Source organism: Cricetulus griseus, chromosome 6, assembly GCF_003668045.3.
Source record: "Cricetulus griseus strain 17A/GY chromosome 6, alternate assembly CriGri-PICRH-1.0, whole genome shotgun sequence".
In the NCBI taxonomy this organism is placed as follows: domain Eukaryota; kingdom Metazoa; phylum Chordata; class Mammalia; order Rodentia; family Cricetidae; genus Cricetulus; species Cricetulus griseus.
The window spans coordinates 150,616,989-150,689,077 of record NC_048599.1 but is presented as its reverse complement, the minus strand read 5'-3'; the positions used below and the strand labels follow the sequence as shown (position 1 = coordinate 150,689,077).

At 39.5% G+C, this 72,089-nt stretch overlaps 2 protein-coding genes and 1 pseudogene across 2 annotated transcripts; 1 reads left to right on the top strand and 2 right to left on the bottom strand.

Moving 5' to 3' along the window:
* Nucleotides 1–19,289: 19,289 nt before the first annotated feature.
* Nucleotides 19,290–19,798, top strand: LOC100753543 (annotated as a pseudogene).
* A 7,234-nt stretch (nucleotides 19,799–27,032) lies between these two features.
* On the bottom strand, nucleotides 27,033–46,130 carry LOC100753242 (zinc finger protein 709). Its single transcript, XM_027423607.2, has 6 exons — nucleotides 46,036–46,130; nucleotides 45,412–45,754; nucleotides 32,999–33,125; nucleotides 32,760–32,820; nucleotides 31,755–31,969; nucleotides 27,033–31,643 (listed from the first exon to the last, which is right to left on the bottom strand). Exons 1-6 carry the CDS (start codon nucleotides 46,128–46,130, stop codon nucleotides 29,422–29,424), a joined length of 3,063 nt encoding a protein of 1,020 aa, XP_027279408.2. The 3' UTR covers nucleotides 27,033–29,421.
* Nucleotides 46,131–51,325: 5,195 nt separating this feature from the next.
* Nucleotides 51,326–69,360, bottom strand: LOC113836523 (zinc finger protein 709-like). The gene is made up of 4 exons (XM_035447100.1): nucleotides 69,280–69,360; nucleotides 55,492–55,618; nucleotides 55,267–55,327; nucleotides 51,326–54,350 (listed from the first exon to the last, which is right to left on the bottom strand). Exons 1-4 carry the CDS (start codon nucleotides 69,358–69,360, stop codon nucleotides 51,326–51,328), a joined length of 3,294 nt encoding a protein of 1,097 aa, XP_035302991.1.
* Nucleotides 69,361–72,089: the final 2,729 nt, after the last annotated feature.

The window sequence follows — 72,089 nt, the reverse complement described above, 5'->3', positions numbered from 1 at the left end:
TCTGGAATTTGACATGTTCACACCCTATACTCTGACCTACCCTGACCTCTATCCTGATAAGATGTTCTACTGAATAATTTTGAGATGTTCTGCCTATTTCCTTGGCAACCAAAAATCCCTGGAAAGCCCCTAGTCTTGCAGTTTTTAGCTATATAAGACCCACTTTCTCATGTGTTTGATGTTGTTCTCTAAAAGATAATTTATTGCCTGACTTTTTGGAAGATAATAAATCTTACCTATTTCAACCAAAAGAATTTGAGCAATGGTCTTTACTATCATTCAGTAAAATTATTACCACAAGATTTTTTTGTTACCATTTCTGTATAATATTTTTCAAGCAGGACAGATGTAGATTGGAGGTTTTATGTCTGATTGGTTTGGTACCTTGTAGATTACCTTCCTGCATCAAAGATACTAGGACATAGCAGTGAAGGTTCTATGTAAGCACCAGCTTTCCCTCTACATGTTCAATGAGTTGTGTGGGTGTTGTCTCCACCAAAGGGCCTTGCTGTAAGTTTGCAGGGAGACAACCTATTGTTTTGGCCACAATGTGGATTGTCTGAGGATTACAATGGGACCCTTTTGGGCAGCATGTCAAATGTATGAAACCAAATTCCAATACTGGAAGCTTCATTTGGTGACAAGAGATGGCCAGTAGATACTCAGTCTCCCCCATTATTTAGAGACATCATTAGGATCACTTTTTATAAATATTAGAAAGTTTCCACTGCAGTAGGTCTCCATACACTCTTCAAATGCCCCTCAGTTCTGGCTGTCTCTCCCTGAATTGTCTCCCTCAATCCTGTTTACCTTATATGGAATTAATTAAGTTCCAAAAGTGAAGGACACACTAGGAAGGGACTTTTTTCCACTTCTAATCTGGATCTTGAGGCTGGAAGGCAAGGCTTTAATCACCCGTGTCACCCCTTCTTCTGGAATTCTATTTAAGAAGGAAGCTTTTGATCTTTGCCTGCTTGCTCTCAACTTGCTATCAAATCCATTCCTTCCCTGGCTCTAGAACCCACTTCATCATGACTCCAACATATATAAAAGACCAGCTGAGATATCCATGGACTGAGCAACTACTGGATCCTTGAAATTTCTATTCACAGCAAGCCATTGTTGTATTAGCAGGACTGCACCCTATAAATTATTCTACTCTATCTCCTTCCTCTACATATATAGAGAAATTCATTCTATACATTATGTTATTCAAGGGAACCATGATTAATACACCTTTCCCAACTCACTCTCTCGTTCCCATTCCTCCCTCTCCCAGTCCACCTACACAATGTATTCTACTTCCCTTTCCCAGGGAGATCCATGTGCTCTCCCTAGAGCCCTCTTTGTCACTGATCCTCTCTGGGTCTGTGGAATGTAGCCTGGTTATCCTTTACTTCACAGCTAATATCCATATATAAGTGAATACATGTCATATTTATCTTTCTTTGGGTTACCTCATTTGGGATGATTTTTTTTCTAGTTCTATCCATTTGTCTGCAAATTTCATTATGTCATTTTTTAACAGATGAATAATACTCCATTGTGTAAATGTACCACATTTTCTTTAACCATTCTTTGATTAAGGGGCATCTAGATTGTGTACAGTTCCTAGTTATTAGGAATAGAACAGCAATAAAAAGGTATAATGAGTGTCCTTTGAGTATATTGCTGTAGAACAATCTTTGTACACTGTAGATGTGTATTACTCTCATTGGTTAATCAACTGACTGATATATAGCAGGGCAGGAAGAGACTGGGTGGGAGATCCAGACTAGGAGGATGCTGGGAAGAAGAAAGGAATTGAGAGGAGATGCATGAGATACAGAGTGAGCAGGATGGGAGGTATGTAGATGAGATAAACAAGAGAAATGGTTAATTTAAGTTAGAAGAAGTAGCTAAAAAAACAAGACTAAGCTATCAGCTGACCATTTATAATTAATAATGTCTCTGTGTGGTTATTTGGGAACTGGCTGGGGGACAGAAATCTTCGAATACAGTGTATACCTGAGTGGTATAGCTAAATCATGAGGTAGAAAAATGCCCAACCTTCTTAAATAAAGCCACATTGATTTTCACAGTGGCTGTACACATTTGCACTACCATGAGCAGTGGATGAATATTCAGCTTACTCCACATCCTTGATAGCATGAGCTATCGCTTGTATTTTTGATCTTAGTCATTCTGACATATGTTAAAGTAGAGTCCCAACGTAGTTTTAATTTGCATTTCCCTGATGGAAAACGATGTTGTACATTTCTTTAAGTGTTTCTCAGCCATATTTGAGTTTGCTCCATTGAGAATTGCCTGTTTAGATCGGTACCTCATTTTTCTTTTATTTTTCATTTTTTCCTCTTTATTATTGTTATTATTATTATTAATTCAAGTTAGGGAACAGGCTTGTTTCACATGTAAGTCCCCTCTCCCTCTCCCTCCCCTCACCCCCATTCCTTCTCCCCCACCTCCAACCTACCCCGCCCCATCCACCCACCACTCCCCAGGCAGGGTAGGGCCCCCAACCTGGGCTCCACAAAGTCCACCAAATCTTCCTGTGCTAGGCGTTGGCCCCTCCCCATGTGTCCAGAGACAGAGCGCATCCCTTCAAGTGGGATGGGCTCCCAAAGTCCCACACACACACCAGGGCAAAACGCCAGTCCACCTCCGGAGGCTCCCCGGAGTGCAGGGGCCTCCCCATTGGCATCCATGATCAGGGGGCTGGATCAGTCCCGTACTGGCCTCCTAAAGAGCGTCTGGGGTCGATATGCTTTCCCTTTTTCAGGCCAACTGTTTCTGTGGGTTTCTCCAACCTGGTACAGACCCCTTTGTTCTTCATTCCTCCCTCTCTTCAACTAGGTTCCAGATTTCAGCTCAGTGTATTTCTGTGGATGTCTGTCTCTGCTTCCATCAGCCACTGGATGAGGACTCTAGGATAGCATAGAGAGTAGTCATCAATCTCATTCTAGGGGAAGGGCTTCTAGGCCATCCTCTCCTCCACTGCCCGGACTGTCAGATTGTGTCATCCTTGTAGGTCTCTGGAGATCTCCCTAGTTCCAGATCTCTTCTCGGACCTATAGTGGCTCCCTCTGATATGGTATCTCTCATCCTGCTCTCTCTCCTCTATTCTTCCCCCAACTCAATATCTCTGCTCCTCCATTTCTTCTCCTCTACTCTTCTTCTTGTGCTCTTATTGTGGCAGCACCCACTCCCCTACCCTCATGCTCTCAATTAGCTCGGGAGTTCATGCCACTTCCCATTCCTGGGGTCTATTTATCCCTTAGAGTCATTCATGATTTCTAGTTTCTTTGGGGAAGAGGATTATAGGCTGGTAAACCTTTGCTCTATGTCTAAAAATCATATATGAGTGAGTACATACCATGTTTGTCTTTTTGTGATTGGGTTACCTCACTCAGGATAGTTTCTTCTAGTTCCATCCATTTGTCTGCGAATTTCAAGATTCCATTGCTTTTTTCTGCTGAGTAGTACTCCATTGTATAAATGTACCACATTTTCTCTTTCCATTCTTCAGTTGAGGGGCATCTAGGTTGCTTCCAGGTTCTGGCTATTACAAACAATGCTGCTATGAACATGGTTGAACATATGTCCTTGTTGTATGAACATGCAGTATTTGGGTATATACCCAAGAGAGGAATGGCTGGATCTTGAGGTAGATTGATTCCCATTTTTCTGAGCAACCGCCATACTGATTTCCAAAGTGGTCTTACAAGTTCACACTCCCACCAGCAATGGAGGAGTGTTCCTTCTTCTCCACATCCTCTCCAGCATAGGTTGTCATTGGTATTTTTGATTTTAGCCATTCTGACAGGTGTGAGGTGGTATCTCAGAGTTGTTTTGAGTTGCATTTCTCTGATGGCCAAGGATTTTGAGCACTTTCTTAAGTGTCTTTCAGCCATTTCAGATTCCTCTGTTGAAAAATCTCTGTTTAGTTCTGCACCCCACTTTTTAATTTCATTGTATGGTGTTTTGGTGGCTAGCTTCTTGAGCTCCTTGTATATTTTGGAAATCAGTCCTCTGTCAGATGTGGGGCTGGTGAAGATCTTTTCCCATTCTGTGGGTGGTCGTTTTGTCTTACTGACTGTGTCCTTTGCCTTACAGAAGCTTCTCAGTTTCAGGAGGTCCCATTTATTGATTGCAGACCTCAGTGTCTGTGCTTCTGGCGTGATGTTCAGAAATCGTTCTCCTGTGCCAATTTGTTCAAGGGTTATTCCCACTTTCTCTTCTTAGAAGATTCAGTGTGGCTGGATTTATGGAGAGATCTTTGATCCATTTGCTCTTAAGTTTCGTGCATGGTGACAGGTATGGATCAATCTGCAATCTTCTGCATGTCTGAATCCAATTGTGCCAGCACCATTTGTTGAAGATGCTATCTTTTTTCCATTGTATGGATTTAGCACCTTTGTCAAAAATACGGTGTTCATAGGTGCATGGGTTAATATCTGGGTCTTCAATTCTATTCCATTGGTCTATCTGTCTATTCTTGTGCCAATACCAAGCTGTTTTCAGAACTATGGCTCTATAGTAGAGCTTGAAGTCAGGGATGGTGATGCCTCCAGAAGATCTTTTATTGTAAACAGTTGTTTTGGCTATCCTGGGTTTTTTATTTTTCCATATAAAGTTGAGTATTGTTCTTTCAATGTCTGTGAAAAACTGTGTTGGGATTTTGATGGGGATTGCGTTGAATCTGTAGATTGCTTTTGGTAGGATTGCCATTTTTACTATGTTAATTCTGCCTATCCAAGAGCATGGGAGATCTTTCCACTTTCTGGTATCTTCTTTAATTTCTTTCTTTAAAGTCTCAAAGTTCTTATTGTACAGGTCTTTCACTTTTTTGGTTAGTGTTACCCCAAGATATTTTATGTTGCTTGTGGATATTGTGAAAGATGATGTTTCCATGATTTCTTTCTCATTGAGTTTATCATCTGTATATAGTAGGGCTACTGATTTTTTTGAGTTAATTTTGTATCCTGCTATATTGCTGAAGGTGTTTATCAGCTGTAGGAGTTTCCTGGTAGAGGTTTTCAGGTCACTTATGTAGACTATCATGTCATTTGCAAATAGTGAAAGTTTGACTTCTTCCTTTCCAATTTGTATCCCTTTGATCCCCTGTTCTTGTCTTATTGCTCTAGCTAGAACTTCAAGTACAATATTGAAGAGGTATGGAGAGAGTGGACAGCCTTGTCTTGTTCCTGATTTTAGAGGAATCACTTCCAGTTTCTCTCCATTTAGTTTGATGTTGGCTATTGGTTTGGTGTATATCGCGTTTATCATGTTTAGATATGTTCCTGTTATTCCTGTTCTCTCCAAGATCTTTATCATGAAGGGATGTTGGATTTTGTCAAAGGCTTTTTCAGCATCTAGTGAGATGATCATGTGGTTTTTCTTTTTCAGTTTGTTTATATGGTGGATTACATTGATGGTTTTTCATATGTTGAACCATCCTTGCATCCCTGGGATGAAGCCTACTTGATTGTGGTAGATGATTTTTCTGATATGTTCTTGGATTCGATTAGCCAATATTTTATCGAGTATTTTAGCATCAATGTTCATGAGGGATAACTGTCTGTAGTTCTCTTTGTTAGTCTTATCTTTGTGTGGCTTGGGTATCAAAGTGATTGTAGCCTCGTAGAAAGAGTTTGGCAATATCCCTTCTGCTTCTATTGTGCGGAACAGTTTGAGGAGTACTGGTATCAGCTCTTGTTTGAATTTCTGGTAGAATTCTGCAGTGAAGCCATCTGGCCCTGGGCTTTTTTTGGTTGGGAGGCTTTTGATGACTGCTTCTATTTCATTAGGGGTTATGGGTCGATTTACACTGTTTATCTGATCTTGATTTAATTTTGGTAAGTGATATTTATCCAGGAAACTGTCCATTTCCATTAGATTTTCTAATTTTGTGGAGTACAGATTTTCAAAGTATGACCTAAAGATTCTCTGGATTTCCACAGTGTCCGTTGTTATAGCCCCCTTTTCGTTTCTGATTTTGTTAATTAGCATGCTCTCTCTCTCTGCCTTTTGGTTAGTTTGGCTAGAGGTTTGTCTATCTTGTTGATCTTCTCAAAGAACCAACTCTTTGTTTCATTGATTCTTTGTAATGTTTTCCTAGTTTCTACTTTATTGATTTCAGCTCTCAGGTTGATTATTTCCTGGCGTCTACTCCTCCTTGGTGAGTTTGCTTCTTTTTGCTCTAGTGCTTTCAGTTGTTCTGTCAGTTCTCTAATGTGACTTTTCTCTAGTTTCTTCATGTGGACACTTAGTGCTATGAACTTCCCTCTTAGCACTGCTTTCAGAGTGTCCCATAAGTTTGGGTATGTTTTGTCTGCATTCTCATTAGATTCTAGGAAGTCTTTAATTTCTTTTTTTTTATTTCTTCCTCAACCCAGGAATGGTGCAATTGGGTGTTATTCATTTTCCAAAAGTTTGCAGGTTTTATGCCATTTGTATTGTTGCTGAATTCTAGCTTTAATGCATGGTGGTCTGATAAGATACAGGGGGTTATTTCAATTCTTTTGTAACTATGGAGGTTTGCTTTGTTGCCTACTATGTGGTCCATTTTAGAGAAGGTGCCATGTGGTGCTGAGAAGAAGGTATATTCTTTTGAGTTTGGATGGAATGCTCTATAGATATCCGTTAACCCCAGTTGGGTCATAACTTCTTTCAGATCCTTTGTTTCGTTGTTAAGTTTCTGTCTGGTGTTCCTCTCTAGTGGCCTAAGGGGTTGTTGAAGTCTCTTACTATAAGTGTGTGTGGTTTTATGTGTGGTTTGAGCTTTAGTAATGTTTCTTTCACAAATGTGGGTGCCTTCGTATTTGGAGCATAGATGTTCAGGATTGAGATTTCATCTTGATGGACTTTTCCTGTGATGAGTATGAAATGCCCTTCTTCATCTCTTTTGATTGATTTTAGTTTAAAGTCCAATTTGTTAGATATTAGGATTGCTACACCGGCTTGTTTCTTGAGGCCATTTGATTGGAAAATCTTTTCCCATCCTTTTACTCTGAGGTATCGCCTGTCTTTGAAGTTGAGGTGTGTTTCTTGTAAACAGCAGAAGGATGGATTCTGTCTTCGTATCCATTCTGTTAGCCTATATCTTTTTATGGGTAAGTTAAGACCATTGACATTTAGGGATATTAATGTCCATTGTTCGTTGGTTCTTGTTTGTTTTGGATTTATTGTTGGTGGTGTCATTGTGTGTGGATTTCGTCCTCCTCTTTCTTTTTGTGTTTGGCAAAATTAGATTATCTATTGCCTGTGCTTTTGTGCATGTAGTTATGTTCCTTGGGTTGGAGTTTTCCTTCCAGAACCATCTGTAGTGTTGGATTTGTGAATATGTATTGTTTAAATCTGTTTTTGTCATGGAATATCTTGTTTTCTCCATCTATAGTGATTGAAAGTTTTGCTGGGTACAGTAGTCTGGGTTGACATCCATGCTCCCTTAGTGCTTGTAGGGTATCTATCCAAGACCTTCTGGCTTTCAGAGTTTCCATTGAGAAGTCGGGTGTGATTCTGATTGGTTTGCCTTTATATGTTACTTGGCCTTTTTCCTTTGCAGCTCTTAATATTTTCTCTTTATTCTGTAGATTTGGAGTTTTGATTATTATGTGTCGGGGGGACTTCTTTTTGTGGTCCAGTCTGTTTGGTGTCCTATAAGCTTCTTGTACTTTCATAGGCATATCTTTCTGTAGGTTGGGGAAGTTTTCTTCTATGATTTTGTTGAATATGTTTTCTGTACCTTTGAGCAGTGTTTCTTCACCTTCTTCTACACCTATTATTCTTAGGTTTGGTCTTTTCACGGTGTCCCATATTTCCTGGATATTTTGTGTTAGGGATTTGTTGGACTTGAGGTTTTCTTTGGTTGATGAATGTATATCCTCTAGCGAGTCTTCAATAGCTGAGATTCTCTCTTCTGTCTCTTGGATTCTATTAGTTATACTCACGTCTTTAGATCCTGATCGTTTATCCAGTCTTTCCACTTCCAGCATCGCCTCATTCGGTGTTTTCTTTATTGTGTCTAATTCAGCTTTCATGCTTTGAACTGTTTCAAGAGCTTCCTTCACTTTTTTGGTTGTTTTATCTTGGGTTTCTTTAGCTTCTTTAAGAGATTTGTTTATTTCTTGAATTTTTTGGTTTGTCTTTTCCTCCATTTCGTGTAATTTTTTGCTTGCTTTCCTGAGTAGGCATTTGAATCTCTTTGCTGACATTATAACATGCCAGTTTGAGACAAGCTGAATGGTAATTGGAGTTCATTCTTGGAACAACTCAGTGTTGACATGTAAATGGTGTGTCAAAAATGTTCCTGGATCTTCTATAACAATGTGTAGTTTCTGAGGCCAGGAGTAAACTTTCTGTAGCATTAGAAGAATCTCACCACTGAGCCTCAGAAGACTGTGGAAAGGTCAGAAGATTCTACAGGTAGTCCTTTGGTGGCAGGGGTAGATTCAGCAGAAGTGAGATGGCCCATACATGAAGGAGGAGCAAGTAGGACATAGGGTTCTTTGATGGCATGTGGTAGAGTTGTGGCAGGAGTCAGGGAACTCTGTCTAAAAGAAGGAAACAGACATCTAGTTTTTTACTGATACCAAAAATATACACCAGAGGAAAGAAAGGAATAGTCTTTTAAAAAAAACATTTTTATTTATTAGAAACAAGATTGTTTTACATGACAATCCCAGTTCCATTGTCCCTCCCATCCTCCACTATCACCACCCCCAAACTAAAACCCTACCTATCTCATATCCTTTCTGCTTCCCCTGGATGGTGAGGCCTTCCATAGGGTGTCATAAGAGTCTATCTATCTTTTGGGATAGGGTCTAGGCCCACCACAATGTGTCTTGGCTCAGGGAGTATTCCTCTGTGTGGTATGGGCTCCCAAAGTCCACACTTATGCTAGGGATAAGTACTGAACTACTACAGGAGATCCCATAGATTTCCCAGGTTTCCTCACTGAAACCCATGTTCCTGGGGTCTGGATCAGTCCCTTGCTGGTATCCCAGCTATCAAGCAAGAGTTCCCCGATGTTCAGGTCAGCTGTTTCTGTGGTTTCACCAGCCTGCTCTGGACCCCTTTGATCTTCACTCATCCTTCTCTGCATCTGGATTTCAGTTCAGTGATTAGATGTGAGTGTCTCTTCTACTTCCACCAGCTGCTGGATGAGGGCTATCGGGTGGCATATAAGTCAGTCATCAATCAAATTATCAGGGGAGGTTATTTAAGGTAGCCTCTCCTCTGTTGCTTAGATTGTCAGCTTGTGTCATCTTTGTAGATCTCCAGACATTTCCCTAGTGCCTGATTTCTCTGTAACCTAAAATGTCTCCCTCTATTATGGTATCTCCATTCTTGTTATCTTCTATTCTTCCCCAGACTCAACCTTTCTGCTCCCTCATGTCCTCCTCACCCCTCCTCTTCTCCCTTCTCATTCTTCTAGCTCCCTCTCCCCCCTCCCATGCTCCCAATTTGCTCAGGAGATCTTGACCCTTTCCCCTTCTCCAGGGGACTATGTATGTCTCTCTTAGGATCTACCTTGTTTACTAGCTTCTCTGGTGGTGTGGATTGTATGTAGGTTGGTAATCCTTTACTCTATGTCTAAAATCCACATATGAGTGAGTACATAGTATGTTTGTCTTTTTGTGATTGGGTTACCTCTCTCAGAATGGTTCCTTCGAGTTCCATCCATTTTCCTGCAAATTTCAAGATTCCATTGTTTTTTTTTTCCCCCCGCTGAGTAGTACTCCATTGTGTAAATGTAACACATTCTCTCTATCCATTCTTCAGTTGAGGAGCATCTAGGCTGCTTCCAGTTTCTGGCTATTACAAATAGTGCTGTTATGAACATCGTTGAACAGATATCCTTGTTGTATGAATGTGCTTCTTTTGGGGATATACCTAAGAGTGAAATTGATGGATCTTGTGGTGGACTGATTCCCATTTTTTTTGAGGAGTCGCCATACTGATTTCCAAAGTGACTGTACAAGTTGGCACTCCCACCAGCAGTGGAGAAGTGTTCCTCTTTCTCCACATCCTCTCCAGCATAAATTGTCATTGGTGTTTTTGATTTTGGCCATTCTGACAGGAGTAAGATGGTATCTCAGAGTTGTTTTGATTTGCATTTCCCTGATGGTTAAGGATGTTGAACACTTTCTTATGTGTCTTTCAACCATTTTAGATTTCTCTATTCTAGAGAATTCTTTGGCTAGAAGATAACAAGAATTGTCTATTTAGTTCTGACCCCCACTTTTTAATTGGATTCTTTGGTGTTTTGGAGACTAACTTCTTGAGTTCTTTGTATATTTTGGAAATCAGCCCTCTGTCAGATATGGGGTTGGTCAATATCTTTTCCCAGTCTGTGGGCTGCCATTTTGTCATGCTGACTATGTCTTTCGCTTTACAGAAGCTTCTCAGTTTCAGGAGGTCCCATTTATCAATTGTTGATCTCAGTGTCTGTGCTACTGGTGTAATGTTCAGGAAGCCGTCTCCTGTACCAATTAATTAAAGGGTAGTTTCCACTTTGTCTTCTAATAAGTTCAGTGTGGTTGGATTTATGTTGAGGTCTTTGATCCATTTTGACTTAAGTTTTGTGCATGGTGATAGGCTTGGATCTATCTGCAGTTGTCTACATGTCTGCATCCAGTTATGCCAGCAACATTTGTTGACGGTGTTCTCTTTGTTCCATCATATAAATTTGGATTGTTTGTCAAAAATCATGTGTTTGTAGGTTCGTGGGTTAATATCAGGGTTTTTCAACTCTATTCCATTGGTCTATCTGTCTATTTTTGTGCCAATACCAAGCTGTTTTCAGGACTATAGTACTGTAATAGAGTTTGAAGTCAGGGATGGTGATGCCTCCAGAAGTTCCTTTATTGTACAGGGTTGTTTTGGCTAGCCTGGGTCTTTTGTTTCTCCATATAAAGTTGAGAATTGTTCTTTCAAGGTCTGTGAAGAATTGTGTTGGGATTTTGATGGGGATTGCACTGAATCTGTAGATTGCTTTTGGCAAGATTGCCATTTGAACTATGTTGATCCTACGTATCCAAGAGCATGAGAGATCTTTCCAATTTCTGGTATCTTCTTTAATTTCTTTCTTTAGAGATTCAAAATTCTTATGGTACAGGTCTTTCACTTTGTTGGTTAGTGTAACCCCAAGGTATTTTATGTTGTTTGTGGCAATTATAAAGGGTGATGTTTCTCTGATTTCTTTCTCCACCTATGTGTCATCAGTATATAGTAGGGCTACAGATTTTTTCTGAGGTAATCTTGTATCCAGCCACTTTGCTGAAGGTGTTTATTAGCTGTAGGAGTTCTCTGGTAGAGATTTTCGGGTCACTTATGTAGACTATCATATCATCTGCAAATAGTGAGAGTTTGACTTTTTCCTTTCCGATTTTTATTTCCTTGATCTCCTTTTGTTGGCTTATTGCTCTAGCTAGAACGTCAAGGACAATATTGAAGAGGTATGGAGAGAATGGACAGCCTTGTCTTGTGCCTGATTTTAGAGGAATTGCATTGAGTTTCTCTCCATTTAATTTGATGTTGGCTGTCGGCTTGCTGTATATTACTTTTATTATGTTGAGGCATGTTCCTGTTATCTCTGATTTCTCCAAGACCTTTATCATGAAAGGGTGTTGGATTTTGTCAAAGGCTTTGTCAGCATCTAGTGAGATGACCATGTGGTTTTTTTTCCTCAATCTGTTTATATGGTGGATTACATTGATGGATTTTCATATGTTGAACCATCCTTGCATCCCTGGGATGAAGCCTACTTAATCATATTGGATGATTTCTCTGACATGTTTTTTGATTCAATTGGCCAGTATTTTATTGAGAATTTGTGCATCAATGTTCATGAGGGATATTGGTCTGTAGTTCTTTTTCTAAGTTGTGTCTTTGTGTGGCTTGGGTATCAAGGTTATTGAAGCCTCATAAAAAGAGTTTGGCAATGACCCTTCTGCTTCTATTGTGTGGAATACTTTGAGGAGAATTGGTATTAGCTGTTCCTTGAATTTCTGGTAGAATTCTGCACTGAAGCCATCTGGCCATGGGGTTGTTTTGGTTGGGAGACTTCTGATGACTGCTTGTATTTCCTTAGGGGTTATAGGCCTATTTAAGTTGCTTATCTGTTCTTGATTTCATTTTGGTAAGTGAAATCTGTCCACAAAATTGTCCATTTCCTTTAGATTTTCAAATTTTGAGGAATATAGGTTTTCTAAGTATGACCTGATGATTCTCTGGATTTCCTCTGTGTCTGTTGTTATGTCCCCCTTTTCATTCCTGATTTTATTGATTTGCCTGTTCACTCTCTGCTGTTTGGTAAGTTTGGATAAAGGTTTGTCTATCTTGTTGATTTTCTCGAAGAACCAACTCTTTGTTATATTGATTCTTTGTATTGTTCTCCTAGTTTCCATTTTATTGATTTCAGCCCTCAATTTGATTATTTCCTGGTGTCTACTCCCCTGGGGAGCATTGGCTTCTTTGTGTTCTAAAGCTTTCAGTTGTGCTGATAATTCTCTAATGTGATTATTCTCCTGTTTCTTCATGTGGGCACTTAACGCTATGAACTTTCCTCTTAGCACTGCTTGCAAAGTGTCCCATAGGTTTGTGTATGTTGTGTCCGCATTCTCATTGAATTCTAGGAAATCTTTAATTTCTTTTTTTATTTTTTCCTTGACCCAGGAATTGTGCAATTGGGTGTTACTTAATTTCCATGAGTTTGTAGGTTTTCTGTAATACGTATTGTTGAATTATAACTTTAAAGCATGGTGGTCTGATAAGATACAGGGGGTCATTTCAATTTTTTTTGTACCTGTTGAGGTTTGCTGTGTTGCCAAGTGTGTGGTCGATTTTAGAGAAGGTTCCATGTGGTGCTGAGAAGAAGGTAAATTGTTTTATATTTGGATGGTATGTTCTATAGATATCTGTTAAGTCCAATTGCGCTATAATTTCTATTAGTTCCTTTGTTTCTTTTTTAAGTTTCTGTCTGGTGTTCCTGTCCAGTGGTGAGAGTGGAGTGTTGAAGTCTCCCACTATAAGTGTGTGTGGTTTTATGTGTGATTTGAGTTTTAGTAATGTTTCTTTTACAAATATGGATGCCTTTGTATTTGGGACATAAATGTTCAGAATTAAGACTTCATCCTGATGGGTTTCTCCTGTGATGTGTAGGAAGTGACCTCCTTCATCTCTTTTGATTGATTTTAGCTTAAAGTCCAACTTGTTGGATATTAGGATTGCTACCCCGGCTTGTTTCTTGGGTCCATTTGATTGGAAAATCTTTTCCCAACCTTTAATTCTTAGGTACTGTCTGTCTTTGAAGTTGAGGTGTGTTTCTTGTATGCAGCAGAAGGATGGATTCTGCTTTCTTATCCATTCTACTAATCTGTGTCTTTTTATAAGCGAGTTAAGACCATTAATGTTGAGGGATATTAATGACCATTGATTGTTTACTCTTGTTTGTTTTTGATTTGGTGATGGTGGCGAAATTATGTGTCAGATTCTATCCCTTTTTTCTTTTAGCTGTTGGTAAAGAGGGATTATCTATTGCCTATATTTTTCTGGTTGTAGTTAACTTCCATGGGTTGCAGTTTTCCTTCCAGAACTTTCTGTAGGGCTGGATTGGTGGATATGTATTGTTTGAATCTGGTTTTGTCATGGAATATCTTATTTTCTCCATCTATATTGATTGAAAGCTTTGCTGGGTATAGTAGTCTGGGCTGGCATCCATGGTCTCTTAGTGTAGGTAGAATATCTATCCAGAAGCTTCTGGCTTTCAGAGTTTCCATGGAAAAGTCAGGTGTAATTCTGATAGGTTTGCCTTTATATGTTATTTGACCTTTTTCCTTTGCTGCTTTTAACATTTTCTCATTATTCTGTATGTTTGATGTTTTGATTATTATGTGACGAGGAGACATTTTTTTCCATTCAGTCTATTTGGTGTTCTATAGGCTTCTTGTATTTTCATTGGCATGTCTTTCTTTAGGTTGGGAAAGTTTTCTTCTATGATTTTGTTGAATATGCTTTCTGTGGCTTTGAGTTGGATTTCTTCACCTTCTTCTATACCTATTATTCTTACATTTGGTCTTTTCATGGTATCCCATATTTCCTGGATGTTTTGTGTTAGGGATTTGTTAGACTTAATATTTTCTTTGATTGATGTGTCTATTTCTCCTAGTGTATCGTCAACTCCTGAGATTCTCTCTTCCATCTCTTGTATTCTGTTGGTTATGCTTGTGTCTGTAGTTCCTGATTGTTTGCCCAGCTTTTCTATTTCCAGCATTCCCTCAGATTGTGCTTTCGTTATTGTCTCTATTTAAGTTTTTTTAGGTCTTGAACTGTTTCCTTGAGAGACTTGTTGATATCTTGTATTTTTTTCATTTGTTTTTTTCTTCCATTTCTTTAAGAGATTTTCTCATGTCCTCTTTGAGATCCTCTATCATTTTCATGAAGATGTAGTTAAGGTCATTCTCTTCTGCTTCATCTGCATTGTGATGTTCAGGTCTTGCTGGTGTATGGTTCCTAGTCTCCTGTGGTGTCATATTGGGTTTTCTGTTGTTGAATGTGCTTTTACATTGTCCTCTTCTCATCCTTTCTTCTGGTGGGTGTAGCAGGAGTCTCTTCCTCTCCTAGTGGGTAGGGGACTAAGGTTCCCTTCTGGTAGATGCAAACAGTCCCAATACTCTGATGTCTGACATCTTCTCATGGATGAAGGTGGTACTGTCACCGGGGCCTTGGCAGTGTCCGGGTGTGCTGGATCCTGCCGCTGAGTTCGGATCTGGTGAGCAGACCCCTGGCATCATACGCCTGGCAGCAGGGCCACACAAGTGGAACCAGAAACCACCCCTGGCTACCCGGGCCGGTGGATGGAGGCAGAACTGCTACCAGGGTCTTGGCAGTGTCCGGGTGTGTTGGATCCTGCTGCCGAGCTTGGATCAGCAGATCCCTGGCATCAGATGTTTCGCAGCAGGATCGCACACCGGAACTGGAAACAGCCCCTGTCCTACCTGGGTCGGTGCATGGAGGCAGAACTGTTACTGGGGCCTTGGATTCGGTGAGCCAGGAATAGATAGTCTTATGAAGTAGTTCTGGAAGGCAATCAAATCAATATTCTTACCCACTAGGAAAGTATAAATTAAAACTACTTTGAGACTTCATCTTATCCCAATCAAAATAGCTACATTTTTTTAAAAAGACAATTCTGGTGTGGATGTGGGGAAAGGGACATGCTTAGTCACTGTTTATGAGAATTCACCCTGTGCGGCTGCTAGGGAAATCAGTGTGAAGGTTCCTAAACAAATCTAGAAACAGATGTATCCTATAACCCAGCTATTCCTCTTCTGGGAATATTTCCAAGGAACTTCATATCCTACTACAGGTACTTGCTCATCCATGTGTTTAAAGTACCTACCCATAGAAGTCAAGAAACTAGTAAGGGAGTATGAGAGCATGAGGAAGAGGAGTTATAATGCAGATAGTAGGAAGGGAGACTTGGGAATGGTGGAACAAGAAGAATTAAGTTGAGTGGGAGATGGAAGGGCATGGTAGAGGGGGTGGTGGTATGGTGAGGGGAAAACAGCACTAAAGGCCTTTGGAAAAGTTTTATGGAAACCCACTACTCTGGAAGCTTGCTGAAGCATACACAAATACATACATATAAATAGTTTACATGGAGTTGCCCTAGAGCAGAGGAATAATGATCCACCTAGACACCATAGCTTATCAAATAAAATCCCAGTTCCAGGAATAGATGATCTCTTTCGAATCTGTTAGCCAGTGAGGTTCCATGGATACCTAAACATTACAAAATATTACTACTATTCTTGGTTATCATTCAAAACCTAATAGAGAAATCCTATTGCTAAAGACTCCAAATACTTGAGTAATAGAAATCAAGCAGGTACTAACCTAGAAGATTTATCCCTACTGACTGGTGTCCACAGTGCTGGAAGGTGCTATGTATCCTACTGGAGGAGAAAAGTAATCATCAGTCTTATCTAGCTGTGAGTTACAATTATGACCAGCCTTGAAGATATACCCACTGGTGCCATGATAGCACAAATGTTACTGTAATAGCACTTCTGGATTAAATTTAAAGCCAATTACACAAGATAAACCTCATGCCTGGTATTGTTATCTCAGCTAAGAACCTCTGACTATAGGGAAGAAGTTGCTACTGTATTCTATGAAACAAAAAGTATTAAAATAACTACTCATGGCCAGGTGCATGCCTTTAGTCCAAGCCCTTGGAAAGCAAAAGCAGAAGGATCTCTGTGGGTTCAATGCCAGTCTACATAATGATTTTTAGGACAGCCAGTGATATGTAGAGAGACCCTTTCTCAAAAAACTGAGTAAAATAACTCCTCGTGATTTAGACTTACACCTATTGGTTAGTGTACCTCTGGATTCTCATCAGAGAAGTGTCTTTTCATAGTAAGTGGTAATTAACACAGAAAACCACAACTTGTCAACACATAGAGAATGAGAGACCATGGAGCTCACAGCCCTAAATGAGACGTCTATAACCTAGTCTCTTCTCCCAAGGATCAGGGATAATTGTAGAAGAGGAGGCAGAATGATTCAAGATCCAGAGGTGGTGGATAACTGTAACAAAAACATGTTTTCTAGACAAAACAGGGCAGTTATACATATGAATTTACAGAGGCTATGGCAGCATGCACAGGACCTGAACAATATCAAGCCAGACAAAAATCCCAGCAGAGAAGCAGATAATTGTCACAAAGTCAGTCCCATCACTAGTTGAGGAGCTCATTAGCAGTTTATCTCGACCATAGAAAAGTAAATAAGACAATAACCCTAACTCTAAACATGACCCAATTCTAACAATAGCTGGGATGGATAGTTGAAACAAGCACAGACACATCTGGAAAAATGGAATCTCAACTAAGAAATTGCTCCCATTAGATTGGAAGGTGGACATGTCTGTGGAGAATTTTCTTGACTAATAGTTGTAGTTAGACATTCAGAACACTACGGGAAGTGCAAACCCTGAACAAATGGTTCTGGGTTGTATAAGAAAGCCAGCAGAAAAATCTGTGGAGAGCCAACCATAATGAAACCCCAATCTTAACCCTAGCTCAAACATTAAACCTCATTCCATTCCTAACAGAACCTTAATTGTTAATCTAAACCTAACCTATAGCCTAGCACTAACACTATCCTAAGCATAACCCTAACAATGGCCTAGTCTTATCTCTGACCCTTATCCTAATGTTAACATTATTCCTAAAACTATTCCTAACTCTAACTTTTACCCTAACCCTAGCATAACACTAACATTGCCTAAACCTTCCCCCTGCCCTTTACCTTGACACTAACCTAACCCTATACCTAACCACAAATCTATATTTCTAACACTAGACTAGCCCTAACCCCAATCACTAATTCTAATCATACCCTTAAAAGTATTCTAAATTTAACCATAACCACAAACCCAACCTTAACCCTCTAATCTTATTCCTAACATAAAATTAACCCCTCACCATAAAGTAACCCATGAACTAACCCTAACTTTAACACTCACCTAGATCTTAGCCTAGCCCAAACTTTAACTCTATCACAGCTCCAAACCAATACCTAACACTAACCCCAACTTTACCCTTAACTTTAGCCTGCCCCTAAGCCTAAGCAATGTCCTAATTCTAATAGTAATCTTAACCTTAGCCCTAAACCTATGCCAAACCCTATACTAACATTAACCTAGTCCCAACCCAAGTCCTCATGCAAACCTAGGCTAAACTTAACCTTAACTCTAACCAACAAACTGATCCTAACCATGGCCCTTACAAAAATGAAACTATATCCATCCATAAACCTAGTGTATTGGTCAGGGTCTCTAGAGTCACAGAATTTACAGAATAAATCTCTCTCTTTCTCCATAGATATATAAAATATATATATATATATATATAATGACCTTCATATATATATATATATATATATATATATATATATATAATCTTAGAGGCAATCCAACTATTGAGATATTTTCTTTGTAATCTAGCAAATAAAAGCTTGCCTGAAGATCAGAGTGCAAAGATAAGCCACGAGTTAGCCACACACACACTAGTGCTAGCCATAGAGGACAGGTGGTAGTGGCCATACCTTTAATCCCAGAGGCAGATGGATTTCTGTGAGTTTAAGGCCACCCTGGGCTACATGAGAGTAAATCAGGTGATCTCAGCACTTTTGATTCCATGCCTTTAATCCCAGCACTAGAGAGGAATATAAGGCAGGAGAAGACAGGAGTGACTGCAATCTGAAGTTTGGTGGAGAGCATTGCAGTCTGCAGTCACTCTGAGGACAGGATCACCCACTTTGGTCTTAGTCTTGGTAGAGGTAAGAACTCTCTAGTGACTTGGCTGCTTTGTTTTTCTGATCTTCAGTCTGAACCCCAACATCTGTGTCAGGGTTTTTATTGTTTGTGCTACATCCAACTAATCCAACAATGACTAGCTGTGAACTGAAGGTCCAAGAATTTGATAGCTGCTCAGTCCAAGGCTGGGCATCTCAGCTGGTCTTCTGTATATGCTGGAATCACTAAGAAGTAGGCTCCAATGTGAAAGAAGGAACGGATGTGTTAGAAAGGTATGGGCAAGCAGGAAAAGAGAAAAACCTTCCTTCTTTCATGTCCTTATACAGGCTTCCAGCAGAAAAGGTGGCCCAGATAAAAGGTGTGGCTTCCCGCTTCATGATCCATCTCAACAGCCTTTGTCTTCCTGTGTCATATTCTGACCAAAGACATGCTGTTCTCCCACCTCAGCATCTGGATCAGCTGTGTGTCTTCCTACCTTAAATATCTGTACTAGATGTGGAATCACCCACTTTAAACCAAGAAGAATATCTCTTTCATCTATGCCCTCCATTTCTGGATTTTTATTGTTGTTGCTTCCAGATATAGTCAAGTTAACACCCAAGAATAGCCATCACAACTAGTCCACAAATCCTAACCTAACCATATCACCAAATTTAGCCTTAACCCTAATTCTAACATTAACAATACTCTATCCCAAACCATAACTCTAATCATCAATTAAGCTCTACTTCTCTTGTCAACAATAATCCTAACCGTAATCACACCATTGACTCCAACTCTAAACCTATCTTACCCTTAATACTAAACCTATTCCTGTTCCTAATTATAGCTCTAAGACAGAATTAACATGAAATCTAAACCTAGCTCTTCCAGCAAGCACTGAAAAATGCACATCTCTCAGGAGAGCTGCCACAACTGGTGGAGGGTGGTAGTAAGAGAAAGCCCTACTAGAAGTAGAGGTATGAGTTGGTATAGCCTGTTGCCAAAACTTAGTATACACACAGTCCCAGTTTGAGGCAACAAGAAGTACTGTACCCTGCGCGAGATTGGATGTGGGAACTTTTCCTGGGGCTCAGAGTGTTGTACCAAAACAAGGATCATGATATTGTCTTACAGTCCATCCAATGTGATGGTTTGCTACAAGATTCTGATGAACTGCACTCTACTTATTGACAGCACACTGTACTGACAGTGATACAAGTCCTGCTATGTACTGCCCATGGGTTATAAGAAGGGGAGCAAGTTGATTCCTAAGGAGGAAGAGATTTTAAACAAAAAAATGATCAAAGAAAATTCAAGAAATGGGATGAAAGGAAAAAGAATGCCAAAATCAACACTCTTCAGGAGGAACAGTTCTAGCAGGGTAAGCTTCTTACCTATAGCCAGTGTGGCAGAGCAGAGGGCTATGTGCTAGAAGGCAAAGAGCTGGAGTTCTATCTGAGGAAGGTCAAAGCCTGGAAAGGCAAATAAGCCACCATTCATAGCTGCTGTAATAAAGATGCTAATTGTCCTATGTTCAAACAGAAAAAACATTAATCTTAGTGCTAATCCCAACCCTAACCAAAACATGAAAACTATTACTATCCTAAGCACAGAAGAAAAATAAACTTTTTTAAATAAAAAAAATCCTAACCATATACCTAACCCTACCTAGCCAAACTAGGGTCCTATACCAAAACTAAGCACTTAGCTATAGTGAAAATCAAATAATCTATTGGCTTAATTGTAGCATTATGCTAACACATAACATTGTGGGGTTTGTATATGTGGTTATGCTTTTTGTTTTATGTTTTTTTTAGTCTTGGGGGAAGATCTCTGTATATCTGTATGTCCCTGGCTGGCCTAGAACTTGCTTTGTAGATCAAGTTGGTCTTGAACTCTATCAGCTTCCCAAGTGTTAGAACTGAAGGTGGGTACCACCATCCTCAGCTTTGACATAAGGGTATTACAAACCCTAAAATTTACCTTAAACAGAAAAGTCCGTAGCCTGGATCCTATTCCTAATCTTAGCACACATCCTAAAAAGTAACTATAAACTTTAGTGGCACACTATTATAATCTAGTTCTTAACACAAACCTAAACCCCAAAGTTAAACCTAAGGTTATTCTTAACACTCACCCTAACAGCAACCTAATATGAACATTAACCCAAGTTCTAACCCTACCACCACTCTCATCCTTACTTTAACCCTAACATTAAAATTAATCTAATTAATAGCCATAACAATATCATAGCCCTAACCCTAACTCTAAATAAGACCCTAACACTATGATTAGCACATCACTATAATTAAAACTAATTACGATAATAGTACTAAACACTAACCCCAGACACAACCCTAAAGAGAAGAACCAATCTGTAAACCAAAACCTAAACCTATACTAACCCTAAACCTAACCCAATTCCTAACTCTAACCCCAAACTAAGAACTAACCTTAGCCTTAAGCTTTACACAACATTATCCATAATGGCAAACCTAACCTTAGCCTTAACTATGGTACAGAATATTACCTAATCCCACTCTACACCTACTTTTAACCTTAACCCCAATATTAAAATTAAATCTATGCATCTCAGAGAATAAGAAACAGGCACAAGGTCCTACACCTAACCAAAAAGATATTTGCAATTGATATCTGCTGGGAAGAGGAAAATCAGTATTCTCCAAAGGAATGGCACTGGGTATAACAACTACAACTAATACTAACTATAAGCATAACCTTAGCCCTATCCCCTAACACAAATCCCTAACCCAAACTCCTAACTATATCCCTTATCCCAACCTAACTCCTACCCCCACAACCATCTATTCAAATTTTATATTTTCTCTGATGTGTATTTTGGGCATTCTTGTAAAAAAAAAAAATCAGATGGTTGCAGTTTTATGAGCCATTTATATGGACCCTCAATTCGATTCCAGGGATCTATGTGTCTGGTGTGTGTGTGTGTGTGTGTGTGTGTGTGTGTGTGTGTGTGTGTGTGTGTGCGCGCGCGCGCACACACTCACAATATAGTATAAAGTCAGATATGAGGATATCTCAAATAGTATTCTTTTTTAAAGATTTATGAGTGATTTACAATCTTGTACATTTACCCCTGGAGGCCAAGAAAGGGTGTCACATTCCCTGGTACTGGAGTTACATTTGGTTATAAGCCACCATGTGGGTGCAGAGACATCTACAAGAGCAGCAGTGCTTTTAATTGCTAAGCTGTATCTCCAGAATCTCCAGCATTATTCTTATTGTTCAGCATGGCTTTAGTTATTCAGGCCCTTTTGTGCTTCCACCCATATTAATTTTATGATTATTTTTCAACTGTGAAGAATGGCATTTGACATTTTATTAGAATTGCCTTGAATCTATATTGTTTTGGTAGCATAGCCATTTTTACAGTAGTAATTCTTCTGATCTATGAATACAGGTCTTTTCATATTCTTGTACATTGTTTAATCACTGTGCTTTAAAGTTTTCGTTGTAGAGATTTTACAACCTTAGGTTTATTCCTGGGTCTTTATTTTCCTTTATGATTACAGAACATGGGATTGTTTCCTTGATTTCTTTCTCAGTATATTTACTACTAGTGTATATATAGGAAAGATCTTAATTTTTATATATTAATTTTATATTTTGCCAATTTACTGAATGTGTCAACTGCAAGTTTCCTGGTGGATGGTTTAGAGTTTATATACATCACTGCAATTGTGCTTTGGCTTTTCACTTGTTATCCTATGCTTCTCTTGTTCTATAGCTCTAGCTAAGAATCAAGGAGTGCATTGAGTGGAAAAACTGGACACCCTAGTCTTGTTTGAATTCTGTGCAAATGCTTTAGCTGTTTCCTAATATTGGCTATAGGCTAACCAACTACAAGCTTCATTATTTTGAGTTATATTTCTATTCTGAGTTTCTTGAGGACTTTATTGTAAGGACACATTTAATCTTCTCAGAGAGCCTTTTCTGCATCTATTGAGATGACTGTGTGATTTCTGCCTTTGAATCCACTTATATAACATTAAATGATTGACTTATACAGAACCATGCCCATATTCATCTCATCCTGGTTTAATTTTGTTAGGTCATATGCATCTAGAAATCCAGTCATTTCTTGAGATGTTGCTAGTGACCCTGCTTGGACACCTCTTGAGTGAGGGAGTGAGGAGACTCAGGCACTGGGAGTCAGTGAGTAGCAGGGTATGCTGAAGACTCATTTATTAAGGAAGTTAGGCCTGCTTTTATACCCCCTCCCAAGGTCCTATTGGCTCAGGTTGGCTGACTCTGTTGCCTTGTCCTTTCCTCACTGGTGTCTCTGGACATAGAGGCAGGCTCATGCAGGCTGGCCTGGGCACCTGGGGCTTGGTGCTGTTTCTCCTACAAGATTTTCCAGTTTCATGGAATACATCTTCAAGGTGTACTTACGATTTTCTCAGTTTCATTGGTGTCTTATCTAATGGCTCTCTGTTCAGCTCTAATTTTAGCAATTTGGGTTCTCTTTGCCCTTTCCCCAGATTTGTCTAAGGGGTTGTCATCCTTGCTTATCTTTAACTAATATGTCCTAGTTTCACCCTCTTGCTGTGATAAAGCACTCTGACCAAAAGCAACTTGGGAGAAAAAGAGTTTATTTCACCTTGAACTCATAACTCACAACCTGTCATTGAGGGAAGTCACGGTGGGAAATCAAACAGAAACTATGAGGAAGAGATAGTAATTGCTGTCTTGCTCTCTAGTTCACACTTTAGCTTATTCTCAGCCCAATATCACCTGCCCAGGGATGGTCATGCACAGTGGGCAAGGTCATCCCACATCAGATTTTAGTAACTAAGAGTAAGGTATGGGTAGGAAGTAGGGTTGGTACAGAGGTGGGAAAAGTAGCTGGGAAGAAAAATTTGGGGCAATGTAAGTTACAAGTCAGTAGATACAGTTTAAGGATTAGGTTGTAGTTTGTTTTTTTTTAATGTGTGTATGCCTGTGTGAGTTTGTGTGCAGCACTTGAGTACAGATGTCATGAAGGTCAGCAATATAATATAACTCTCAATGGTTATAAAGGAAAAGGGGGGGGAGGTGACTCCATGGTTAAAAGTATTTGTTGCTCTTGCAGAGGACCTAGGCTTGGTTCCCAGCACCCACATAACCACTAACAAGTATCTGGCATTCAACTTCTAGAGAATGATGCACTCTTCTGGCCTTTGCTGGCACCATGCATGTGGTAGAGACAAACATGCAGGCAGAAAACTTAAATATAAGATATTTCTCTTTAAGTACGGAAGAAGAGGGGTTAAGTATAAAGGAGGAAATTCCATGCAAGTATGAGGAGATAAGATGTAGGTGAAAGTGGGGTAGGGTGTCCCATGGTGAAAAGATACTTAGAGCAGTCCTAGAACCTAAAAAAGCAATGTGAAATCAAAAGCATGAGACACATGCTCAAGAATAGATTGAATGACAGAATTCTTAAACTATTTATGGAATGAAGTTGCTGACACAGCTACAGAGTTGAAAAACAGTTCTCAGATACTTCCTGGTGCTGTATGGGAGGGGGGTAAATGGAAACATTGGGCTCTGTGGCCTATGTTCCAGGTAGTTCTGGCAAGTGGGGGAGAAGGATTTGTAAGTCCTTTCCTGATAGTTCCATCACAACTCCATTTTAATGTCTTCAGACCCTGGAGGTCTCATGTATGCAGAGCAGTACTTCCCATGCAGTTTCTATTGCTCTCCAGGCCTTGATTTTGCCTCTTTCCTGCAGAGATCTTCACAGGCTTAATAACTTTATTTCTAGACCCCGCCTCTTGTAGGAAAGGACACTGATGTCTATTTTCTTGAGCTTCAGTGGTCAGGCTTGTAGGTTGCCATGTTACCCAGAAGTCCCAGAGTTACATTATGATAGGAATGAACATCGTGACTGGACAGTGGGACACTATGATGGATACAGTGGAGAATTGTGATCAGTACAAAGAATTGTGATCACACAATGGAGCACTGTGATCAGAACAGGAATGTGACAGGATACTGGAGCAATTTGATAGAACATAACATTTTGATGCGATAGGAGGACATCGTGACAGGGCAGGTAAGCACTGTGATGGAATACAATAGAACAGTGATACACTGTGATAGGAAAAATAGAGATTTTGAGGGGACACAAGAGTGTTGTGATGGGACAAAAGAAAATATGATGGGGCAAAGAAACATTGTGATAGAACATGAGTGTTGAGGTTGATACAGTAGTTGAGACCAATTTAACATTGTGGTAAGACAATGAACAATTGTGATGAGTACAGAGGTGCATTGTGAGAGAAAAATGGACCAAATAGGATATACAAATATTGTGATTGGAAAGCTGAGAAATGCAATGTAATAAAGGATTGATGAGAACTGAAACTGAGGTGGGTAGGTGGACATTTATTGAGCACTGCAATAGAAAAGAGAAGCATTGTGACTGAACAGCAAAACATTGACAGAACAGTAACAACAGAGGAGTGTAATGACACTGTAGCACTGTAATATGACAGAGAGCATTGGGGTAGGAGAGAAGCTTTGTGACAATACTTGTAAATGTATGGCAAAGGAAAAAAAAATACCGATCAGATGATTGGCCAGTAGAACATTGTGACGGACAAAGAAGCATGTTCATGGAACAGTAAAGTGTTATAGTGGGACAGGAGAGGACTGATATGAAAATATCAGCCAGACATGCTGGCACACAACTTCAATCCTAGCACTAAGGAGGTGTGGAAGTTTGAGGCCACAATATTGAGGTCTCCTTATCAAGTTCCAGACTACCCAGGACTACATATTGAAACACATTTCACAAGCAAAAGAAAAATGAGACACTGATAAGATTATGAAGCATGGCAACAGATGAAAGAGCACTAACTGAACAATAGCCTACTGTTAAGAGAACAATGGGAACTGTGATGAAATAAAGAGTAGTGTGATATCACAATGGTACATAGTGATAGCACAGAAAAGTATAGTGGCAAACAAAAATGGATGAGCATTGTATTATCACAATATAGCATTGGTATAGGGCAATGAAGTACTACTATTTAGGAGTACTAGAGCATTATGATGGGACAGTGGACACGAGACATGACAGTGGAACCTGGGGATAAAGCAGAGGAACACTGTGCTGAAACAGTGGAGTACTGTCACAGTGCCGTACAGTTCTGTGGTGGGAACAGTAGAATGTTGTGATCAAACAATTGAGCACTTTGACTGATACACTGGTAAACAATAGGAAAATGACACTTTGAAGAATAGAGGAGCACCATGACTGGACTACAAAGCAGTGTGATAGACCAATGGAGGATTGAGATGGCAGAGTGAAGAAAAGAATGTTATAAAAGAAAATTGTGAAAACAGATAAACATTATGATGGGCACAGAGGAACTCTGGAATGGAATAGAGAAGCACTGTGGTGGGACAGAGAAGGTATGGGATGGGACAGTGGATCACTATGTATACAACTGGGGTACTGTATTGGGACATATGATCACTGTTAAGGGCACAGCTTAGTATTTTGTTTATCACTGTGGAATGTGTACTTAGAAGACAGAATGTGTTGCCTCACACTTAACTTCTCTCATTGAGCAAAGCATACAATTTTAGGCCTTTGAAATACTCCCTTAGCCCAGACCTAACAGGACTCTTACCACAGTGGCTATTGACCTAGGGAGTCCTAAGGAAAGTGTACTTCTAAGATACTAAATTTCGATACAACATGACTCATTATAAACATCTTGAGCACCAAACAAACAAAAAACACTGTCAGTTTTCTGAATTTTCCAACCTAACACACTTCTTTTCATTTCTAATCATAAGAAAGGTGTCTTAGTTAGGGTTTTCTTGCTGTGAAGAGATACCATAACCAAGGCAAGTCTTACAAAGGAAAACATTTAATTAAGGTTGGCTTACAGTTTCAGAGGATTACACCATTATTGTCATGGAAGGAAGCATGGTAGCATGTAGGTAGACATGGTGCTGAAGGAGCTCAGAGCTCAGAGTTCCACATTCAGGTCAGCAGACAGCAGGAAACAAAATGTCACACTAGACCTGGCTTGAGCATTTGAGATTTCAAAGCCTGCCCCCTAGTGACACACTTCTCCAACAAAGCCACACTTACTCCAACAAGGCCACCTCCTAATAGTGTCATTCTCTATGGTCCTATGGGGGCCATTTTTACTCAAACTACCACAAAAGATCTGTTTGGAAGACAGAATGTGTTGCTGCTTCAAACTAACATTTAACTATATTCTAAACCTAATCTCAATTTCTTACCCTAATGCTAACTCTATTGCCAACCTTAATGCTCACTATAACACCTAACATTCCAAATCCTAAACACTAGTCCTATTCTCAATCCTACTCCATACAACTACCACTATCACTACCCTAAACTCAACTAATAACCTAACTCTGATCCCAACCCAAGCCCTAATGATACAGAAAACTGTACCTCATGTTTAACATTAACCTTAACCATATCCCAAACATTAATCCATAATGCAAAAACCAAATCCTAAAACTTAAACCACTAACTTTAGTACCCAATCTCTAGCTGTACCACAATGACTTATCTTAATCCATAATAAAAACTTTAACCCTTACCTGAAACCTAAATCTCTACTCCTCTAAACTTAACCCTAATCTTTAATCTTAACTCTAACACTCTCTATGTTATGACCTACAAACAGAACAAAACAATACCCAGGTGTCAACATGACAGAAGCAAACTTTTATTTGGCAGCTCTCCAGTGTGTGAAATCAGCTTCTGGCTATATTGCTTCTTTTTACACACGTAAAACATCTTTAAAAAGAAATCTATTTAAAAACCATTCTTTAGCAAATACAACCTCAGCATTTATTAAAAATGAAAGCATGTTTTCATACTATTTGAGATACGTATTTTTAATCAAGTATTAAATCTTACCTGACTGTGGCACTCACCTTTAATTCCAACAATCAGGAGGCAGAGGCAGGTGAATCTCTGAATTCAAGGCCAGCCTGGTTTACACACTGAGTTCCAGCCAGTCAAGGCTACACAGTGAGACCTTGTTACCACGTCTGCCCCCCCAAAAAAAACCTTAGCTGATTATCTGAGAATGCAAAATATAGAGAACCAATATTTTCCAGGGTTGAATCATCAATGCTGAGTACCCTTCATATAAATTAGTACAAAATGGAGAAAGTACATTTAGGACCATTTCAGAAACTATTGGATAATCCCAAATCAAAATCCACTAAGCAATCTTTATAAAATAGATTTCAGTAAATTAGCAAGCAATTTTTAAAAACTCATGTTTTTAAACACAATGTAATCCAAAGGTATACTAACTTCTTACTTGCAAACTGATACGTGACTAGGAAAGTAGAAAAGTATTAAAAAAATTTAATTTTGCAAAGTGAAAAAGTTATGAGCTAATTCACTAAGGACAATATTTTATAGATAATAAAAATCTAAGTGTACAGTATTTATAGTTAATAGTAGTAATATTGGTATATAGTAATGTCCTAACATTCACATTCACTAAACTACAACTCACTACAACCCAGAGCAACATCTATTCCTTAATACTCCATTCACAATATGGGGCCTTCTTAAGTGTAGCTTTTATATCATTATCCTTTCATATATTTACATCAAATATTTTCAGTTTCCTAAATAAGTACTGTTAACCCTGTATAAAACAAGCCGTAAAATAATATACTGCATGTTTGGAGTAGTGTGTGGTAGATTATACTGTATTTGTGATACTTGATAGTATCATCTTTACAAGATCTATAATCATCTGGGAGATAAGGTTCTGGGCTTGCCTGTAAGGGATTTAAGATGAGACAGGAAGACTCACTCTGAAGGAGACGGTACTATTCCCTGGGTTTGGGTTCCAGACTGTATAAAGGGAGAAAGCTAAGAAGCCATGAGTAGTCCTCACTTTTTGCTTGACTGTGGACAGTGTGACATGCTCCATCAAGCTCCTCCTGCTGTGACTTCTGTGCCAAGTCAGACTGTGACACAGCTCAACCTCTGAACCAAAAGAAACTCCTCCTAGCTTGTTTTGTTGGAATATTTTATCATAGCATTGGGGCAAGTAACAACACAATAATCTTCAGTTATGAAATTGTCTGATAATGTATATATCACAAACCACCTCTACTATTGGAAGACTATACTTAAGAATTTTCATGTCAATGTATGCCTCTCTAAAAGAAACGGCAACTCATTCTTTTGGGACATTCTCATACTTTTGCTAAGAGTACTGCAAATTGAACTTACAGTTTCACAAGTACCCAGCAAGTATTCTACCAAGTATGAACAACATACCCAGTATTCTTCCACTTTTGATTGCAAAATAGGGCTTAAACTGCTTAAACAAGTCCTGAACTTGTAATTCTCTTCCATCAGCCACGTAAGTAGCCAATACTACAGGGTGGCACCACGCCCTTCTATTAAACACAAATTCCTGGTAAACACAATATATTTATAACCTACACAACATTATATTCATGTTATAAAAATCTGAACATTGTAGGTTAATTTGCATCAAGATTCCAATATACTTAAGATTTACTTCCAATAATCTTCATAATTTTGACTGTTCAAAGTTTACAAACTTTACTTTCCAAACTTGTTCCAAAAAAACATCCATTCTTATAAGAGCTACTCTTGTTTGCATTATCATGTATTCAAGAGTACATATGAAAATTAGATAACCTCACATTATATTCATTCCTAAGGTGCTCTACCAGAGATGTTCAAGTTTTCAAATGGAATTGAAAAAAAAAATTTTTTTTTGGCTTCATTTTTGAGACAGGGTTTCTATGTGTAGCCCTGGCCAGCCTGGAACTCAGAGATCTGCCTGCCTCTGCTTCCCCAGCACTGGATTAAAGGCATTTACACCAGGCCCGACTGGGAACTGAACATCTTAACACATATGATTGATAGGTCTTTCTCCAGTATTGATTAAAAAAACAAAACAAAAACATTAACAACAAAACTCTGAAGCTTTCACCACTTGTTTTATACTACCAGATTTTCTTCCTAGGAGTATTTTCAAACATTACAAGGAAATTAGAACATCTAAGTTTTTGCACACAGTTCAGATTCATGTTGCCTTCTCCCCAGCATGAGTTTTTCCATGTCTTTGAAAGGACCGGTGACATCTAAAGGCCTTACCACACTGTTCACACTCATATGGTTTTTCCTGACTATGAGTTCTTTCATGCCTTTGAAGGGAGCTGTGACATCTGAAAGTTTTGTCACACTGTTTACACTCAAAGGGCTTTTCTCCAGTATGGATTCTTTCATGTACTTGAAGAGAAGGGAAACGCCAGAAGGCTTTACCACAATGTTGACATTCATAAGGTTTTTCCTCAGAATGAGTTCGTTCATGTAATCGAAGGGAGCTCTGAACTCTGAAGGCCTTACCACACTGTTTACATTCATAAGGTTTTTCTCCAGTATGCGTTCTTTCATGTCTTTGAAGAAAAGAGGGATAAATGAAGGTTTTACCACATACCTTACATTCATAGCGTTTCTCTGCAGAATGAGACCTTTCATGCATTTGAAGTAAATATCGAGAAACAAAGGTCTTGCCACACTGCTTACATTCACAGGGATTTCCTTCAGCTTTCTTTATTTCATGTATATTACTAAGACTGAAAACTTGCCCGAGTTGTTTGCATTCATAGGGTTTCTCATGCCTGTGAGACATTTCATGCACTCGAAGACTACTGAGAACTGTGAAGGTTTTCCCACACTGTTTACATTCATGTGACTTCTCTCCAGTATGAATTCTTTCATGTAGCTGAAGGGAACTTGCACAATCAAGAATTTTACCACACTGCTGACATGTATAAGTTTTTTCTTCAGTCAGAGCCTTTTCAGGTACTTGGAAATAACTTAATTTTCTGATGGTTTTATCAAATTGTAGACATGCATGGGGCTTTTCTCTAGTATGAGTTAGTTCATGGAACTGAAGGGCACTGGGACAACTTAGACTTTTATCACACTGCTTACACGTATACAGTCTTTCTTCAGTGTGAGTTCTTTTATGTATGTGAATGTAAGTGAGACTTCTAAACGCTTTCCCACAGTGTTTACATTCATAGGGTTTCTCAGTAGTGTGAGATCTTAAATGCCTCTCAAGTAGACAAGGAAAAATGAAGGACTGACCACACTGTTTACATGCATATTTGCATGCATAGTGTTTTTCTCCTTTATGAATCTTTTCATGTCTTTCCAGGGAAGAGGGATAAAAAAAGGCTTTACTACATTTCTTACATTTATAGGGCTTTTCTACAATATGAGATCTTTCATGCACTTGGAAGGTACTCCAATCTCTGAAGATTTTACTACATTGCTTACATTCAAAGAGCTTTTCCTCAGTGTGAGCTCTTTCATGTCTTTGAAGGTAAGGAAAACATAGAAATGCTTTACTACATATCTTACATTTATAAGGTTTCTCTACAGTATGAGCCCTTGTATGCGATCGAAGGAAACTGTGACTTCTGAAGGTTTCACCACACTGTTTACACTTATAGGGTTTTCCCCAAGTATGAGTTCTTTTGTGTGTTTGAAGAAAAGGGGAACAAAGAAAGGCCTTATTGCATAGCTTACATTTATATGGTTTCTCTCCAGTGTGAAATCTTCCGTGTGTCTGAAGCAAATAAGGATAAGTGAAGGATTTACCACACAGATTACATGTATAAGGTTTTTCCCCAGGATGAGCTACTTTATGTCTTTGAAGGGAACAGTGACTTCTGAAAGCTTTACCACACTGTTTGCAGTCATAACATTTTTCACCATTGTGAGATCTTTCATGCATTCGAAGGTAACTTTGACATTTGAACGCTTTACCACACTGTTTGCATATATAAAGTTTTTCTGCATTATGAATCCTTTCATGAAAACGAAGAGAGCTGGGAGAACAGAGGGTTTTTCCACATTGTTTACATTCAAGAGGGTTTTCTTCAATATGAAAAATTTCATGCAATTGAAGATAATTGTAACATCTGAAGGCTTTCCCACATTGTTTACATTCATAGGGTTTCCCTCCAATATGAGTTAATTTGTGTAATCGAAATGAACTTTGATGTCTAAAGAATTTTCCACAATGTTCACATTCGTAGGGTCTTTCTCCAGTATGAACTCTTTGAAGGGAACTAGAAGAACTCAGAGCTTTACCACATGGCATACATTCATAACATTTGTCTTCAGTGTTGGTTCTTCCATCTACAGAAAATGAACAGGGGCAAATGAAGGCCATTCCACATTTCTTACAGAACTTTTCACCACTGTGACTTTGTTGCTGTATTCCAAATGAACCTGGAAAACAAAAATATCTTTAAAATATTCATTTTCATAAGGTACCTATGTATCATTGAATATCTGTGAGTTCAAGGTTTCCCTATTGTTTGCGTTTATATTGCTTCTTACCATATTTGTGTTCAGATGATTTGTCCCCCAAGTGAGACATGATGTGCTCCTTAAAGGATGAATGACAAGTGAAAACTTTTTCACACACACCACATTCGAATAGTTTTATTCCAGTGGAAATGTTTGCAATACTATGGAGATTTCGGATCCAGATATAGGTTTCTTGAAACTGACCACCTTCTTTATGCTCATTGATTGCATCTACCATGTAACTTCTGTAAAAAAATAAATAAATAAAAAATAAAGTATAAACATGTTAGCAATGGCTGCTTCACTAATGACTGCTTACTAACAGGTGCTAGACTTACACTATTCATAAAAATCAGTGTATACTTTTGCCACCTGAATAGTTTCAAACAAAATGAACTGATGATTCTACAATATGCTCATAAATAGCTACTATCAAAACAGCCCCCACAGACTGAAGAGACAGCTCATTGGTTAAGAGAACTAACTGGCTGCTCTTCCAGAGGTCCTGAGTTCAATTCCCAGCACCCAGGTGGTGACTTACAACTGCCTATATAACTGTAGTCCCATGGGATCCAAAGCCTTCTTTTGGTATGCAGACATATGTGCAGACAAAACAGACATATACATGAAATACATAAAGAAATCATATATATGTATGTGTGTTGTCTAAATATTGTTTCCAAGTAAACTGTTTTTTCAAATACGTACACTGAAATATGTATTTTGGGGAAATTTTTCTAGTAAGCCAATTTTAAAGTTTTGGCTTTTATTTTCCTTTTTAATTTAAAATTTCACTACTACTTATTTTATATGCATGGGCGTTTTGTATATGTATATCTGTTCACCATATTGGATGCCCTGGAAGTAATAGATGGTGGTGAGATTCAGGTAAGTGTGGGGACTAGAATCTGGGTCCTCCATTGCTCTTAAACACTACACCATCCCTCCAGCTCCTTTTGCTTTTGTTTGTAAGTTTTCATAACACATTAAGAGTTTTTCAAGGAAAACTTTCTCCTACCTGTATATGCAAATTACCTTAGGTATCTCCAAGAATGTTTGTACTGCTCTTCAATATTCTTATCTTCCCATTTGATGCCTACAATGTAGACCCAGAAAAGTCACATATTATTAGAAAGTACCAAAAAATGAATTTCTGGGTTTGATGTACATATGACCCATGCCTGTTTATTCACTGATTTCTCCCCCTTCCAAATTTCAAATCATAGAACCAAGGAACACTTGTTCTTTGGCAAAATAAATGGTGTCATTCTTACCTAAGGAAGTAAGGTTAATGCAAGTTTCCAACATCACATCTCTGTACAGCTTCTTCTGAGATGGATCTAGCAAAATCCATTCTTCCTGGCTGAACTTCACTGCCACATCCTCAAAGGCCAAAAAATCCTAAAACATCCCGAATATATACAGAAAAGAACAGATGAAACTAACAGACCTAGAGATTTATACTCAATTGATAAGATGTCCATATAATTTTGTGGTATTCAGGAATTTATTCAATCAAACTGAAATTCCAGTGCTAGCCCTGAGACATTGAGAAAGGAGACAGCAACAGAGAGTTCTAGATCAGCCAAGCCTACACTATGAGACTCTGACTCCACAGGGAGGGGGTGGGAAGATTAAAGAAAAAAGAAACAGCAGAGTAGGAACACTCCTCATTACAGTGCCTGGAAGTTGAATGTGCTAGGTCACTCTATTTCTTTTCTAGCACCTGCAATAGCATAGTTCTGACAAATGATGTACCAAAGAGAGCTAACATTAGCAGTCAAGATGTTATTTTTACTTATATATTTCTTCATACAAAGTGTGGACTTTTCTGGTATTGGGGAACCTAAGATTATGGGAGACATCCCACTAACATAAATGATAACAACACATCTCTTATTCTAAATGACTTAGATAAACACAAAAATTTTCTGAACATTAGCTTTCTGAATGTTCTATACATACATAAGTACCAAGAGAATCAGCCCCAGATCCCAATGAGTTCATGCACATTGTCATTTGCTAAGTGGGGAAATTAAGTCCATCCTGTGTGATTACATCTAGAGAAAACATTTAGAAGTCTCAAAGTTAATTTATACCATCCAGAAATTACCCTAGCAAGAATGATTGACAGCCCTAACAAAAACATTAACATGAAACAATTAGATGGCATGTGTTTTTACAAAGAATGCAATGTAGGCAGATATGTCTACATGTGCTTACAATCCCAGCTACTTGAGAGACCAGTATATAGGATCACCTGCATCAAGGAGTTCAAAGCCAGCCTGTACTCTATATCAAGGCTCCCATCTCAGGGGGAATGGAGGTAGTGAACCATGAGAGGGAGGGGGAAGAGAAGTGTCACCAAAATGTCACCTCTTCTGGATTATACCTTTATAAAATCACATGAAATTAAAAAACCCACTCATCAGTAGTCACCAATAATTAATTTTCCAACTTTCTCCTAATCCAAGTGTTTTGCAATTGTCAGTCTTCTAAACAGTAACATGATGGCTTGCCTTACATTAACCAAAGACTTTCAAACTATTCTGTAGACACAAAAGGCCAAAAATAAAAGCAAATCTCAACATTTTGGAGATTTAGTGGCACTTTATAAAATGGCCAGGTTAAAACACAAACTGCAAAATTTACTATTCCACAAGATAAAGTATTCATATATCTGCCCAGATATGGACCACATCATAGAAAACTAAATCACTTTCTATTAAGAACTCCTTCACCCTCTCAGCTAGGCAACTCCCTCTTTGGGCTTACTGCTTAAGTATTTCAATAAATTCTTTGTACATGTCTTCGATAATCCTTTTGATTGCCTGTTATTGGCCTTTCTTATGCTGTTTCGTCCAGCTTACGACGAAACAAAGGCTTACAAAGGAACTCTCCTTCATACCTCTGGTGCTTGTGGTGGCCAGCTAAAGGTATTTGATTTAGGAGACTCTCAAACAAGGTCCAAAAGCTTTTTTAGTTAAAGCCCACACTACTGTCTCCCATCACAGAACAAGCTAAGGAAGTTCTTTGGGGCCTGTGCAGAAAGATATGCTTCCCACTCACAACTGATGGACACAGGCCAAAGGAATTCTTTGTTAGTATCTTAAGGTAATGGGAGGTGGTGGGTTGATGGGAGACAGCTAACTGTAGTCTACAATTCTAAGGGACTTCATTTCTCTTATTCTGAAAACTGCCCCTCTCTCTCCACCTGTAAGTCTCCTATGACTCTTCTAACTAACCCAGATATACTCCCCCCTTCACAAATTCACCCAGGAGTTTGACACAGAGAACTCAGGAAGCAAGTAAAAGACACACTCTGACCCTCAGAAAATATTCTCTGTATTGCATGTGGTGGTGCATACCTTTAATCCCAGTACTAAAGAAGCAGAGCTAGGCCCAACTCTGAATGCAAGACCTCTTCTCAAAAACCCAATCTATATACTGTTTGTGAGGTGGCTAGCAGGGACCTCAGCACAATCTAGACACATGTCTCTTTCTCCATCTGATCTGCCCCAAATCTAACAACTATGACCATTTTGTCCAAAATTCCCCTCTATCTTCATTAAGGAATTCAAGGGCTAATGGTAGTCTTTTAACCTAATCTGGCCAATATATTAATAACAGTTTTAAATATTTATTTTTATGAGTGTTTGCCTATACTTATATCTGTGCACCATATGCATGCCTGGTGGCCATGGAGACCATAACTGGGCACTAGATCCTCTTGAACTGGAGTTATAGATGGTTATGAGACTCCATGTGAGCGCTGGCAATGAAACCCAAGTCTTCTGGAAGAACAGTCAATGCTCCTAACTGAAGAGCCATCTCTCCAGTGCCTATTTATATCATTCTAACCACTTGCTATATGCATACAAAGAGGTTCCATACCTAAACTTTAGCAGGCACCTGAGTTGACAAGAGCCAGTCTTAACCCTGATAACAGAGAAGACATGTTCCTTTACAGTACTTGACAGGAAACTCAAATGATTATATCAGAACTCCTATGTGGGAAACAGTGGAGGAAAGGACCCTTGGAATACATGATTCCCTGTGTTCTAGAAAGAGAAAAGCTGCTATCAACCCCATTAACAATGAGGAACTGTTCAAGAACCTTACACTTCTTCATTTTAATACAGGCTGGCTGAAATTATGCACCAATACACTAACCTAGATTTGTAAGAACCAAGAGGGCCAAAGGCAACCTACCTGTAAATTTTATAAAACATCTTCAGATATTAGATAAAAGTTCCAAAAACTTTTATCAGAACAGGGACAGTAAACTCCTCTCCTATTTTCTACACAGATACAGCCTTCAAGGCTTTATTTAATATTTAAGAAGACTCAAGAAAAGCCAAATCAGGAGACTAAAGGGATTGCTGTGGCAACTTCCCATTTGCTAACCATTTCAGAAGTCACAGCATTTCAGCTGTTAATCACAGCATTTCAGCTGTGAGAGCACAAAGTAACTCAGCTATAATAAATCCCCTATGGGACTATCAAAATTGCAAACTGGAAGACCATTAGAATCCTAACTGCCCCCACCCGCAAGAGAGTTTTCCTTGGGATTCTATGTATGAGCTTCAGATGATCCAAGATATGGCAAGGGCTGTGACTATACTACCAACATAGGAGCTACACCCTCCTCCCTGTTACCTTTCTGATTTAACATTCCTGTCCTCAATCTTTCTCCCTAGCACTAACGGCAAACTCCAAGCAGCACAGCTGAAACCTTTTAACATGTATGATAAACTCCAAGCAGCACAGTTGAAACGTCTTAACATGTATGATAAACACTTCTTTATTCACTCCTTCTGGTTCTACCCAGCTGCCTGATTCTCTTCCTAGGTAGGGATATTGCATCCAACTTCCATTCCCATTTAGGACATCTGAAGGGTCCCGGGACCTTAAAATACTCATAACACCAATCCTCTCCCTATAAACATTCAGGAATGTTTCAGAAAGCCCCAAACATCCTCCCTTATCTCTACTATATATCCTGCATCTCCTAAATTCCCCTTCAAGCGTAAGGCACATCTAGCCCCAGATGCTCACTAACAGCCACTTCTGTCACAACAGTTATGAAAGACTATAACAACTTTCCTCAAAGGCCTAATTGAAACCTAAAACTTACATTGAAAACTAAAACCTAAAAGGGTTTAGAGCTTCTTATTGATATTTGTACCTCTTTGCCATAACAAAAACAAACTAACAAAAAAACCCTTTCTTCCTTGAAATGTTCATAAAAGAATAGCCTCCTTTAGTGCATAGATGATTTATTAACCTCTAACAGACCTTTTACCTCACATTAAACACGACTATAACTCATCAGAGACTAGTCTCATATGGACATTAAGATTTCCCCTTCAAAGTTGCAAATTCTCATGGGAATGATTTTATAGTCGGTAGGCACAAGGCAGCTTCCCAGACATGACAGATAACCTAACTATGGAGTTTCCAACCTCAAAAGAATTAAGGCCCTATGGCTATGTGCTATCTCTCTACAATGAAAGCTTTCCTACCCACAGACGCTCAGAAGCCTACTCCTATGAGACCCTTGGAGATTTCTACCTCCTCTTCCATCAAGGCCTAAGGTAAAACACACCCTCAGATACCTGCAGCCCCCAATGTCTTTCCTTCTACCTTTCTGGGTTCTATACGTGCAAAAGCCCTACTTTCTTACTCCCTTGTTGTCATTTCAGGGAATTTACCCTAAATCTGTTCCTTCAGGGAACTTTAAACTATGCTACAACTAAGGCCATCACCTGCCTTCAATTATGATGCCCATCTTACTCCTTTATCCATTATCTCTGAGCTCCTGTACCTACTGTTCTTCCCATCTTTCCAGTTGCTACTGTCATACTCTTTAGCTCTCTTTGTAAATGTCATGCTGTGGTGCCACTTTTAACCATATGACTTTTGTTACAGACACAGATAAAAGGCTGAAAGCATATACCTGATGTCACTAACTCTTAGAGGGATGACTCTTTTGGGAGACTTATATCTGGCTTACCTAATTCCTGCTTATAGGTTATTGTTGGGTTATGGATAGCAAGGCCCAGGAGACTTAGTGCTGGCTTTCCTAATTCCAAAAAGGCCTTTGCTTCACTTTCTGATACTACAGAAACTTTCCAGACCGTAGGTCTTTAGGCTCCAGATGCTACCGTCTGAAAAAGAACCACCATAGCATGCATGTGGGTATTAAGACAATCTTCAGGGCTGCGCCTTGCTTCCCAACTCTGAGGCAGGATCTCCCATTTTTGTTACTGCACTATTCCAGGCCAGCTTTGAGTGGATTCTCCTGTCTCAACCTACCATCTCACCATATGTGGATTGGGATTCTAAACATGTGCCACAACATCTGGTGCTTCTGTGGGTCCCAGGGCTAGTTAGTACTCAGACCCTCAGGTATATGCATCACATGACTTTACCAACTGACACATCTCACGTGTCACAAACAGATTATTCTGACTCAAAGTCATACTCTTTAAGTAGACAGAGTCTGATTCCCAATTGTTAAAACTGTTTCTACTCTACAAAATGTTTTCAAGTTTTGGAGTATTTGAAATAATTCATTATCTTGTGATTTTAATTTTCTTTCTGGCCAGGTTTATTCAATTCCATAGTTATAACTTCATACAGCATGGTTAATTCTGATTTTAGGAAAGTGTCTAAATTACTGTTAACTCTTATTTGTGACTAACAATTTCATTTGGTGTTATTTTATTATTACATCAGGTTTTGGTTTGGGAAAGTAAATGTTTAGTCACTGGGTAAGTTTTAAGAGCCAATCTGACACGACCTAATCACCTCATAAGAGAGTCTCAATGAGGGACTATCTTGATCAGGTTGGTTTTTGGAAAGACTGAGGAGAACTGACTTGATTATATTAACTGAGACAGGAAGACCATACACATAAGTGGCATCATCTCCTAGGCAGGACTCTGGACTACATAAATGAAGGAAGGGGGACTGAGTACAAGTAAGCATGCATATATTCACTCTCGCTCTGCTCTCTAGTATGGATCTGACTGCTTCAGGATCCTGCCCTGCTTTCCACTCAATGGACTGTAACCTGGAATTGTTAGCAGAATAAACCTTTTACTCCCTAAAGTTGCTTTTACCAGGGTATTGTACCACAGCATCAGAAAGGAAACTAAGAATTTAGTACCAATCCTGATAATTTCCAAAACTCTTAAGTTCTGTCATCTTTTCTCTTAGATGAGTTAAATAACAATTAAAATAGACTGCCCACCTAGCATTAGTTATATAATCTAGGACTCCTAGGTTAGCATGTTAAGGAAAAAAGAAATCTAGGCACAGTGGCACACACCTTCAATCCCAGTGCTTGGCAAGCAGAGGCAGGCAAATCTGAGTTGAAGCCAGCCTTGGTCTATACAGAGACCCTGTTGCAAACACCACTCACTGCTCCCTCCCCACACATAAAATGGACTATCTATATTCCCTATTGAAGAAACCATGACAAATTACCATTAGTTAGATCTCATTTCAAACCACTTCTAGGTGAATAGCCAAAATTAAATATAAAACCAGCCGGAAGACCAATTGACAGTTTTTCTCTAAACCCCTCCGATTTCGTTTATTTCTTGATCCTCTCTAACTTTCCCTTGAAAATGACAAGTGTCTCTATTTTAGCTAACTGGATAGGGTTTCTCTGTGTAGCCTTGGCAGCCCTGGTACTTGTGTTATAGACCAGACTGGCCTCAAACTCGCAGAGATCTGCCTGCCTCTGTGTCCCAAGTGCTAGGATTCTGTGAACTGTGCTTTAAATCAGATTTACATGTTGATAGTAAGAGTAGCTGTCTCTGAGAATAGTTTCTCCTACCATATGGATAATACAGCTTGTATTCCACATTTATGATAACGTAAGGGAGCTCAAGACACTAAGTGATCAACCTTACTGTGTCTTCCTTCCTTCCTAAAGTTCCTTCCAACCCAGAAACAAGATATATTTTGCAGTATTGCTATAAACTTATTACAAATCCATGGACCAGAGAGATGGCATAGCTGTTAAGAGCACTGGCTGTTCTTCCAGAGAACCCAGGTTCAATTCCCAGCACCCACATGGTAGCTCACACAACTGTCTATAACTCCAGCTCCAGGGAATCCAACACCCTCACACAGACATGCATGCAGATAAAACATCAATGCACATAAAATAAGTAATAAAATCATAAAAAGGAAAGTTAATACAAATCCTGGGGTAGTCACCGTGACACTTTCACCCTGTATAGAAAGAGAGAGCAAATGCTCCCTAATTTTGGCACCTTTAAGAGTAGGCACTGGAAATTTCTAAGCTAAAGAGAGCACATTGGAAAACCTGGATTAATGATATCAAAGTTTTAAGTAACACATGGTAAAGGAGAAGTCTCAAGAGAAATCTAAATATTTCAAAACAACTCAAAGTACATCTTAGGGAAATATGTGCTACAAAGCACAAGCCATATTGGGAGGAATTAAATCAATAAATACATACTCTGCAAATGAAGACAAATGAAAAATAAATCATTTAGTCTTCCATAATAGGAAGCTAGAGGAAGAAGAAATAAATCAAGCATAGGAACATAACAACTAGAGAATAAAAAATTGTGAATAGGAAATCAAGAGATAACCAATCACTCCAAAACCTAACTTCAAAAATACTGATAGAATTGATAAGCTTACAGCCATATTTTTAAAAAAGATAAATGATTACAATTATAAAGGGCCATCTATGGCCATACCACCCTGAACAAACCTGATCTCACCTGATCTTGGAACCTAAGCAGGATCAGGCCTGGTCAGTACCTGGATGAGAGAATTAAATAGGGCCATCATTAGCATGAAGATTAAAAGAACCATAAGGCATCCTATGAACAACTCCAGACCACATATTCAATAACTTAGAAGAAATGAACAAATTCTCTGAAATAATCTATCAAAAGGCAAACAAAGAGAGATGATTAGGTCTATATGTGCTAAAGAAATGAAATCACTAATTCTCAAAACAAGGACAGATTAAGACACAAATTATTTCAATCATCAATTTTTCCAAACAATTAAGATAGGGCACTAATTCTGTAAAACTTCCTCTGAAAAGGCAAACACATCCTAGTTCAAACTTTGAGTTCAGCATTACCATAACACTAAAACAACACAGGAGAAAAAACAAAGCAAAAAATAAACCTAAAGAATGACCAATGCAAAAACTCTCAACATCAGCAACCTGAATTTTCAAGTGTACTTTTATAATTATTAAAAGAACCAGAGCCAGTGTGGTTGCATACACCAGCATTTGGCACGCTGAAGCAAATGAACTGCCAAGAGTTTGAAGCCAACCTGGTCTGCAGAGTAAAAGTATGTCTGGAAACAAAGTATATACCAAAACCATGCTGGAATCGATACAGACACAGCAAGTCAATTCAAACCTTTAAACTCAGACTGTAAACAAAGCTCCAAGGTAAAACAAATGCCTAGCAGTATGCAAACAGACATTTTAATTCCCATCAACATAAAAGGAAAAATGTAAAGATGTAGTCCACCAAATTGACAATTTTAAATAGTAAAAATCATGTCATCATACTAGTAATTGCAAACAAAACCAAAACAAAACAAAAACCACTGCCAGAAATGGGAGAGCACTACTGAGACTGTTAAGAGTTCGAAATTAAAACCACCACACAGCTTATATAGGACCAAAGGTAAGTGAGACTTGGCATATTAATGTAACTACTCCTATAGACAAAAATTACACATTTCTAATGAAAAAAATAATCAAAGTACTTAATAAGTGGAAGATCTCTATGACCCTGGAAAGGAAGCCTCAAAATTATGACAGTTATCATTACGATCTACAGATTCATCACACCCCAACACAAACTCCAAGAATTTATGTTGAAAGTAACAAAGTTGATCTAAACATTGTATGGCAAGAGATACTCAGACTAGTCAACACAAAGGACAGAGGCTGTAGCAGAGCTGGTGGTGTGCTAGACTACTGCGAAGCTGTTCCTTTCCCAGCACACAAAACAACAAAAGGCATATAGGCACACACCCTGAATCCCAGCACTGCAGAGGTGGGTCTAGGTAGCAAGATCACAAGCTCAAGGTCACCCTCAGCTAAAATAAAGTTTGAGGCCAGCCTAGGAAACACGAGATCTTGTCTCAAAAAGAGAAAAAAGTTAATACACTACTGAAGTATAAACAATACACTATCTTACTTTAAGATTTCCAATAAAACTACAATGATCAAATTAGTACAGTCTTTCACAAATAAAAAACAAGCAGAATAAAAAAGACGGAAGCAAACCCACCAAAACAGTAACTGATTTTTAACAAAGCAGTATAAAGCAAACACGCTATCAACCAAAAACTGGACAGACTTTACAGCTTTCACAAAACTAATTCAAAAGCAGATCCTAAGCCGAAATAGGACATGCAAGCACCAGAACGTCTACAACTCAAGAGAAACTAGGCCACCTTTAGCAACTGGCAGTCCTGCCACGCATGAGATCCGGCCAGAGCAAATGTGACACCACCTACTCAGAGCGTCCAGGCACAGGGCGGAGCCTCTCGGCCGAGGGGCAGAGCTGCCCAGAGGCCGCCGGTCCCGGGCCTAGGTTGCCTCTCACGGCGTGGCCCCGCCCCAACCCCGGGGAGGCCCCGCCGCACAGGCTCCCACGGTTCAGCCGCCGCTCCTCCGGTCTAGGGACAGTGGCCCCCCGCTCACCATGGCGTGGCTTCCGAACTCGCCCACTCTCTCCCCACAGTTCCCGGTACCGGCGCTCACAGCGCAGTCCACTCGCACCACCCTCAGCCACCGCCAGAAAAAAACCCGCCCCTCACCGCCTGCCGGAGATCATGATTGGAAGGCCGGCTTAAATATCCTGATTGGCTAGCGAGGCCTGAGTGACAGGAGCTGCTCCCTCAGGGAAGAAGCCAAGCTCAGAGGAGGAGCCTGGGTAGCTGGACAAAGTTTGCATTAAAGTGGAACTTGTTTCTGCCTCACTTTTTGCACTCAGTAGGCACTCCTTGCCCTTCGTCCTGATCACAGGATCGCTAGTGTTAGCATAACATGTTATGCAAAGCCCAACGAATGATACCTCACAACAGGAAGGGTGTCCAGTGCACCCAAGGTAAAATCAGAAAAAGACTGGGAAGTCCTCCACTGACCAGTAATTTCTGTAAGGCACCCCTAGGATTGTTCATACCTTCTCTTTCAGATTCCACATTTTTAGCCAGAAAAATAGTAACATGTACCAAGTCTTCATCTTAGTAACACATAGCATTAGGAGGATCAGGAGTTCAAGGGTAGGTTGGCTTACATGCAGCTGTCAATAAATGACAGCTTCCAAGAGAAAAAAGTATTAATGGAAAAATGGAGTTTGGAGAGGGTAGAGATTAAACCAACAATCCATAAAACGGGTAATCCAAAAAATGAAAACAACAATAACAAAAAACAAAATATCAACAACAAAACAACCCCCTCAAAAAAACAAAACATCCAGAAAAACACTAATACCAAAAGTTGAGTTTTTAAAAAAGATTTTTATATTTTGTGTGTGTGTAGAGTATCATATACCCTGGAGCTACAGTTTCGGACTGTTTTGAGCTGCCAGATGTGAGCACCAAGAAGCAAACACCCTGGCATATGGAAGAACAGCCAGGGCACTGAACCTCTCTGAGTTAATCAAGTCTAAAGTTGATTACCTGTGGGGTAAATGGCTGATATGCCTATTGAACATATGAAAATGAACCTGGTCTCCAGGTTATCCCACCTGTTACAGGATCTTTCTGGCTTCCAAACCCTAAAATTCTCTAGCCCAGGGGCTTGGCAGACTTCTGTTTGAAATGAGAAATGTTGGGTACAGTAGCACACATCTATACTCGATTCCTGAATTTCGGAGGCTGAGCCAGAAGGATCAAAAGTTGCAGGCTAGCCTAAGCTACAGAATGAGACCCTATCTCAAAGCAAAATCATAAAAAGGAATTGTTAAGGTATAGATAGCAGTAATGATTGTTAGGTGCACAAAGCTCTTTTTGGCCACAGATCACTACAAAAAAACAGGAATGTTAAACATGTAGGTGTCTCCTCAATGGAGAAGATGCAATACCTGCATTCCACCCAGAAAACTGATAGTGTAGGTTGTTAATGACCTGGTGTCCTCACCAAAAATGTCTATCCCAGACTCTCCCTCCCTAGGCCTTTTATCTTTAGCTGTCGGTTAATAGAGCCCCATCATGAGGGGAGATGTCACATGTACTTTATGGCCTGCTGACCTCTATGCTATCAGAGACCATACCAGATCCTAGGCCTTTTAGCTACAGAACCCATCTTCATGGTCACATGTACTTTGTAAAGGAGTTTCTAAGTAGCCACATGTTAAACTTTATTGTTGCCTGGAAACCTAGAATAGAAATGATAGCTGCCTGGAAATTTTTCCCAAATTCTATTATGTTCGATATTCTATTATTATTCTATTATATAACCACCTGGCATCAAACTTCTCCCAAGTTTGATCCAGCTTGACAAAGTCAATCTGAACTGAGTTTTCATTCTCACCTCTTTGAGGTTTTCTTCCCTTCCTACGGTGAACACACCATTTGAAGAGACTCCCTCAAGTGGTAACATAACACTATAAATGTACTTAACTTGTGTCCTTAAAATGTTGAAATAGTAAATCTAGGTACGCATATTTTAGCACAGAATGCTTCCAAACTAAAAACAAAAAGACAAAAATCCACAAAGATGCAACTGTCTTGGATTTTTAAAAATAAAATAAAACCAGATGGATAAGTAAGAACCTAAAAGGTCTAATAACAGAAACTATCAAAGACCCAAAGAAAATGAACAGAATATAAGTGAGCTGAATAAGGGGGCAAAGAGAGAGGGGGGAGGTCACTGGTCCATTCTCTGCCATCTCTCTGACTTCTGAATTTTATTTAATAATAGAATATAAGCAATCATTTCACACTTAATAAGTCACTTGTTGCCCATATCAAATATGACACTAACTTTTGTAAGTTCACCACAAACCTATTAACACTGAAGCCAAAGCTATTTATTCTCTCTGGGAGTACAAGTTTGCAGGGCTATGGCTGCCACCCTCTTTATCTTTGTGCAGGGAGGGCCTGACACAGGAAGTAACTGCACAAAGGGCAGACAGCATGGCCATGGTTTTTCTCCACGCTCTGCCACAAAGAGGGCTGAAGACACAATCCTGTTCTTTACTGGGCCTACGACAGACAGATTTCCTGAGGTTCAGGCCAGGAAAGTGGCCGACCTGGCCAAGAACACCGAGATAAGAGACTGCTTGAACTGGGTACTGATGGGGACAGCGTCTTTCTTCCAAGGTAGGAGGCATTGGGAGCTCTTTTAAACTCCTGCCTGGAAATCTTTCAGAAGGGAAGCCCAAGGACAGGAAGAGACGCCAGGGTTCTCAAGGGGAAAGGAGACCAAAGAGGACGGAGGAGACCGAGTGGATGGACAGCAGACTGAGCTTCAGGGGAGTATCCAGATCGCAGTGTCGCCGCGCAAAGACCCTGTCGCCTCCGTCACACAAACCGCAGCCGCAAACAGAGCCCTCCAGCCTCCAGCCCCCTCCCCCACCCCCACCCGTGTCCTGGCGCTAAGCTGCCTGTCAGCTCCTCGCAGGGCCAGAGCCACGGCCTTCCTGCTCCTCACCGAGAGCTCGCAGGCTCCTCCACGCCGCAGCGCCACACCGACTGCCCCGGAACGCCACTGCAGAAAGGGCACAGAGACTGGCGCGGGGCGGAGTCCAGGAAAGCCATGAAAAGTCGGGAGTGGGAGGATCTTCCGGAGCCTGAGAGTTACCACTTCCCCATCCGAATCCCGGGCGGGTTTCAGGTCCCCTGAGAACTTATGGCAGCCGCTGGGAGCCCCGGGAGGTGAGCGGGGAAGCGCCGAAGCTTGGCCAGTGCCAATCTGAGTCCTGCCCGAGTGCACACCACTCCTTACTCTGTTGTGCACCTTATTTGACCTTAATCCCTCAGAAAACTGCTTCAACCTTCCAAGTGATTACAGGCCTGTCACCCTTCCTGGCTTAGGTGGGGTGAAAATAAAGGTGGCTTCATTTTCAACTTTAATTGATCACTAAAATGGGGGGATAAGAGGCGCGGTTATACATAAGTATAGTAGAAAACCACTTTCTCTGTGAGCATGGGTTTCCCCATCTGTAAAATAAGGACAGAACTATGCCCTAATCCTTTAATGTGGTTACAACAGACTCAATAATAAAAGAAAACAATGTTGCTCATTGTGGGCAGACTGTGGTGAAGTATAAGGCACAAGGGCTGCGTCTGATGGATGCTGCGTTCGGTTACTGGAGTTAGGACCAGAGCCGGTGTCCTGACTACCCTAATGAAACAGTGTCTGCTACTCATCGTCCCACAAAACAAGTGTTAAATTAATAGTGAAAAGCAGCCAGGCACACGTGTTACCCAGCACTAGGGAAGCAGAGGCAGGTGAATCTCAGTGATTTCGAAGCCAACCTGGTCTACATAGCAAGTTCCAGGATAGTCAGAGCTACAGACTAGAGACACCCTTCCAGGTAGAGAAAGTGGGGAGGGAGGGAGGAAGGGAAAATGGGAAAAGATTTATTCAATGTGGGTTACACTAGGAAGCTGGATGATTGCTCCCAAGCCCATCTTCAAGTCACTACTGGCAGGATAAGGTAGGAGGCTTAACTAAGTAGTCCAGCTAAGGTGTGAGGTGCAGTCAGTCCACCCTCCTCCCTCCTCTCAGCTCCTGTCTTGAGAGTATGGTAGAAATTCAGTCTTACAAATGTTTCTCCCATAGACAAGTTTCTCCTCTGGCTGTCCTCAGCCTTTTCTTCTATGATGAGATTCCTGGAAAAATTCTATTGTTTCAATAGTCTGTTGGCCAAAGAGAGAGACATAAATGTCTCTTGGGAATATTATTCCTGCCAGGCAGGCTGAGTTACATAGACAATGGGGTGGCATGGAGATCTAAGTGGGGATGGTAGAATTCAGGACCACACCATGCTGTCTCTAACACTAGACCTTGCAATCCCATCCACGGCACCTCAGGAAACAACCCATGGTCTCATTTACTAAAATGGAGTGAAAAAGAGTCTTTTATGAACTGTTGGAGATGTAACTTCAGAAGTCACAAAAGTTGTATACACAGCTGTTATAAAACTCAAGTGTGACTCCCCTTGACAAGCGCACAAATTTTCCTGAAGTGCCTTTCTTGCTAATACCTATGCTTAAATTTATGTTGAAAATAACTTAATTAACTCTTGGGCTGAAAAAATAGTTTATTGTAGGTAAAGTGCTTGCCCTGCAACTGAGGACCTGAGCACACATCTCCAGAACAAAGGTAAAGCCAAATACAACCGTGCATGTTTGTAATCCCAGTACACCTATGACAAGATCGGAGGTAGAGACAGAAGAATTCTTAGATAATTATGAGCATGGAATGGCAAACAAGAAACCCTGCCTCAAACTCAGTGGAAGGTAAAGTTGTCCTTATCTAACCTTCACACTGGATGGCAGTGCGTGCGCTCACAAATAATAAAACCCCAGTTCTGCTCCATATTGATTGACAAATAATAAAACCCCAATTCTGCTCCGTATTGATAGAGTTCTTTTTGACAACACAATCAAGAATCCCAGCTTCACTGAGGTGAGGTCCCTGAAAAGAACTTATGCAGAAATTATACAGAAAGAAGCATAAACCTGCATTTCTCTCTCTCTTCTTATAACACATTGCTCTTTCTGTCTGACCATTATAATGCCTTCCTAAATAGGTTAGATGGCACCACTTAAGCTGGATTGTCTTAAAGCATGCTGGCAATTCAGCACTCAGAACATAGAGGTAGGAAGACCACTGTGGATGTGAGGAAACCCTGGGCTACACAGTGAGACACTGCCCTACCAAATAAGTAAATTAATTATTTTAAAATTAATTTTTAAAAATTAATTAAAATCTAGTAACAGAGGAAGAAGAGTACTGGAGGGTTAGAACAATACCACCTAAGGTCACTTCAGGAGTTAGGCACTGATTTCTATATCATTTTCAAAGGGTAATTTTCTTTTAGGGTGGGTACTTCTACTTCAGTTTACCTAGTCTAAAGAATCCCTTACACACATCACATGCGGGGAGTGATTTGTTTCCATAGCTATTCCAAATTCCAGAAAGATTACAATGGAGATTAACAATTGAGTTAACCTTAACCCAACCCTGTAACTCCATAATTCCTAACCCTAACACAATTAAAATCTAAACCTAACCTTTCCACTGCTCTGGTCTACAAACCTAGAGAAAACCTAAACTAAATGAAAATCTCTAGAAATAAACAATGCAGAAAGAAACTTTTATGTGGGAGGTCTCTACAATGCACCAGTCAGTTCTTGGTATATTCTCTCTCTCTCTCTCTCTCTCTCTCTCTCTCTCTCTCTCTCTCTCTCTCTCTCTCTCTCTCTCTCATCGAAAATACCATACTTATAGACTTATGGAAATATTTCTTGATGTTATTTAAGGTGACATGGCCTATCATAGCATGAAAACAGTGTGACAATGTTTCCATGGCAGCCAGACTTTGTGCCTGTAACTCCTCACCTCAATAGTACAAGGACAGAGACAAGTAGCCAAAAACTGGGTCATGGGTGTAATTCTAAAAGCCTGGTTTTCACGAACCCACTTACCTCTAACTAGGCCATACCTGCCAAAGGTTTGTCAAGCCTGCAAAACAATGCCATAAGCTAGAGATCACCAGACTAATTCAGTTTTTTGTGACTTCTTTTGTTTAAGAAACTGTTATGACACCCTGTGTATATAGGTATATGAAGTAGGTGTTTAAACGATATATTTACTGTTAATAAATCAAAGAATCTACTTAAAACCAATTTGGTAAATATATAATTTTATCATTTATTAGCATGAAAGTAAATGTTTACATTAATGAAATGGGCATATTATTTTTGCATAAAAGATTAAATATTAGCTAAATATTTGATAATGTAGGTAATAGAGAATGTTTTTCAGAGTTAATTTATACTTTGGTTTTATAATTGTCAAATATGGAAAATATCATGTAAATCAGTAGGAAAAGTCAGAAATACAGTTAGGACCATTTCATAAGTTGTTAAAATATTTTTCTTTATTGTAACCCAACAATCATTGAATGATTCTTTTTTTAATAAAATACAAGTCAGTAACTTAAGCAATTTTTAAAGCTACACTATACTATACAATACAAGATAAATTAATTTGGTACTTACATGTTGATAAAAATAGAAAATTCTGTTTCCCACAACTAAATCAGTATTTACATAAGAGGAAAAAACTCTGTGTATTTAAAGTATTTCATTTTGCAACATTCAGCAAGTCTTGTGTGTGTGCTGAGGTGCTTTAGGAAGTTGTTAATTGGCATTGCTGGTATGACATCACATGCAATACACATGTTGCATGATTAGAACAAGTGGAGGTACAGTTAAATCACATGATGCAACATGGGTGAGTGAGGCCAGTGATATGAGAATCAATGAACATATAAGTCTGAATTTTCAATCACTGTATTCAAAACATTTAAGTGTTACCAATTGTTTTTTAGATCTCTGTTATTGCAACCCAGTAAGGAATCATGAACCGCAGACTAAAAATCTATTCCCAACCACAAAACTTTGTGGAGATAATTTCCTATCCAAATCAAAACACACTCTCCCAGGCCCCATGGGCTTATGGAAATCTGATAATGCAGGTAGTCCTACTTCAAAAGTCTATAATCTTAAAGCAACTGCAGAAGGAAAATTAAAGCCCAAATGAATTCAGTAAAAGGATCAGCATAAGCAATTATAGACCTCAATAGATCCTTCATATATATGAAAGCTTAAACTCAATACCAAAAGACTTCCATTAACATGGAAATGTACATGGTGTTTTACCTGCTTACAACAAATCAACAAGGAAAAACACCAATCAAGGGAGAGACTTTCTCAAGAATTTCAACAGGTCCTTCACAAACTATCATCAGTTCTATACATTTTACTGTTCATGAAAACTTTCCATGACAGATGTGAAGGTGCACGGCTGTCATGACCTGGTTATTCCAGGCTAATGGATACTGTTACCCAAAGACTTTTTTCTCTCTCTACTCAGTGTCTCAGTATGTAATCATGGACAGCTACAAGCACCAATCTCCTGCCTCAGTGTTGTAAATGATAACATTTTTTCCACAAATATACAATGCAAAAATTATAGAATAACCATACAAAGAAATAGTTTGAAACAATTATAAAATTATTACATTTTAAGCAGTATTATTATAAAAAACAAAAGTATTAAAATTATATACATTGTAAAAAGTTATAAGCAAATTTATTCTTTAGGAAAACAACAATATACTATAAACAATGTCTACAGTGTTGATAAAGTTTACAGTAGATTGATGTATCCTATGACTTTATATTCACCTAACGGTCTCTGATAGAAGAAAATCTAGTCCTAAAAGCTACCCATAGTAAGTACTCTTCATTTGTAAAATATTTATTTTTTATATCAAATCTTTTGTTTGATACATATTTATTGGCACTATGACTAAAATATGCAATGAAGGAACATTCCACAGACTAGTAGAGTCTTGAAGTTATACTATGTAGCTTAAGTATATGATAGGCTATACTTACTATACAGATAAACTATGATTAGGAAACTGTCTAACAATTTATACCAGCAATTATTTATGCTGTTAAAAGTTCATATCTACACTTAGAAAACCTTCATCTCAATGTTTTCCTGCAAAAGAAAAAGAAATTCATCACCTCAGGGACCTTCTCATTTCTCTGATGGTGGTACTAGGAATTAAACTGGGAAACTAGTGCTAAACAAATGAGCTACTTATCTCTTTTCCAATTTTTATTGAGATTGGTCTCACTATGTTATCTGGACATGCCATGAACTATCTCCTGCCTCAAAACCAGAGTACCCAAGATACAGGCCTGCATTATCAGGTGTTGCTGGGATCTTCTTCAAACTGAAATCACTGCTAAATGTTGTACATTCACAAATTACATAGCTTTTCATACATGCTATAACACTTTTGAGCATGATTTTCTTCAGTATTTCAATAGATGTAAATTTGTAGAATCTTCTAATTATAGTTATCACATGACTTTTAGTGTGGTAAAATACAAGCTTCATTTTCCAAACTGCAGCAGTTTCAATCCAATGTCTGCTTCTGTAGGACTACCTTCACACACACACACACACACACACACACACACACACACACCCATGATGCATTAGCTTATATATTTGAGTGGATGTTTTAAGAAATGAAATATCATATTGCATTAATTCATAAGTTTTACCACTAGATATTTTCATGTCTTCAAATGGAACTGAAGATCTTAACACATCTCTTAGAGTCATGGAGTTTTCTCCAGTGAGTCCTCCCAAGCTTTCCATAGCAAGCAAATTAACAAATAAAAATCCCAAAGCCTTCACCATTTGTTTTGTATTCATTAGCTCTTTTCCCGGTACTTCCACATATTTGAAGAGAACTAGAAATTCTAAACATTCTTGCTTGTTTGTTTGCATCACAGGGTTATTTTTCTCAGGCATGTGTTTTTCCATGTCTTCGAAGGGAACGGTAACATGTAAAGGCTTTACCACAGTCTTTGCATTCATAGGGTCTCTCTCCAGTGTGAGATCTTTCATGAATTTGAAGTAAATATGGATAAGTAAAGGATTTCTGACATTGTTTACATTCATAGCGTTTTCCTCCAGCATGAGCTACTTTATGTCTCTGAAGAGAACTATGACTTATCAAAGCTTTGCCACACTGTTTACATTCATAGGGTTTTTCTCCTGTATGAATTTTTTCATGCATTTGAAGGGAACTGTGACTTCGGAAGGCTTTGTCACACTGCTTACATTCATAAGGTTTTTCACCAGTGTGAGTTCTTTCATGCATTTGAAGGAAACAGGGATAAAGAAAGGCTTTACTACATATATTACATTTATAGAGTTTCTCACCAGTATGAGACCTCTCGTGCATTTGAAGGTAGCATGGATAAATGAAGGACTTACCACACTGTTTACATTCATAGGGTTTCTCTCCAGCATGGAGTCTTTCGTGCCTTCGAAGGGAACTTTGACTTCTGAAGGCCTTACCACACTGCTTACATTCGTAGGGTTTTTCCCCAGTGTGAGTTCTTTCATGTAATTGAAGAGAGCTTGAACAACTGAGAATTTTACCACACTGCTTACACTCATAGAAACCACTATGAGTTTTTTCATGGATTCGAAGGTAACCAGCACTTTTGAAGGTTTTGCCACATTCTTCACATTCATAGGGCTTTTCACCGGTATGGGTTCTTTCATGTGCCTGAAGGAGACTGTGACATCTAAAGATTTTACCACACTGTGGGCAGTCATAATGCTTTTCTCTAGCATGGGCTCTTTCATGTAATTGAAGGGAACTGAGGCCTTTGAATGCTTTCCCACATTGTACACATTCATAGGGTTTTTCTCCACTATGTATTCTTTCGTGTCTTTGAAGGAAAGATGCACAAATAAAGGCTTTACTGCATATCATACATTTATAGGGCTTTTCTGCAGAATGAGCCTTCTCATGCTTTTCAAGTAAATACTGATAAAGGAAGGCCTTGCCACATTGTTTACATTCATATGGTTTTCCTTCAGCATGAGTTTTTTCATGTACCTGAAGATTACTGAAACGTCTAAAGGTTTTACCACATTGTTTACATTCGTAAGACTTTTCTCCAGCATGTGCTCTTTCATGTACTTGAAGGGAATTGGAAGAACTGAGGGTTTTGCCACACTGCTTGCATCCATAGAAACCACTATGAGTTTTTTCATGGATTCGAAGATTACTGAGACTTTTGAAGGCTTTACTACATTGTGTACAAGCATAAGGTTTTTCACCAGTGTGGGTCCTTTCATGTACTCGAAGTAGACTATGGTATTTGAAGGCCTTACCACAAAGTTTACATTCATGGGGTTTTTCACCAGTATGAATTATTTCATGTACTCGAAGACAACTGAGACTTCTGAACGCCTTACCGCACTGCTTACAATCATAAGGTTTTTCTCCAGTGTGGGTTCTTTCATGTAGTTGAAGGGAACTTGAGCAACTGAGAGTCTTCCCACACTGCTTACACTCATAGGGTTTTTCTTCAGTGTGAGCCCTTTCATGTACTCGAAGATAACTGAAACCCCTGAAGGCTTTCCCACACTGTTTACACACATAGGGCTTTTCTCCAGTGTGTGTTCTTTTGTGTAACTGCAGAGCGCTTGAACAACTGAGACTTTTACCACATTGTTTACATTCATAGGGCTTTTCTTCAGTGTGACTTCCTTCATGTATACGAAGGTAACTGAGACTTCGGAAGGCTTTGTCACATTGTTTACATTCATAGGGTTTTTCGCCAGTGTGTGTTCTCACATGAACTTGAAGTAAACATGGATAAATAAAAGACTTACCACACTGCTTGCATTCATAGGGTTTTCCTCCAACATGAGAAACTTTATGTCTTTGAAAGGAACCTTGATCTTTAAAGTCTTTACCACACTGTTTACACGCATACGGTTTTTCTTCACAGTGAGTCCTTTCATGTCTTTGCAGGAAAGAGGAACATAGAAAGGCTTTACTACAGAGCTTACACTTATAGGGTTTCTCTCCAGTGTGTGATCGTTCATGTGACTGAAGAGAACTCTGACCTCTGAAGGTTTGGCTGCACTGCTTGCATTCATAGGGCTTTTCCCCAGTGTGAGTTCTTTCGTGTCTTCGAAGGAAAGAGGGGCACAGAAAAGCTTTACTACATATGTTACATTTATATGGCTTCTCCCCACTGTGAGACCTTGCATGCAATTGAAGGGAACTATGACTGCTGAAGGCTTTACCACACTGTTTACACTTGTAGGGTTTTTCCCCTGTGTGAGTTCTTTCATGTCTTTGCAGGAAAGAAGAACAACGAAAGGTTTTATTGCAAATGTTACATTTGTAGGGTTTCTCTCCAGTATGAGATCTTTCATGGGTTTGAAGTAAATAGGGATAAATGAAAGACTTACCACACTGTTTACACTCATAGGGTTTCTTCCCAGCATGGGCTATTTGATGTCTCTGAATGGAGCTGTGGCTTCTCAGAGCTTTCCCACACTGTCTACATTCATAGGGTTTTTCTCCAGTATGCGTTCTTTCATGTACTCGAAGATTACTGAGACCTCTAAAGGGCTTAGCACATTGCTTACATTTATATGGTTTTTCTCCTGTGTGAGTTCTTTTATGTCTTTGCAGGAAAGAGGAACAAAGAAAGGCTTTACTACATACCTTACATTTATAAGGTCTCTCTCCAGTATGATACCGTTCATGAATTTTAAGTAAATAGGGATAAATGAATGACTTACCACACTGCTTACATTCATATGGTTTTTCTCCAGCATGAATTATTTCATGTCTTTGAAGGGAACTGTGACCTTGGAACACTTTACCACCCTGCTTACATTCATATGTTTTTTCCCCAGTATGAATTTCATGTCCTTGAAGGGAATTTTGACACCCGAAAGCTTTACCATACTGCATGCAATCAGAATGCTTTTCTCCATTAGGAGTTCCACTGTGAAACAGCAAGGAATTGAAAGAACTCAAAGTGGTATCACATGGTTTACATTCAGAAGGGTTTTCTTTGGTGTGAGTTCCTCCATAAATACCAAACGAAATGGGACAAATAAAGGTTGTTTCATATTGATTATACTCTTGGGGCTGTTCTCCACTGTGAATTTGCTGATACATTCCACATGAACTTGGAAAATCAAAAGATTCTGAATATACTTCATATTCATAAGTTCCACTCACAGTGTGGGTGCCCATGTATATGTGAACAGTTGTGAGAGAATTGGAGTTATATTGCTTCTTTCCATATTCCTCAAGCTCATATAGGTATCCGGGGTGAGATGAGATGTTCCTATTAAATGATGAATGATGCATGAAAACTTTCCCATACAAATTACATTCACATAGTTTCACCGAAATTAAAATTTTTGGACTTCTATTGACATCTGATATCTTGGAGGTTGCTCTAAGTGGATTACCTTCTTTAGTCTCACAGACCAAATCTAGCATTTGACTTTTGTTATCACTGACAGGCACACTACTAGAGGTTGCTTCACTGATGACTACTTAGTCATTAGTAGGTTTTAGATTTCTACTATTCCCTACATCAGTGAAAGTATATGTCTTCTGCAGTACCTAACTGTTCTCAAACTAAATGGATGAATGATTCTGCAATATGGTTCTTAAAGGTATTATTAGAGTACAAAAGGTCATACATGCACTTCACTCAGTACTGTTTCTAAGTGAACTGTTTTTTAAATCTAAACAGCTTTCTTACATGGAATTACATTTTTTGTTAAATTTTTCTAGTGATAAATAATTTAAATTTGTGTTTGCCTTACTTACTTGTTCATAAATTTTCATAAACATATTACGATTCTCTCAAAAGGTATTTTCTCCCACCAATACATGTAATTTACCTTAGATTTCTCCCAGGATGTTTATACTGGTCTTCAATGGTCTGGTATTCTGATTTAATTCCTAAAATGCAGACCCAGAAAAAATTTTACAAATTATTAGAAATTACAAGGAAATTGTACCTATGCCTGATTTATTCACAAAATTCTTCCCTTTCCACATTCCAAATTACAGAAAGAAGGAACACTTGTCTAATTGAGAAAGTATAGAAATATCAACAGTCTTACCCACAGAAGCAAGGTTACTACAGGTTTCCAGCATCACATTAGTGTATAGCTTCTTCTGAAAAGGATCCAGCAAAGTCCACTCTTCTTGGGTGAAGTTCACTGCCACATCCTCAAAGGTCACTGAGTCCTAAAATATCCCACATGCATACATAAGAAAATGGGTGAAACTAACAGCATTGTGGATAACTGATAAGATGTTCACATAATTCTGCACTCTCCAAATGTTTATTCAGTGACAGAGAAGCTCTAACGCTAAGACTGGCATATTCAGGCAGGGAATGCTGAAGTAGGAGCATTCCTCTCATTAGTGCAGCCAAGGTTGGAGTGTGCTACTGGGCCAACTCAATTTCTCTTTCTAGAATGGATTATCTACTCCCTGTGATAACAAAATCCTACTGTATAATGTACAAAATAAAATACAGTCAAGAGGTTGCTTTTTCTTAGAACTTCTTAGGCACAAACGGGGGTTGTTGTTGTTTTGTTTTGTTTTAAAATTTATTTAACTTTATTTTATGTGCATTGGTGTGAAGGTGTCAGATCCCCTGGAACTGGAGTTACAGATAGTTGTGTGAGCTGCCATGTGGGTGCTGGGAAGAGAACTGATGTCCACTAGAAGAGCTCTTACGCTACATGCTCTTAACTGCTGAGCCATCTCTCCCAGCACCCACATGGCAGCTCACAACTGTCTGTAACTCCAGTTCCAGGCGATCTGACACCCTGATACAGGCATACATGCAGGCAAAAGAACAACACACATAAAATAAATAAATCATTTAAAAATGTACTCCTTTATATAAAAAAACTTAAAAGTTCCATCTAAAGACCCCCCTGTTTATATAGAAAGGAATTTCTTTTAGAATAAACGAACCATTCATTTTATACTTGTGACCAACTAGGACATTTCAGTCATGAATACACAAAGATGCCTGGTAGTAAATGTCCTATGGGGCCATGTCCCAATCCAAAATGGGAGAGTAACTGGAAGCAGAACTAACCCTGTCCTTCAGAGAGTGATGGGCCATCTGAAATAAATAAATAAATAAATAAATAAATAAATAACCTGAAACTTGAAAAATCAACAAATGTCAATAATTCTGGTCCTGAAGTATGACAAAGACATCTCCTTTGTGAGGATGAAGAGGACCCTGAAGTTGTAGAACTCCCATGTTCACCATGCCTATTAAAAGCCTAGGATAAACCTAGATGTGGCAAAGATTATGCATATAATGCCAATCCATGAACTGCATTATTCTCCCTGACTAACGTTTCTGACTTAACATTTTACTCGACAGTCCTCCCCACCAGCATGAATGGCAACCCTAGCCACTTTAAACCTACAGGACATCTTACCTTTTTTTTTTCATTTTATCAAGCTGCCTGATTCTCCTAGGTAGAGCCTCACATCCAAATTCCAGGGACATTTACAATACTTAGTAGCAGCAGAGGCCTTGGGCACTCTTAATACAGAGTCCTACGCCCAGCAAATGCTAAAGATCATATAGGGCTCCAAATACTCTCCCAAAACTATCTACTACAGATACCTACAGCATGAAACCCATTATGGAAATTAGTTTGCAGATTCTTCAAAAATAAAAATAAAAATAGAATTACCATATGAACAGCTATGTCACTTCTGGGCATAGAGTTCCATACCCTACGATATTTGTACCTCCATAGTTATTGCTGCTCAGCTCACTATGTCAAAGAACTGTAACCAACCTAGTTGTCGTCCATCAATAGATGAATGAATAATGAAATGAATAATGAAAACCTGTTAAGATGTATAAAATGGGGGCTGGAGAGATGGCTCATTGGTTAAGAGCACTGACCATTCTGCCTACCCTTCCAAAGGATCAGGATTCAATTTCCAGCACCCACATGGCAGTTCACAACTGTCTGTAACTAAAATTCCAGGTGATGTGGCATCCTCACACAGACATACAAGCAGGCAAAACACCAATGTACATAAAACAAACACACAAAAAAGATGCATAAAATGAAATACTATTCACCTTCATTCCCCCTCCTCCGCAGGCCTGACCCCTACCTAGAGTGGGCCTGCCCAGGCAGGGAGGAGCTCCCTGAGTCTGGAAATACCTCACTCTTCCTTCCCCCCTCCTGCTGGCCTGATCCCTACTAAGGTGAGTGTACCCTCTGCTCCTGCCCTACTCCTACCCAATGTACCCATCACCCCGGATCTCTCTGCACCTGCGCCTGCATCTGCTGAGGGTGGAGCCGGCGAGGGAGGGAGGAACTCCCTGAGTCTGGAAACACCTCACCCTTCCTTCCGCCTTCCACCTCTGGCCCAACCCCTACAGAGTGAGCAGACTACCAGGAGAGGCAAGACCATCCAGAGCTGCAGACATTGAAGTCTTGGCCCACACACACCACTGGGTGAAAAGAAGAGAAAAAGAGACCCCCCCCACCTGCACCCACTGGAAGAAGAGAAGGGAAGAAGACAGAATAAGAACACACTCAATAACAGAAAGGCCAATATGACACCAATAGAATCTAGGGACTCCACACCAGCAAGATATGTAAAGCCCAACACAGATAATATTATGTAGGAAGATGATAAATATTATCTTAGGAAGATGATAGAGACCTTTAAAGAGGAAACAAGAAAATCCCATAAAGAAATAATAGAAAGAACAAGCAAAAAGTTACATAAAATGGAGGAAAAGACAAACCAAAAACTTCAAGAAATAAGCAGATCTCTTAAAGAATCTAAAGAAAGCCAAGAAAAAACAACCAAACAAGTGAAGGAAGCACTCAAAACAGTTCAAGACATGAAAGCTGAAATAGAAACAAGAAGAAAAAACACAGAATGAGGCAATGCTGGAAATGGAAAGGCTGGATAAATGATCAGGAAATAAAGATGTGAGTATAACCAATTGAATTCAAGAGATGGAAGAGAGACTCAGAGTTGTTGAAGACTCTCTAGAGGATATACAGTCATTGATCAAAGAAAATCTCAGTCTAAAATATCCCTAACACAAAATATCCAGGAAATATGGGACACCGTGAAAAGACCAAACCTAAGAATAATAGGTATAGAAGAAGACAAAGAAATTCACCTCAAAGGTACAGAAAACTTATTCAACAAAATCATAGAAGAAAACTTCCCCAACCTAAAGAAGGATATGTCTCTGAAAATACAAGAAGCTTACAGAACAACAAATAGACTGGACCACAAAAAGAAGTCCCCTCGACACTTAATAATCAAAACAGCAAACTTACAGAATAAAGAAAAATTAGTAAGAGCAGCAAAAGAAAAAGGCCAAGTAACATACAAAGGCAGACCTATCCCGAATTACACCAGACTTCTCAATGGAAACTTTGAAAGCAGAAGATCATGGATAGATGTTCTACAAACTCTAAGGGAACATAGATGTCAGCCCAGACTACTGTACCCAGCAAAATTTTAATCACTATAGATGGAGAAAACAAGATATTCCATGACAAAACCAGATTTAACCAATACATAACCACAAATCCAGCCCTATGGAAATTAATGGAAAGAAAACTCCAATGTAAAGAAAATAACTACACTCAAAAAACCATGGGCAATAGATAATCGCACTTTACCAAACACCCCCCCCAAAAAAAGTGGGAAATCACACACAATAACAGAATGGATACAAAGACAGAATCCATCCTTCTTCTATATACAAGAAACACACCTCAACTTCAAAGACAGACTTTACCTCAGAGTAAAGGGTTAGGAAAAGATTTCCAATCAAATGGGCCCAAGAAACAAGCTGGTGTAGCAATCCTAACATCTAACAAATTGGACTTCAAACTAAAATCAATCAAAAGAGATAAAGAAGGGCATTTCATACTCATCACAGGAAAAGTCCATCAAGATGAAGTCTCGATCCTGAACATCTATGACCCAAATACAAAGGCACCCACATTTGTAAAAGAAACATTACTAAAGCTCATACCACACATAAAACCACACACACATATAGTAGGAGACTTAAACACCCCGCTTTCACCACTAGACAGGACCATCAGACAGAAACTTAACAAAGAAACATAGGATCTAACAGAACTTATGACCCAACTGGGCTTAACAGATATCTATAGAACATTCCATCCAAACACAAAAGAATATACATTCTTCTCAGCACCACATGGCACCTTCTCTAAAATGGATCACATAGTTGGCAACAAAGCAAACCTCCACAGATACAAAAGAATTGAAATAACCCCCTGTATCTTATCAGATCACCATGCTTTAAAGCTAGAATTCAACAGCAATACAAATTGCAGAAAACCTACAAACTCATGGACATTGAATAACACCCAATTGCACCATTCCTGGGTTGGGGAAGATATAAAAAAAGAAATTAAAGGCATCCTAGAATTTAATGAGAATGTAGACACAACATACCCAAACTTATGGGACACTTTGAAAGCAGTGCCAAGAGGAAAGCTCATAGCACTAACTGCCCACATGAAGAAACTGGAGAATAGTTACACTAGAGAATTGAACAACTGAAAGCTTTAGAGCAAAAAGAAGCAAACTCACCATGGAGGAGTAGATGCCAGGAAATAATCAAACTGAGGGCTGAAATCAACAAAGTAGAAACTAGGAAAACACTACAAATAATCAATGAAACAAAGAGTTGGTTCTTTGAAAAGATCAACAAGATAGACAAATCTCTAGCCAAACGAACCAAAAGGCAGAGAGAGAGCATGGCAATTAACAGAATCAGAAGCAAAAAGAGGGATACAACAACAGACACTGAGGAAATCCAGAGAATCATCAGGTCATACTTTGAAAACCTGTGCTCCACAAAATTCGAAAATCTAAAGGAAATGGACAATTTTCTGGATAGATATCACTTACCAAAATTAAATCAAGATCAGATCAGCAGTTTAAATCGACCTATAACCCCTAATGAAATAGAAGCAGTCATCAAAAGCTTCCCAACCAAAAAAAAAAAAAAAAAAAGCCCAGGGCCAGATGGCTTCACTGCAGAATTCTACCAGAAATTCAAACAAGAGCTAATACCAGTACTCCTCAAATTGTTCCACACAATAGAAGCAGAAGGGACATTGCCAAACACTTTTAACGAGGCTACAATCACTTTGATCCCTAAGCCACACACAGATGCAACTAAAAAAGAGAACTACAGACCAATATCCCTCATAAACATCGATGCAAAAATACTCAACAAAATATTGGCAAATCAAATCCAAGAACACATCAGAAAAATCATCCACTATGATCAAGAAGGCTTCATCTGAGGAATGCAAGGATGGTTCAACATATGAAAATCCATCAATGTAATCCACCATATAAATTAACTGGAAAAGAAAACCACATGATCATCTCACTAGATGCTGAAAAAGCCTTGACAAAATCCAACATCACTTCAAGATTAAGATCTTGGAGAAAACAGGAATAACAGGAACATATCTAAACATGATAAAAGCAATGTACACCAAAACAACAGCCAACATCAAACTAAATGGAGAGAAATTCAAAGCTATTCCTCTAAAATAAGGAACAAGACAAGGCTGTCCACTCTCTCCATATCTCTTCTATATTGTACTTGAAGTTCTAGCTAGAGCAATAAGACAACAAAAGTAGATCAAAGGGATACAAACTGGGAAGGAAGAAGTCAAACTTTCACTATTTGCAGACGACATGATAGTCTACATACGTGACCCAAAAAACTCTACCAGGGAACTCCAATAGCTGATAAACACCTTCAGCAAAGTAGCAGGATACAAAATTAACTCAAAAAAATCTGTAGCCCTACTCTATACAGATGATAACTGCAATGAGAAAGAAATCCGAGAAACGTCACCCTTCACAATATCCACAAGCAAAATAAAATATCTTGGAGTAACGATAACCAAAAAAGTAAAAGACCTGTACAGTAAGAACTTTGAGTCTTTAAAGAAAGAAATTAAAGAAGATACCAGAAAATAGAAAGATCTCCCATGATCTTGGATAGGTAGGATCAACATAGTAAAAATGGCAATCTTGCCAAAAGTAATCTACAGATTCGATGCAATCCCTATCAAAATCCCAAAACAGTTCTTCACGGACCTTGAAAGAACAATACTCTATATGGAAAAAAAAAACCCAGGATAGCCAAAACAACTCTGTACAATAAAGGATGCTCTGGAGCCATCACCATCCCTGACCTCACACACTATCATAGAGCCATAGTTATGAAAACAGGTTGGTATTGGCACAAAAATAAGACAGATAGACTAATGGAATCGAATTGAAAACCCTGATATTAACCCACACATGTATGAACACCTGATTTTTGACAAAGAAACTAAATCTATAAAATGGAAAAAAGAAAGCAACTTCAACAAATGGTGCTTGTATAACTGGATATGGACATGCAGAGGATTGCAGATAGATCCATATTTGTCACCATGCACAAAACTTAAGTCCAAATGGATCAAAGATCTCAACATAAATCCAGCCACACAGAATCTTCTAGAAGAGAAAGTGGGAGAAGGAATTGGTACAGGAGACCAATTACACCAGTAGCACAGACTTTGAGATCTACAATAAATAAATGGGACCTCCTGAAACTGAGAAGCTTCTGTAAGGCAAAGGACACAGTCAGTAAGACAAAACGACAGCCCACAGAATGAGAAAAGATCTTCACCAACCCCACATCTGACAGAGAGCTGATCTCCAAAATATACAATGAATTCAAGAAACTAGCCACCAAAACACCAAACAATGAAATTAAAAAGTGGGGTGCAGAACTAAATAGAGAATTCTCAACAGAGGAATCTGAAATGGCTGAAAGACACTTAAGAAAGTGCTCAAAATCCTTGGCCATCAGAGAAATGCAACTCAAAACAACTCTGTGATGCCATCTTACTCCTGTCAGAATGGCTAAAATCAAAAACACCAATGACAATCTATGCTGAAGAGGATGTGGAGAAAAAGGAACACTCCTCCATTGCTGGAGGGAGTGCAAACTTGTAAGACCACTTTGGAAATCAGCATGGTGGTTGCTCAGAAAAATGGAAGTCAGTCTAACTCAAGATCCAGCAATTCCTCTCTTGGGCATATACCCAAATAATGTGTGTTTATACAAAAAGGACATATGTTCAACATGTTCATAGCAGCATTGTTTGTAATAGCCAGAACCTGGAAGCAACCTAGATGCCCCTCAACTGAAGAATGGACAGAGAAAATGTGGTATATTTATACAATGAAGGACTACTCAGTAGAAAAAAAAGCAATGGAATCTTGAAATTCGCAGGCAAATGGATGGAACTAGAAGAAACCATCCTGAGTGAGGTAACCCAGTCACAAAAAGACAAACATGGTATATGCTCACTTATATATGAACTTTAGACATAGAGCAAAGGATTACCAACAATCCTTTTCACCAAAGAAACTAGGAAACAAGGACACTAAGAGAAAAATGCATGGACCCCGGCAATGGGAAGGGGCAGGATCTCCTGAGCTAATTGGGAGCATGAGGGTAGGGGAGAGTGGCAGAATGAGAGCAGGAGAAGAGGAGAGGAGAGGAGGACATGGAGGAGCAGAAATATTGAGTTGGGGGAAGAATAGAGAAGAACAGGATGAGAGATACTATATCAGAGGGAGCCATTATAGGTCCGAGGAGAGATCTGGAGATCCAGAGATCTACAAGGATGACAGGAACTGACAATCTAGGCAGTGGTGGAGAGACTACCCTAAATGCCCTTCCCCTATGATGAGACTGATGACTACTTTTAATGCCATCCTACAGCCCTCAACCAGTGGCTAATGGAAGCAGAGGCAGACACCCACAGATACACACTGAACTGAACTCTGGAACCAAGTTGCAGAGAGGGAGGAATGAAGATCAAAGGGGTCAGTACCAGGCTGGTGAAAACCTCAGAAACAGCTGACCTGAACATGGGGGAGCACATCGACCCCAGACGTCTGTCTGGGAGGCCTGCATGGGACTGATCCAGACCCCTGAACCTGGATGTCAATGAGAGCTCCGCACTCTATTAGGCCCCTGATATGGATCAGTATTTTTCCCTGGTGTAAGAAGGGACTTTGAGAGCCCATTCCACGTGAAGGGATGCTCTCTTGGCCTGGACACATGGGAGAGGTCCTAGGCTGGGACCAGTACGATGTGGTGGAATTTGGGGCGCCCCCGTTGAGGACCCTACCCTGTCTGGGGAGTTGAGGGGGGATGGGGTGTGGGGTAGTTGGGGGTTGGAGGGACGGTTGGGGGGAGGGGAGGGAGAGGGAGAAGAGATTGACAAGTGAAGCAAGTTTGTTCCTAATTTGAACTAATTAAAAAAAAAGAAGAAAGAAATGCTAGTATCTGTTTATATGACAGCTCTATTAAATATAAGAGTCCCATTTTAAAAATGAAATACAATTCAGCCTAAAGTAAAATAAAATCACAAAATTTTTCAGGTAAATTGATTGGTTTAGAATGTAAACTATTAAGCAAGGTCACACAATTTTGGAAAACGGAGAAAAAAACACATGTTCTCCCTCATATGTGGATTCCAGCTTATAGTGTATATATGCAAATATGTAAACAAATATATGTATAACATGTACAAAGGAGTACAGGAAAGAGTAAACATTAGGTGATAAGGAAGAATGGAATTCCTCTTAAAAGAAACTGGGTCATGAAAGAAGTTATAAAGCGTACTGTGTTTCTAATTTTAACTCTGTCATGAATTTTTTGGCTGGGGTTGAGGGGGTGGCGTAGGGGGAGGAGGGAAGTTGGTGGTAGATATGGGACTAAAAATATATTTGTTAGTGTTAGTATCAAATCCAGTGTGAAGTTCCATAACTTCAGAATGGCTATTGCCACCAATACTGACAACCTGAGTTTGATCCTCAGGACCTCTTTGGTTGAAGAAGAGAATCAACTTCTTCAAGTTGTCCTCTTCCGTCTACATACCCATGCATGCACTCACACAAGAAAACCAATAAATAATGCAACTTTTAAAATGTTAAAATGTTTTAACTCTTGGTCAGTGGTTTTCAACCAGTGGGTCACAACCCTCATGGGGTTGCATATCACATATTTACATTATGATTTGTAACAGAAGCAAAATTACAATTATGAAGTAACAACAAATAATTTTATGCTTGTGGGTCATTACAACATGAAGAAGTGTATTAAAAGGTCACAGCATTAAGGTTGAGAACCACTTTTGGTGGTTTGAAAAAAATGGCCCCCAAAGAGTGTGGCACTATTAGGAGTGGTTGGAGTAGGCTTGGTCTTGTTGGAGGAAGTGTGTCACTGTGGAGGAGGGCTTTGAGATCTCTTTTCTCAAGCTTCACTCTGTTGTGAGTCAGTCAACTTTTTGCTGCCTTCTGGTTAAGATATAGCAAGCAACATGTCTGCCTGTATGCTGCCATGTTCCCCATCTTGATTATAATGGAATGAACCTCTGAAACTGTAAGCCACCACTCAATTAAATGCTTTCTTTGTAAAAGTTGATGTGATCATGGTGTCTCTTCATAGCAATAAAAAAAAAATCCTAAGACACTACTGCTCTAGATGACGTTACAAATAGAACATGCTATGGAAATATCTCCCAATTTCTACAAGGAACCTTTAAACTGATCTTCCAGGTAGTATTTGCAACTGCTATTCCCAACCAACATAAAGTATCTCTCACCAGCATAAAGCAATCAGATTGCTCACTGCCTCATACCCTGATAGTAGGCTTTTCCTCTGGAAAGGGAAAAAGAGATTTAAGTTAAGCTCCATTTAGACCAGTGGTTCTCAACCTTCCTAACACTGCCACCCTTTAATACAGTTCCTCATGATGTGGTGACTCCAAACCATAAAACTATTTTCCTTGCTACTTCCTGACTATAATTATTCTACTGTCATGAATTGCAACGTAAATATTTTTGGATTTGAGGTTTGTCAAAGGGTTGTGACCCACAGGTTGAAAGCCACTGTCTTAAACAGTTGAATCATGAGCTAGTCACCAAGCACAGGTGACCTTTTAAACAAGGGAGAATGAATATAGTTTATGTATTCCTAACTGGTTCATCTCCTAATGCATTCAAAAATGATTAATTCTGATTAAGATTACTTAGGTTTGCATTCAGTTACTACACAAGACCCATAAAAGACCACTGGGCACAGCAAAACATACACACATACACATCCATTCCTCCCACTCTTGGGAGCTCTTTCTGATGTTTTTCTGAATAAATCTGCATTTACTTTTCTTCACTCCTTGTCCATGTTCCCTTATTCTTCATGAAATAAAACAAGAACTCAGAAGTTACTGGCTCTGGATGGTTTTGGTGACCATTAGTTATCTGGCATCCTAGTCCCCTGACTTAAGTGGCACTCTCAAAATACTTGCATCAAAATTATAAACAGAAAATCGACACAGAAAACCAACAACTGCAAAACTTAGTTCTTTAAAAACTTCAATAAAATTAACAAGCCTATTCCAGGCCAGCCAGTGCAACATAAGGAGACCCTGTCTCAAAGCAATAACAAAAACAGCAAGAAAAATTAACTAGCCTATAGCCAAAGTAGGAAAAGGACAGAAAATTATCAATTAAAAGTAGCCACTGGGGCTAGAGAAGGGCACAGTGGTTAACAGCACTTACTACTCTTGAAGAAGACACAGGTTTGGTTTCCAACATCCTCATGGAAGCTCACAATTATCAGTAACCCCAGTTCCAGGAAATCTGATGGCCTCTTCTGAACTCAAGGGCCCCTGCACTCATGCATTACACACACACACACACACACACACACACACACACACACACACACACACACACACACTCACTGGCCATCATTACCATGAAAATGTAAACTACCATAAAGAAACACAATGAATGATTTCCTAACAAAAAAGTTAGTAACTTAGATGGAATAAATAAGTTCTTTGAAATGAACCTCCTACCAAAAAATCCCACACAAATAAAGATGACTGGTATGAATATGTGTATTAAAGGAAGGGAATTAGTAATGAATAACTATTTTAAAAATGATAAACAAGCAGCCCTGCTCGGAGGCATCTGATGCCAGGGGTTTGCTCACTGGGATCCGAGCTCCGCAACGGAATCTGACACACCCGGACACTGCCGAGGTCCCAGTGGCAGTTCAGCCTCCATCCACCGGCCCAGGTAGGCCAGGGGCTGGGCCTTTAATTCTCATTTTAATTGAATTAATATCAGGGACCTACATCTCAAGCTATCTGGCCAATTATGTGTCAGCTCAGTAGCTGCATGAGTCCATAATTCGACTCATTCACTAAGACTAGTGAGGAATATAACAGACCCTCAGACCTTAGAAGGCCCTGAGAGCTTAGCACAAATAACTCCATGATGGAAGTACCATTTAGGCCATAAAGCTCAGCACACAGACAGCACCACCTGCCAAAATGGAAACAAAGATGTAATCCATCAAAGTCCGTATTTCTGGGAAAGTCTCTAAATGTACTAATCTTGCTTTTTGGCTTCTACAGTTCTGTTTCTGGCTAACTGTTCTTGTTAAGTGAAGCAGGTCAACCCAGAACATGGTTCTTTTGTTTAAAAGATCACTCTGAGAATGGCTCAGTAGTGTACTGGGATACCGAATACCCAATGTAGTCACTGGTTAGCTAATAAAGACTTTCTATTGCTGAAACCCATGTCCAAGCAGTCTTCTCTGGTTGATATCCCACAACCCTATGAGGCTGGAGAGGATGATGGGTTAGGAGACTTTGATGCTCTTGCAAATTATCTGGATTCACTTCCCAGCATCTACATGGTGGCCAGAAACTAACTCTAGTTCCAGGGGATCTAATGTGCACGTAGCACACAGCATTCATAAAAAGAAAATCTTAAAAGGACAAAACCTATAGTGTAAAACAGGGACAAGGTGCATAATGTGATAGTGATCAGAAATATATAAAAATTGTCATCAACCAAAGAAAATCCCTAGCCCAACGAAAATACAAGAAATAAAAAAAATTACAGCAGCCAGTGTCCTAGCATTTGGAAGGCAGAGGCAGGCAGATCAGAAAGTTTCTGAGGTGAGATCCTGTCTCAAAAAACAAAACAAAAAATTAAAAAATTAAAAGTTGTCAAATTACTAGATTAATGTGCTATCATTTTCCTGCATATCAGTAGTGAATATTTGAGTATTAATTAAAAGTATCACTTATACAGCACCATGGAAAACAGGTGTTAGAAATACATATGCCTGAATAAAAATCTGTAAACACAAACTTTAAATTCTTAATTAAAACATTTAATGAATAGAAATATTCCAATTGAGGACAGAAATCCTTAACATTATCTCACTTTTCAGTGTGAGCTATAAATTCAACACGGGGCTCAAGAGATGGCTCAGCAGATCTGAACACCGAGTTTGACACCTGGGACCCATATAGTATAAAGAATTGATTCTCTTAAGTTGTCTTCTGATGTTACACATGCTCAGTAGTGTGGCCACCCATCTATAAACATATATACATAAATAAATGATTTTAAGAGATTTATAGATTCAACACAGTCTCAAAAAAGTCCTAACTACTTATGTTAATAATAAAATTGATTCTATGGGTTATATGGAGGAACAAAAGCAGTGTTTCTCAACGTTCCTAATGCCACTACCCTTTAATACAGTTCCTCATGTTGTGGAGACCCTTAGCCATAAAATTATTTTGTTACTATTTCACAACTGTAGTTTTTCTACTGTTATGAATGGCAAAGTAAATATCTAATAGGCAGAATATCTGGTACAAACCCCTGTGAAAGGATCATTCAACCCCACTAAAGTGGTCATGACCCACAAATTAAGAACCACTGGGTTAAAGAGCTGGCTATGTAGTTAAAAGATCTTGTTCTGCCAAGGGATCACTATTGGGTTCCTAGCACTCATGGTGGCTCACAAACATCTAACTCCAGCTCAAGGGGGTTTAATCTCTGGCCACTGAGGGCACCAGACAAATGCAGACATACATGCAGGCAAAACATTCAAACACATAAAATAAATAAATCTTAAAAACAAGGTTATATGACAAAGAGAAAACACTCAAAATGGTCAACACATGGGACTGGTATGTAGCACATCTGGTAGAGAGCTTTCCTAGCATCAGGAAGCCTTGGGTTTCTTTCAAAGCACTACATAAAACCAGATATTGTTGACATATACCTTTAATCTTTCACTCTTGAGGTGAGTGAAAGAAGATCAGAAGTTCAAGGTTACCCTCAGTTACACATGGGGGTCTATCTATCTCAAAAGAAAAGAAAAAGGTCAACAGACTGGAACGCTACAGTCACTTACTATCATCATCTGATTTTAAAATTACAATAAAACTTCTGGCGGCCATGATAGCTGAATACCTGTAATCACAGCATGGGGGGGGGGGGGGAGAAGGGAGCAGAGGCAAGATGTCTGTCAGTGTGAGGCCAGCCTGATCTACAAAGAAAGCTCCAGGAGAGCCAGGACTCCATAGAGACCCTATCTCAAACACCAAAGCAAACGAAGCAAACGTTCTATTTCACAATAAACACATGAGGAGAAAATTCAGAAATGTGCAAAAATACAGTCAACTGTTTTTGACAAAGGAGCAAAGGAAATTCAAAGAAACTCCTTTATTAACAAACAGTGGGCCATCTTACCATCTATATGTAAAAATATTAATGCAGACTTTTATAACCTACAAAATTAACTTCAAGTGCATCCTAAACCTACATATGAAATGCCAAGTGCAGAACCTCTTAAAGATAACTCCGAGAGTCTAGACTTCCCAACACACAGACACCCTCTGAGGGCACTCAGTAGTGATGCCACCTACAAAAACGGCGAGGGGTGGAGCTGACCAGAGCCAGGGGTCCCCGGACAGGGCTGCCGCCCAGCGGAGCTCAGGAAGACCCATCACACGGATTCCCGGGGCTCAGCCGGCCGCCCCTTCCCGGCAGTGGACCCCTTGCTCACCATGACGCGTTTCTGAGTTCGCCCGTGCTCTCCTCTCAGCTCCTGACAGCGGCGCCCACAGCGCAGCCCACGCAGCACCTCACTATCCTAAAAGCGGAACCGCTGCATGCTGACGAAGAATGGGGTCTCTTCACCGAGCAGCGCCCCTCATTGGACAGCCTGTGTGGCTGCTCTGATTGGCTAGTGAGACCTGAGTGACAGGAGGGAGCCATTTCATTGCTGGGCGGGGTGGGGCGGGTAAGTGGAGCCAGGGACGCAGGCAGCCTCAACCCCAAAAGTACCCACCTGCAGGAGCTCTGAGTAGGTTTGCTTTTGAGATCTTCCTCCTGTCCTCCAGAACTGGCCCTGCACAGGGGCGTTCATATGCACTCTCCATTACACACAATGACCAATGCAGGGATTGCCTTGCCTCAGGGGAAATCTTTAAACGTAGTTAATTTAAATTTTTAATTGCATGCATTTGATTAAAATAAAAACGTAGGGGGCTGGAGAGATGGCGCAGAGGTTGAGAAAAATAAAAACGTAGGAGAAGCTCATATGTGCCACAGCGTGCATCAGAGGACAATTGGCTAGACTTGGCTGTCCCCTTCTGCCATATGGTTCCTGGAAATTGAACTCTGTCCATAGGCTTAGCAGCAAGTGCTTTACTAGCCAAGCCATTTCGCTTTCCCAAACATTGATTTTTTTAAAAAGAAGGAGGAGGAGGAGGAAGAGGGGAAGGAGGGGGAAATGGAGAGGGAGAGGAGGGGAAGTAGGAAAACAATTTAAACTTAAAAAGTGTGTGTGGGCTGAACCTATTAGAAGATAAAGTGGGAATACCCTTGAATTAATTGGTACAGGAGACCGCTTCCTGAGCATTACACCAGTAGCACAGACACTGAGATCAACAATTGATGAATGGGACCTCCTGAAACTGAGAAGTTTCTGTAAGGCAAAGGACACAGTCAGCAAGACAAAATGCAGCCACAGACTGGGAAAAGATATTCACCAACCCCACATCTGACAGAGGGCTGATCTACAAAATACACAAAGAACTCAAGAAGCTATTCTCCAAAACACCAAACAATCCGATTAAAAACTGGGGTACAGAACTAAATAGACAATTCTCAATAGAGAAATCTAAAATGGCTGAAAGACACATAAGAAAGTGTTCAAATCCTTAACCATCAGGGAAATGCAAATCAAAACAACTCTGAGATACCATCTTACTCCTGTCAGAATGGCTAAAATCAAAAACACCAATGACAGTTTATGCTGGAGAGGATGTGGAGAAAGGGGAACACTTCTCCACTGCTGGTGGGAGTGCCAACTTGTACAGCCACTTTGGAAATCAGTATGGCGACTCCTCAAGAAAATAGGAATGAGTCTAACACAAAATCCAGCAATTTCACTCCTAGACATATACCCAAAAGAAGCACATTCATACAAGGACTTCTGTTCAACCATGTTCATAGCAGCACTATCTGTAATAGCCAGAAACTGGAAGCAGCCTAGATGCCCCTCAACTGAAGAATAGATAGAGAAAATGTGGTACATTTACACAATGGAGTACTACTCAGCAGAAGAAAACAATGGAATCTTGAAATTTGCAGGAAAATGGATGGAACTCGAAGGAACCATTCTGAGTGAGGTAACCCAATCACAAAAAGACAAACATGATATGTACTCACTCATATGTGGATTTTAGACATAGAGTAAGGGATTACCATCCTACAATCCACTCTGCCAGAGTAACTAGTAAACAAGGAAGACCCTAAAAGAGACAAACTTTGTCCCCTGGAGAAGGGGAAAGGGTCACCATCCCCTGAGCAAATTGAGAACATGGGAAGAGGGGGGAAGAAGCTACAAGATGAGAAGGGAAGAAAAGGAAGGATGCAGAGGTCATGAGGAAGCAGAAATTTTGAGTCAGGTGTAGATTAGAAGAAAGGACATATGATACGTAGGATTTTAGTTGAGGGGGTGGTAGAGGAGGAAGGGAGGGACTGGGATCGTCATGTAATTCAATCTTGTTTATAATTCAAATATATAAAAAATAAAAAAATAAAGTGTGGGGGAAAGGGGTGGCAGAAACTGCCAAATTTAGAAATGAATGTCTAGCTGAGTTCTGTAATTCCAGTACTTGGAAGGGTAAGGCAGGAAAATAAAAAGTTCAAGATCTAGCAAGGCTACAGACTGGATTCAAAGCCAATCTAGACAATTTAGTGAGACCTTGTCTCGGAGTAGAAACACACAGAAAAAAAGGCTCTACAATGCAATGCTTCTGTAGCATGGTCGAGACCCCATGTTGGATCTCCGGTACCTACTGAAAGGTTCAGGCCTTATGCTGGCCTGTCCCAGTTACCTGGCAGAATCCACTCAGCTTCCATGGGAACTAAGTCTGCAGGAAGGTGTAAAGGACCCCTTTAAAAGACAGACCCCTGCCCACATACACTCTATTCTCTTACTCTCATGCTCTCTTTCCTTCCTGTCTCTCTCTTACCCTCTCACTCTTACTGTCCCTTCCTCTTACTTACTCTCTCTCCTCTCTTCCTTTTGGCTCTTCTCTCTTTCCTCTTGTTCTGTTCTCCTCTCTCCCCTCCCCATCTTTAATAAACTATGGTTAATGTACTCTATAGTTCGTGTTCCATCGAGCCGGTTTCCATCTCACAGCCTTTTTCTAATTTTTAAACT

Excerpts from the sequence above, each read along its gene's own strand:
- LOC113836523 (XM_035447100.1), bottom strand. The coding sequence starts at position 69,360 with ATGGGTCTTCCTGAGCTCCGCTGGGCGGCAGCCCTGTCCGGGGACCCC. Across the intron at positions 55,619-69,279 it reads CTCCACCCCTCGCCGTTTTT|GACTCAGTGACCTTTGAGGA; the intron begins GTAGGTGGCATC and ends GGGATATTTTAG. Across the intron at positions 54,351-55,266 it reads CATCCTGGGAGAAATCTAAG|TGGAACTCCTAATGGAGAAA; the intron begins GTAAATTACATG and ends GCTGTTTCACAG.
- LOC100753242 (XM_027423607.2), bottom strand. The coding sequence starts at position 46,130 with ATGAGTAGCAGACACTGTTTCATTAGGGTAGTCAGGACACCGGCTCTG. Across the intron at positions 45,755-46,035 it reads ATCCATCAGACGCAGCCCTT|GTTGAAGCAGTTTTCTGAGG; the intron begins GTGCCTTATACT and ends ATCACTTGGAAG. Across the intron at positions 31,644-31,754 it reads ATCATCTGAACACAAATATG|GTTCATTTGGAATACAGCAA; the intron begins GTAAGAAGCAAT and ends TTTGTTTTCCAG.